This window comes from Coregonus clupeaformis, unplaced genomic scaffold (genome assembly GCF_020615455.1).
Source record: "Coregonus clupeaformis isolate EN_2021a unplaced genomic scaffold, ASM2061545v1 scaf0027, whole genome shotgun sequence".
NCBI classification, from domain to species: domain Eukaryota; kingdom Metazoa; phylum Chordata; class Actinopteri; order Salmoniformes; family Salmonidae; genus Coregonus; species Coregonus clupeaformis.
In genome coordinates this window covers 1,185,290-1,257,378 of record NW_025533482.1, presented here as the reverse complement: position 1 = coordinate 1,257,378, position 72,089 = coordinate 1,185,290, and the positions used below count along the sequence as shown (strand labels likewise).

Here is a 72,089-nt window from a genome sequence, read left to right as displayed (position 1 = left end):
TAAATACAGTATGCAATGGCCTTTATAAATACAAAAATAAATGCACTAAAACATTGTTAGGTTGTGTATAGCCTAAATCAGTCACATAATTATTCAGTATAAAAAATGTTTTCTCCACAGAGTTGTGAATACATTACTACACAATAAATTAATACGTTCAAAAACAAATAAATAAACATGTAAATAAATAGTTGAATAAATAGATATATAAATAAATAATCTCTACAACACACACATACATAACGCTCATTGGCTACTTAATGTTGTGTCTAGTCTTCGTAGGTGTGCCAGCACAACTGTCCTTATGTCTTCCCAGCCGCTTGCGCTGTGTTTCTGCATACATTAAATACAATTGTTAAGCTTTTAGAATAGACACACGTTGTATCATCACAGAAATACATCCAGATTTGGTGAATGTACTCTCTTTGTAAAACAAATGGATCAACCTACCTCGCGTTTCAAGTAATTGTTAAGGAACTTGAAGTGAAGGCTCATCTTTTTGTTCACTCTTTTGACAGATTTTGATAGTCTAGTTTTCATAGCCTTTAGCTGTTGGAAGAAAATACAAATAATTAATTTAATATTGTGATTTGTTTAACATGTAACCACCTCATATTATAATCGAATAGGATAGGATAATGTTTTCTTTTTGCATTAATGTTAAGAGGCGAAAATCACAAATTACATACGCATTGGTCCAGCTCCGACGTCTGGCGATGCAGGTCATTCATAAACCTGTCAACTCCTTTCTGGTCCCAGGCGGTGGACTCATATTTACCACTGCTGTACAATTTCTTTATAGCGTTCAGAGTTTGCGAAATGAAGACAAGCTGTTCGTCAGCCTAGAAGAAGAGTGATTTGTATTAGTACATGCCTTATGAATTGAGGGCAAATCTAAGAAAATTCTAGCAAATTGCATATTCATTATAACCTAATTATATACACTGCATTCGGAAAGTATTCAGACCCCTTCACTATTTCCACATTTTGTTACGTTACAGCCTTATTCTAAAATGGATTAAATATTTATTTGTTTCATTAATCTACACACAATACCCCATAATATCAAAGCCAAAACATGTTTTTAGACATTTTTGCAAATGTATTAAAAATAATAAACAGTTTTTTGCTTTATCGTTATGGGGTATTGTGTGTAGATTGATGTGGCCAAAAAACACTATAATATATTTTAGAATAAGGCTGTAAAGTAACAAAATGTGGAAAAAGTGAAGGGGTCTGAAGACTTTCCGAATTCACTGTAACCTCTTAGAAAAAAAGGCTATGGACAGAACAAAACCTTTTTTTAAGAGTGTAGGCTATGCATATTTCTTACCTTAAAATTATCGACTTGTCTGTATTGCTTGTCAGGGAAAGTGATCTGAGTTTCTCGAGAGACTTCATGACCCTGAGATGCCAAAAAATAAAAACAAAATATTGTATTATTATTACTGTACATAAAGGAGTCAGGGAAATAAATGAAACATAGCAGCACATGAAATGTTGAAAAGAAGACAACAGCCCAATGACCATGAACAAGTGAATAAACATTACCGTATAGCATACCATTTTCTGAAGCATCGTTATGGTGTTGTTGCTGAACACTTGGAACATGCTCGGAGACCGAGGCAGTGTCCTCATCCAAGTGCATCCGATGGTTTTATGCCAGGTGCAAATCGTCAGGACCAAGCACATCCAAAGGCTGATTGAACCCATTTTAGCGTAGGTCTACTGTAGTTCTCCGTCTGTCCGCAATCAACGGTGGTGCAATCAACGGTGGTGCACTTCCGAAAGATAGCCTACTTTGTATTTAAAAAAAATAATGTTTTCCCCAAAGGATAAAGAGATAAAGTGTTCTTCCTGATCGATCAATTTCTCGAATTCCCGAGTTCTGCCATGCTACAACCTGTGTCGATCATTTATACAAAGATTCTGCACGGTGTTCCGAAAGTGAAAGGTGGAAGTCCCCGTAGACTTTCATACCTGAGAGTATTGTTTTCCGTCTGGAGAAAACGCACCGAAAGGACAGGTGTATCTCTCGAAGAATTGTTATGTTCTTGATTTATTTGCTATTTTATCATGAAATATTGGCCTATCAACCAGGGGAAGAAAAAAAAGAGAGATAAATTGACATGTGAATTCATTTTACTCAGACTGTGGCCTAAATAAATATCACCATATAGAACAAAACTGAGTTTGGCCTTTGACTTCGAAAACAATAGCATTTTATATTGTCTTTGCAAACGCAACACCTTTTCATTTTCACACAGAAACTATTGTCTCCAACTACGTTGTAACCAATTGCTTAAAGGGAAATGGTGGTTTGTGGACCACAACTGCCTATTTAAAGATAGAGATCAATCTTGGATGGGTTCTATCAATTACACACTCAACATGACTTTATTTCGTTTTAGAATAAGATTACATTTAGTATAACATTTCATGGAGAAATTCGTCTTCATTCAACGGTTGCATCGCACCACACAATTGTACAAATTTGCTAGCACAATTCCAACAAATATAAGCTGTGTGCGTGTCTGTTTATTCAAATATTAGACACACTCATAGAAAATGGTTCTATATAGAACATTTAGGGGTGCCATATATAAAACAAGCAATATAACCCTTTTTGGTTCCATCTAGAACCTTTTTTTCAAAGAGTGCATGGCAATTATACACATAAGTGCCATAATTAATATATTTCACGAAATTACTTATAAAACATGTTTTGATAAACTTTTATGTAAAATTGTACTACAATATGCTACCCTGACACGTGTTTTCTTGGCATTTTTTATTTCTGAAAATGTCTCAGGATGCTGCCTATTTAGGATGCTGCCCTCGCATGCACACGAACTGAAATTCTGAAAGAAAAAACGATAAATGAATATATATATTTTTATCTTAAAAGAAAACATAGCATACATAGGCCTACATCACAGGTATAGGCACCCCTCTCAATAGTTTACATTTAAAACCCCAAAAAGTAAACCTAGGAGATGTTTTACCTCGCGTGAAAGAAAGTCGTCCAGCTGTTTGAAGCAGTTCTTAACCTTGTCTCCAATTCGAGGGTTAAGATGCAGACTCATGTTTTTGACTTGAATTTGTTTTGTAAACATAGCAAAAAACTTCAGTATGAATGTCCTTGTGAATAATATTAATAACATGAATTACACGGATACTATGATTAATAAAGTAATAACCTACTGTGTAATGCAATGAACATATACAACAACATCACCAAGAACGTACACATTCCGAATAAGTCATATTTTGTCGAGCAAGAAGGATTTGCAGCTCCCCTAGTGTGATGGTATTCCATTTCACAAGTGTCAGGTTTTGCTGGAAGAGCTCACCACCTGTAATAAAAATCACACCCCGTGTAACTATTTAAATCGAAGACTAACACTGAAGTTATCATAGCCACGCATGATGGCTATATTGGCTATTAAGCATCACCTATAATGAAAGCGTTGGACATTAGACCATTATCCATGCTGCCTTTTCGATAGCGCTGGGTCTCCTCCCCGACCACACACAAAACACCACAAAGCCATAACCCATTACTAAATTTTATCTTCTTAAAATGTGATTTAAAACCTAACCCTAACCTTTAACTCACTGCTTACATTGTGCCTAACCCTATCCTTAAATTAAGACCAAAAATCGCATTTTTGTTGTCATGATTTTTTATGATATAGCCAATTTTGACTCTGTGGCTGTGGTAACTAGTGGAAATCCCATTAACGCTTCCACTTTCGAAAACGAAAGTTTTTACATGCCACTGCATTTCGTCATCTATCCCAGCAGGTAGAAAGTTACACTTCACCTTTTTACATGCTGTCCAAACAGGCTCTGCGCAGGCGTCGGCGTGCGCATGTTGAATTTGTCTATCCCCACCAGATGGGTTCATGACATGCAGGTTAAAATACCAAAACCAACTGTGAACCATCAGTACTGAACAAAAAAATTATCGCAACATGCAACAATTTCAAAGATTTTACTAAGGTACAGTTCATAGAAGGAAATCAGTTAATTTAAATAAATGATTTAGGCCCTAATCTATGGATTTCACATGACTGGGCAGGGGCACAGCCATGGGTGGGCCTGGGAGGGCAGAGGCCCACCCACTGGGGAGCCAGGTTCAGCCAATTATAACTAGTTTTTCCCCCCAAAAGGGCTTTATTACAGACAGAAATACTCCTAAGCACCCCACTCCACCTCCTCAGATGATCCCGCAGGTGAAGAAGCGGGATGTGGAGGTCCTGGGCTGGCGTGGTTACACGTGGGTTGCGGTTGTGAGGCCGGTTGGACAGAGAAATAGGCTTATGGTAGAGAAATAAATATTAAATTATCTGGCAACAGCTCTGGTGGACATTCCTGCAGTCAGCATGCCAATTGCACACTCCCACAAAACTTGAGACATCTGTGGCCTTTTATTGTACCCCCGCACAAGTTGCACCTGTGTAATGATCATGCTGTTTAATCAGCTTCTTGATATTCCACACCTGTCAGGTGGATGGATTATCTTGGCAAAGGAGAAATGCTCACCAACAGGTATGTAAACAAATTTGTGCAGAACATTTGAGAAAAATATGCTTTTTGATGCATATGGAACATTTCTGGGACCAACACTTTACATGGTGAGTTTATATTTTAGTTCAGTATATATTAATTTTGGGACAGGTGGAAACACACATGAAACATTCATGGACATTGAGCTAGCTTGCTGTTGCTAGCTAATTTTTTCTGGGAGATAGAGCCCCACAGTGGAGGTGTCATAATACCTATGAACCCTAGCGGCCAAACAGTGAAATGGTTCCAATCGTTTTTCCACCATTCATTTTTCCCATAGGGGATTTTAGAAACACTTAAAATAAGGTCTGTGTTTTGTTTAGGCTTACCCTGGCATGACGTTTTGATAACCATGTAAATCTTTCTCGGACAAGGTGACTTTTACAGTGTTTTGGGCCTACACAGAGCATGTGTTTGGTGGTTGCAGCCCTGTTCCACATCTTTATATTAATTTATTAATGTATGCAAATACACCTTCTGTATAGCACAAACAATTTTCTTTATTTTATCATAAAGCGTTTAAAAAATACCTGATATACTAAGAAAATGTATATATGATTGCAAGAACCAAGTACAAGATAAACATTTTAAATTATTTGTCTGTGTGCTATAATTCACTCAATATCTGATGGATAAAAAACTTTAAAAAAGTTTGGAGGATCTTCATCCGTTGTACAGCTGTTACATTTATTATAATAGGTTTTTCAACCTTTTAACAATTTGGATGACCAACCTGAGACGGCACACACCTTTTAAAAACAGCACCGCCAGGGGATGAGCCCATGGAGTGGCACCATCAATTCCCACATGACACGCTGAAATAGCTGCCATATACACGTTCAGGATGCTCGAAAATGTAAATGTCCACCAATGATCTCAGCCAACCAAGGTAGTTTGGGCCAATGGGGAGCCACAAGGATCTACGATCAGTACTCCGGACACACCCTCTCCAGTGTGGGCTGAATCTCGTCCACAGGGGGAAATGCGTAAAGGAGGGTCCGAGTCAAATGGTGCACTTACGGTGCCTAGTGAAAGTCTACACACCTATGCAAAGTTTTCATATTTTGCTGCCTTAAATTTCTATCTAAAAAGGGATTTATATTGGGATTTTTACCCACTGATCTACACAACCTACTCCACATTTTCAAAGTGAAATAAAAATTATGGAAGTTTTCTGAAATTAATTAAAATTAAGAAACAAAGACTTCTTGATAGCTTAGGTCTTCACACCCCTAGCTGTGGTACCTCCAAAGACATCCAGGAGCAAATATTCTCATAAATAATCACAAAATGTATTGAATCTGTTTGCAAAAGCAACTTCCCCTGTTTCTGTAATGTCAGAGGATAGTGGAGAGTGAATTTCAAACAATGATTAAACCTCAGAGCCACCAATGAACTTTAAAAGCATGTGTAGTGTATTAAAGATTATGACTTTCTTAATGGAACCAGAGGATGTTTATCTTAGTTCAAATGTAGCCGTTTGGAGGGTGACGCCCCAGGGGAGACCGGTGATTGGACGAAAGAGGGAGCAACCCATTTTTGCCATTGTTTATAAGTAGGAGCTAGACAAAGGGGGAGTCAGAAGCATTCAGATTAATTTGGGACGGTGCTTCTCCAGACATCGCGGGTCTGTAACTTATGCTGTAAACTTGTGATACGAATAAAAACTTCTAATCACGGTACAGTCTAAGCGGACTCTTTGTTTGACAAGCAATAACCACCAACAGCCGACGGGACACGATACATGTCTGCGATAATATTTTTGACAGGCAGAGATCAGGTGAGGTTAAGAAATAATCCCAAACCCCTAAATATTTTGAGTATGGTCAAGTATGTTAATTCATCTCTGGATAGTGTATAATAGCAACCAGATACTGCAAAGATCTGGCCATCCTTCCTAAATGAGCTGTGTGAGAGAATAGAAACTCAGGAATATCACTATGATGCTGAAGATTATGTAAAAATAACTACAGTGTTTATTGGCTGAGCTGAGAGAAAACTGTGCATGGATCAACAACATCACATTCACTCCACATTACAGGCCTGAATGACAAAGTGAAAAGAAGGAAACCTATGCAAAAATATTTCATTCTAAATCATCCATTCAGTTTGCAACAAGGCAGATAAGTAATATTGCAAGACAACATCGCAAATGACAACATCGCAAAATAATTTTTTGGGGGGGCAAATCCAACACAACACATCACAGAGTGAAACTCTCTGTATTTTCAAGTTTTGGGGTGGCAGCATCATGTTATGGGTAGACTTGTCACCAGCAGGGACTAGGGAGGATCAAAATAAATCAGGATCAAAATAAATATGGAGCAAAACCAAGGTAAAAAAATAGAGGAAAACATGCCTTAGTCCTTTGAAGACCTGACACTGCGATATTGTTTCATTTTTCAATGGGACAATTACACACATTTTAAGGCAAAAGACATCAGAATGGTTTTCCAAGAGGTGTTTAGTGTTCCTGAGCGGTCAAGTCTCAGTCATGATTGAAATCTATTTGTAAATCAGAGACAAGGTTTGAATATTGCTATCTATCAATAATTCCCAACCAAATTGACTGAGCTTGAACAATTTTGGTAAAAACATTGAGCTCCAAAAGTATTGGGACTGTGACACGCTTTGTTGCTTTGGCTCTGTACTCCAGCACTTGGGATTTTAAATGATACATGATCATGAGGTTGAAGTGCAGACTGTCAGCTTTAATTTGAGGGTATTTTCATCCATATCGGTTTAACTGTTTAGAAATTACAGCACTTTTTGTACATAGCCACACCCCCCCAAAGTATTGGGAGAAATTCACTTATGTGTATTAAAGTAGTAAAAAGTTAAGTGGCTTGCGAAAGTATTCACCCCCTTGGCATTTTTCCTATTTTGTTGCCTTACAACCTCGAATTAAAATTGATTTTTTGAAGATGCAAAATATTTTTTATTGTGAAACAATCAAGAAACAAGACAAAAAAAACGAAAACTTGAGCTCGCATAACTATTAGCGCCATCCATCATTCCTTGAATTCTGACCAGTTTCCCAGTCCCTGCCGATGAAAAACATCCCCACAGCATGATGCTGACACCACCATGCTTCACCGTGGGGATGTTGTTCTCGGGGTGATGAGAGGTGTTGGGTTTGCGCCAGACATAGAGTTTTCCTTGATGGCCAAAAAGCTCAATTTTAGTCTCATCTGACCAGAGTACCTTCTTCCATATGTTTGGGGAGTCTTCCACATGCCTTTTGGCGAACACCAAACGTGTTTGCTTATTTTCTTCTTTAAGCAAATGGCTTTTTTTCTGGCCACTCTTGCGTAAAGCCCAGCTCTGTGGAGTGTACGGCTTAAAGTGGTCCTGTGGACAGATACTCCAATCTCCGCTGTGGAGCTTTGCAGCTCCTTCAGGGTTATCTTTGGTCTCTTTGTTGCCTCTCTGATTAATGCCCTCCTTGCCTGGTCTGTGAGTTTTGGTGAGCGGCCCTCTCTTGGCAGGTTTGTTGTGGTGCCATATTCTTTCAATTTTTTTATAATGGATTTAATGGTGCTCCGTGGGATGTTCAAAGTTTCAAATATATATTTTATAACCAACCCTGATCTGTACTTCTCCATAACTTTGTCCCTTACCTGTTTGGAGAGCTCCTTGGTCTTCATGGTGCCGCTTGCTTGGTGGTGGCCCTTGCTTAGTGTTTTGGGACACTGTAAATCCATGGAGAATAAGAGCACCTCCTCCCAGCTTCCCACTGCTCTGAGGCTAGGAAACACTATCACCACCGATAAATCTACAATAATCGAGAATTTCAACAAGCATTTTGATACGGCTGGCCATGCTTTCCACCTGGCTACCATTACCCCGGCCACCAGCTCTGCACCCTCCGCTGCAACTTGCCCATGCCCCCCCCGCTTCTCCTTCACACAAATTCACACAGCTGATGTTCTGAAAGAGCTGCAAAATCTGGACCCCTACAAATCATCTGGCCTAGACAATCTGGACCCTTTAGCCACAACCCCTATTACTAGCCTGTTCAACCTCTCTTTCGTAACATCTGAGATCCCCAGAGATTGGAAAGCTGCCGCGGTCATACCCCTCTTCAACGGGGGTGACACTCTAGATCCAAACTGTTACAGACCTATATCCATCCTGCCCTGCCTTTCGAAAGTTTTTGAAAGCCAAGTTAACAAACAGATCACTGACCATTTCGAATCCCACCGTACCTTCTCTGCTATGCAATCCGGTTTCCGAGCTGGTCATGGGTGCACCACAGCCACGCTCAAGGTCCTAAACGATATTATAACCGCGATCGATAATAGACAGTACTGTGCAGCCGTCTTCATCGACCTGGCCAAGGCTTTCGACTCTGTCAACCACCGCATTCTTATTGGCAGACTAAATAGCCTTGGTTTCTCAAATGACTGCCTCGCCTGGTTCACCAACTACTTCTCAGATAGAGTTCAATGTGTCAAATTGGAGGGCCTGTTGTCTGGACCTCTGGCAGTCTCTATGGGGGTGCCACAGGGTTAAAACTCAGTCGTAAAACTGACTATCCTACCGATCCTTGACTTCGGCGATGTCATTTACAAAATAGCCTCCAACACTCTACTCAGCAAATTGGATGTAGTCTATCACAGTGCCATCCGTTTTGTCTCCAAAGCCCCATATAATACCCACCACTGTGACCTGTACGCTCTTGTTGGCTGGTCCTCACTACATATTCGTCGCCAAACCCACTGGCTCCAGGCCATCTATAAATCACTGCTAGGCAAATCCCCGCCTTATCTTAGCTCATTGGTCACCATAGCAACACCCACCCGTAGTCTGCGCTCCAGCGGGTATATCTCACTGGTCATCCCCAAAGCCAACACCTCCTTTGGCCGCCATTCCTTCCAGTTCTCTGCTGCCAATGACTGGAACAAACTGCAAAAATCTCTGAAGCTGGAGACTCTTATCTCCCTCACTAACTTTAAGCATCAGTTGTCAGAGCACCTTACGGATCACTGCACCTGTACACAGCCCTTCTGAAATTAGCCCACTCAACTACCTCATCCCCATATTTTTATTTATTTTGCTCATTTGTACCCCAGTATCTCTATTTGCATATCATCTCTTTCATATCTATCATTCCAGTGTTAATACTAATCGTAATTATTTTGCACTATGGCCTATTTATTTCCTTACCTCCATAACTTACTACATTTGCACACACTGTATATATATTTTCTGTGGTATTTTTGACTTTATGTTTTGTTTTACCCCATATGTAACTCTGTGTTGTTGTTTTTATCGCACTGCTATGCTTTATCTTGGCCAGGTCGCAGTTGTAAATGAGAACTTGTTCTCAACTGGCTTACCTGGTTAAATAAAGGTGAAATAAAAATCAAATAAATAATAGTGGTGTTGCGTACTCTGGGGTCTTTCAGAACAGGTGTGTATATATACTGAGATCATGTGACTGATCATGTGACACTTAAATTGCACACAGGTGGACTTTATTTAACTAATTATGTGATTTCTGAAGGTAATTGGTTGCACCAGATCTTATTTAGTGGCTTCATAGCAAAGGTGAATACATATGCACGCACCACTTGTCCGTTATATATTTTTAAAAATTTTTTAACTAGTTATTTTTTTCATTACACTTCACCAATTCTGACTATTTTGTGTATGTCCATTACATGAAATCCAAATAAAATCCATTTAAATTACAGGTTGTAATGCAAGAAAATAGAAAAAACGCCAAGGGGGATGAATACTTTTGCAAGGCACTGTAAGTATTTGGTCCCATATTATTTTTTATTTTTTTTACATTTGTTAGTCATTTAGCAGACACTCTTATCCAGAGCGACTAACAGTTAGTGAGTGCATACATTTTTCAAGATAGCACGCAATGACTACAAACTTGTTAGATGCATTTGCTGTGTGTTTTGGTTGTGTTTCAGATACTTTTTTGCCCAACAGAAATTAATGGTAAATAATGTATTGTGTCGTTTTGGAGTAACTGTTATTGTAAATAAGACTGGAACATGTTTCTAAACACTTTTACATTCATGTGGATTCTACCTTACAAGGGGGGACTTTGTAAGTAGTCCGAGTGGCCATTTGATTAATTGTTCAGTCTTATGGCTTGGGGGTAGATGCTGTTAAGGAGCCTTTTGGACCTAGACATGGCGCTCTGGTTTGCGGTAGAAGAGAGAACAGTCTATGACTTGGGTGACTGGAGTCTTTCACCATTTTTTGGGCCTTCCTCTGACACCGCCTAGTATATAGGTTCTGGATGGCAGGAAGCTTGGCCCCAGTGATGTACTGGGCCGTACGCACTACGCTCTGTAGCGCCTTATGGTCTGATGCCGAGCAGTTGCCATATCAGGCGGTGATGCAACCAGTCAGGATTCTCTCGATGGAGCAGCTCTAGAAATTTTTGCGGATCTGGGGACCCATGCTAACTCTTTTCAGTCTCCGGAGGGGGAAAAGGTGTAGTCGTGCCCTCTTCTCGACTGTCTTGGTGTGTTTGGACCATGATAGTTTGTTGGTGATGTGGACACCAAGGAACTTGAAACTCTCGACCCGCTCCACTAAAGCCCCGTCGATGTTAATGGGGGCCTGTTCGGCTCTCCTTTTCCTGTAGTCTACGATCAGCTCCTTTGTCTTGCTCACATTGAGGGAGAGGTTGTTGTCCTGGCACCGCACTGTCTGGTCTCTGACATCATCCCTATAGGCTGTCTCATCGTTGTCTGTGATCAGGCCTACAACTGTTGTGTCAGCAAACGTAATGATGATGTTTGAGTCGTGCTTGGCCACGCAGTCGTGGGTGAACAGGGAGTACAGGAGGGGTCTAAACACGAACCCCTGAGGGGCCCCCATGTTGAGGATCAGCGTGGCTGATCTTGTTGCCTATCCTTACCACCTGGGGGCGACCCGTCAGGAAGTCCAGGATCCAGTTGCAGAGGGAGGTGTTTAGTTCCAGGGTCCTTAGCTTAGTGATGAGCTTTGTGGGCACTATGGTTTTGAACGCTGAGCTGTAATCAGTGAACAGCATTCTCACATATGTGTTCCTTTTGTCCAGGTGGGAAAGGGCAGTGTTGGAGTGAGCCTTGACCAGCCTTTCAAAGCACTTCATGGCTACCGACGTGAGTAATACAGGGCAGTAGTCATTTAGGTTACCCTTCACTTTCTTGGGCACTGGGACTATGGTGGTCTGCTTGAAACAGCTAGGTGTTACAGACTCGGTCAGGGAGAGGTTGAAAATGTCATTGAAGACACTTGCCAGTTGGTCCGCGCATGCTCTGAGTACACATCCTGGTAATCCGTTTGGCCCCGCGGCCTTGTGAATGTTGACCTGTTTTAAGGTCTTGCTCACATCGGCTACGAAGAGCGTGATCACACAGTCGTCTGGTACAGCTGGTGCTCTCATGCATGTTTCAGTGTTGCTTGCTTCGAAGCGAGCATAAAAGGCACTGGTAGGCTCGCGTCACTGGGCAGCTCGCCTGCTGGGTTTCTCTTTGTAGTCCGTAATAGTTTGCAAGCCCTTCCACATCCGACTAGCGTCAGAGCCGGTGTAGTAGGAATCAATGTTAGTCCTGTATTGACGCTTTGCCTGTTTGATGGTTCGTCTGAGGGCATTTCGAGATTTCTTATAAGAGTCCAGATTAGCATCCCGCTCCTTGAAAGTGGCAGCTTTAGCCTTTAGCTCGGTGTGGATTTTGCCTGTAATCCATGGCTTCTGGTTGGGATATTTACGTACGGTCACTGTGGGGACGACGTCATCGATGCAATTATTGATGAAGCTGAGGTGATATACTCCTCAATGCCGTTGGATGAATCCCAGAACATATTCCCGTCTGTGCTAGCAAAACAGTACTGTAGCGTAGCATCCATATCATCTGACCACTTCCTTATTGAGTGAGTCACTGGTACTTCCTGCTTTAGTTTTTGCTTGTAAGCAGGAATCAGGAGGATATAATTATGGTCAGATTTGCCAAATGAAGGGCGAGGGAGAGCTTTGTATGCATCTCTGTGTGTGGAGTAAAGATGGTCTAGAGGTTTTTTTCCTCTGGTTGCGCATGTGACATGAGGTAAAACATGAGGTAAAACGGATTTAAGTTTGCTTGCATTAAAGTCCCCGGCCACTAAGAGTGCTGCTTCTGAATGAGCATTTTCATGTTTGCTTATAGCCTTATTCAGCTTGTTGAGTGCGGTCTTAGTGGCAGCATCGGTTTGTGGTGGTAAATAGACGGCTAATAATAATATAGATGAGAACTCTCTTGGTAGATAGTGTGGTCTACAGCTTATCATGAGGTACTCTACCTCAGGCGAGCAATACCTTGAGACTTCTTTAATATTAGACATCATTTACCAGCTGTTATTGACAAATAGACACACACCCCTGCCCCTCATCTTACCAGACATAGCTGCTCTGTCCTGCTGATGCACGTAAAACCCAGCCAGCTCTATATTATCCATGTGGTCGTTCAGCCACCACTTGGTGAAACACAATCGTTTTTAATGTCCCCTTGGTAGGATAGTCTTGATCATAGATCATCCAGTTTATTTTCCAATGATTGCACGTTGGCCAATAGGATGGATGGTAGTGGCGGTTTACCCACTCGCTGACTAATTCTCACAAGGCCCCCCAAAATCCGCCCCTTGTATCTCCAGTCTTTTCTTCACCTCCATATTTTCTTCATGCTAATGACAGAGATTTGGGGGAAAGCAGTATATCCTTCATGCCGGACTCATTATAGAAAAAATCTTTGTCCAGTTCGAGGTGAGTAATCGCTGTCCAGAAGTTATTTTCAGTCATAAGAGATGGTAGCTGCAACATTATGTACAAAATAAGTTACAAACAATGTGAAAAAAAAAAAAAAATAGCACAGTTGGTTAGGAGCCAGAAAAATGGCAGCCATCCCCTCCAGCGCCATTATTATAAACTATTTGTGGGTCTTTAACTTTGTCATTATTCATCATTCATTCAGGATTATCCTTAAACATGTCAGATCCTGTCTGTGTGTTTGCCATGGTATTGAAAGGTCTTCTTATCTCGCTCCGCTGTGGACGAATTTTAGGGTTTTCGCAGCCATTTTACACAGTTTGTGTGATATCATCAGTGAGTCTTCAAGTTATGTCCCAACAACACTGTGTGACATTATCAGGACTTTCTAAGGACATTTTTATGAGGCCTATGTTTAAATATGTTAGATTAAAAGAGATTTCAGGTGTAGAGGTCACATTTATTTAATGAAAATGTATTTAATCGTTACAATAACAAACATTTCGTATCAGGTTGCAATAATAAATACAGTATGCAATGGCCTTCATAAATACAAAAATAAATACATGAAAGCATTGTTACATTGTCCATAACCTAAAATAATCAATCACATAATTAATTATTCTGTATAAAATGTGTTTTACTTCGCAGAGTTGTGAATACATTAGCCTACTACACAATAAATAAATAAATAAATAAGTTTAAAAAACTAATAAATAACCGTGTAAATAAATAGTTGAATAAATAGATTTATAAATAAATAATCTCTACACACACACACACACACACACACACACACACACACACACACACACACACACACACACACACACACACATAACGCTCATTGGCTAGTACTTCTTGTTGTGGCAAGTCTTCGCATGTGTGCCAGCACCACTTTCCTTATTACTTCCCAGCCGCTTGCACTGTATTCCTGCATGAATGAAACGCACACGTTCATATTTTAGAATAGACACATGTTGTTTCATCACATATGAATGTATCCCGAATTGGTTAATGTACTTTCTAGGTAAGACAAATTGACCAACCTACCTCGCGTTTCAAGTAATTATTCAGGAATTTGAAGTGAAGTCTCATCTTTTTGTTCACTCCTTTGACAGACTTTGATAGTCTAGGTTTTATAGCCTTTACCTATTGGAACAAAATATAAGTCATGAATTTTATATTATGATTCGTTTGAATGACATTATATGACAATCTAAAATGATAGGATAATGTTAGCCTTTTTGCATCAATGTTAAGGGGCGAAATTCATAAATCACATAGACTAACGCATTGGTCCAGCTCCGACGTCTGGCGATGCAGGTCATTCATAAACTTGTCAACTCCTTTCTGGTCCCAGGCGGTGAACTCATATTTACCACTGCTGTACAATTTCTCTATAGCGTTCAGAGTTTGCGAAATGAAGGCAATCTGGTCGTCAGCCTAGAAGAAGAGTGATTTGTATTAGTACATGCCTTATGAATTGAGGACAAATATCAGAAAATTATAGCGAATTGTATATTCGTTATAACCTAATTATATAGCCTACACTATTAGAAAAAAAGGTTCTGGATTGAACAAAACCTTTTTTTAAAGAGTGTAGGCTGTGCATATTTCTTACCTTGAAATTATCGACCCGTCTGTATTGCTTGTCAGGGAAAGGGATCTGAGGTTCCCGAGAGACCACATGACCCTGAGATGCCAAAAAATACATACAAACGATTGCAATATCATTACCGTATACACAAAGGTGTACCGGATATAAATGAAACATAGCTTCAGATGAAATGTTGAAAGATGACAACTGCTCAATGACCAGGAACAAGTAAACAAACATGACCGTATCCTACCATTTTCTGAAGCATTGTTATGGTGTTGTAGCTTGGAACATGCTCGGAGACCGAGGCAGTGTCCTCATCCAAGTGCATCCGATGGTTTTATGCCAGGTGCAAATCGTCAGGACCAAGCACATCCAAAGGCTGATTGAACCCATATTAGGGTAGGTCTACTGTAGTTCTGTCTGTTCGAAATCAACCGGGGTGCAAAATTAGGTACAATAGCGAAAGATAGCCTACTCCATCATTTATACTAAGACTCTGCACGGTGTTCCAAAAGTGAAAGGTGGAAGTCCCCGCAGACAGGCACTTTCATACCTGAGAGTATTGTTTTCGGACTGGAGACAATGCACGGAAAGGACAGGTGCATCTCTCGAAGAATTGTTAAATTCTTGACTTATTCGTTATTTTATTATGAAATACTAGCTTATCAACCAGGAACATGTTTTAGATTAAAAACATGTACATGTAAAACCATTTTAGTCAGACGATAGCCTAAATAAATATACATTTATATGCTACCATTTTGTTGTCCTATATCACTATATAGAACAAAACTGTTTGAGTTTGGCTTTTCACTTCGAAAACAATAGCGTTTTATCATGTCTTTGTAAACGCAACACCTTTCCCTTTACACACACAAACTATGGTATTCAACTACGTTGGAACCACTTCCTTAAAGGGTCATTGTGGTTTGTGGACCTCAACTTCCATTGAAAGATACATATCAACCGTGTATGGATACTATCATTTACACACTCAAAATTGCTTTATTTCCTTTTAGAAACGGGTTTGGGTGGTCTGAAATATTTTGGTAGACCCCCTCCTATATGCTCCCAGTATTCAGAATAAGACACTGGTAGCCTATGCAGTGCACAGGCAGAATAGACCTTGGCAATACTGATTAAATTGGTGACTATATTGCGTGTGATTTTGAATCTGGGCCTGTAGGCATGTGTGCGTAAAATATATGTGTATCACGTAAATCATCTGTCAAAGTATTCAATATTCGTGTGTGTTTTTATTGGAATTTATTTATTCATTCAGATATGTGAGTTGATGGGACCTCTGCATCTACTATCTTTCCACTATAGAGACTGAAGAATAAGAGCATGGTTAGCGATTACTACGCTCCATTGGACTAACATTCAGAATTTGGTGTTATATTTACGTTGCAAAATATCCAGTATATGTGTACTTGATATAATTAATAACTATACGAATCAACAATGTTTACAGTGAAATGATGATGGCTGGAATTCAGGAATTCGGGGTATTTTAAAGGAGTTTATTCTTTTTCATTGAAGATGATGTTGATATGCAATTGTCAGGAGGAATAACATCACATTTAGGATAACGTTTCAAGGAAAAAGTCGTTTCATTTACATTTACGTCATTTGGCAGACGCTCTTTTCCAGAGCGACTTACAGTTAGTGAGTACATTCATTTTTTCATACTGGCCCCCCGTGGGAAACGAACCCACAACCCTGGCGTTGCAAGCGCCATGCTCTACCAACTGAGCTACACGGGGCCACTACAGTGAATATTTACAAGGCAGAGAATAAGGAGGAATGCATGTTACAAATGTTCAAACGTTATGATCTCCCTTGTTGTTTGAAGTGAAGGCAGGACAGGGCAGTCCAAACACTGCTCCCCTCCTGTGGCTTTAGTAGGCACTGCAACTCACACAGATGGTCACAATGAGAATGCGAGTCTGCTAGCTTTTATTATATTACCAGATACCATCAGTTTAAAGCAGATAATATTAAGAAGTTCTAAGGCAGAAAGGAGTATATATATATATCTCCATGTTGATATCAACAGTTACAAATGGATTCAAACCAGAAACAGTCTTGGATTGTTTTGTAATCGTTACAAAGTTGAAGTAATACAGGATTCAATGGAGGTGGGATGCATGTTGCAGTGTTTCACAACATTGCTGAACACTGTAGTCCTGAACGCAGGCCTGGTCGTGTCCCTTTGGAGTGGTAGGTACAAGGTGCCTCTATCCACTGGTCCAGGGACAAATATTCTCTCCATAACAATTGAGGTTAGGATTTGGGCATTAGTTTGGCAATCTGATCCCAGATATGTGGTTAAGGGTAACTTCTACCCAGAGCTGTGCGAGTCTGTCTCCATGTTTGACATTCCTTCAGTTCAGTAGCTGACTGGCGCTGATGACACTGTTCAACACTGCAGTCCTGAACGCAGTCCTGGGTGTAGAGGCTGTTATGGGCCAATCTGAAATTGCACCCTATTCCCTATATAGTGCACCACTTTTGGCCATTGGGGTCCAGAAATAGTGCACTATGTAGGGAATAGACTGCCATTTGGGGAGCAGTCCGCAAGTCTCTATGACACATACTCCTTCAGCAGCTGGCCGGCTATCACCAGTCTCTGGATCTCACTGGTGCCCTCGTAGATCTCAGTGATTCGCGCGTCGCGGTAGTGCCTCTCCGCTGGCATGTCTGTCACGTAACCCATTCCCACAAGAACCTGGATCGACTGGTGGCCGCAGAAGGTAGCCGCCTCAGACGCTGATAGTTTGGCCATCGCTGCTTCCTTGGAGAAGGGTTTCTTTTATTTTTTCATTTCAAGGTTGCATCACACCACAGAATTTTACAAAATTGCTAGCACAATTTCAACCAACATAAGGCGTGTTTGTCTCTTTATTTAAATATTATAGCCTACATGGTAATTATTTGCAACACGTAGAAATAACATAAAAATATAAAGCTTACAGTGGCATAATTCATATATTCAACAAAATTACATTTTCATGCAGAAATGAACTAAAAGTAATGCTACTCTCACACGTGTTTTCTTGGCATTTTTTATTTATTGTGAAATACCCCCAGGATGCTCCCAATTTCAACTCTCATGACCTCCAATGAGCACGAGCTGAAACGCTGAAAGAAAAAACGTGAAACAAATATGTTTTATGTGAAAATAATATATAATACACCACTCCCGAGTGGCGCAGTGGTCTAAGGCACTGCATTGCAGTGCTAGCTGTGCCACTAGAGATCCTGGTTCAAATCCAGGCTCTGTCATAGCCGGCAGCGACCGTGAGACCCATGGTGCGGCTCACAATTGGTCCAGGGTAGGGGAGGGAATAGCCGGCAGGGATGTAGCTCAGTAGGTAGAGCATGGCGTTTGCAATGCCAGGGTTGTGGGTTGGATTCCCATGGGGGGCCAGTATTAAATAATAGTAATGTATGCATTCACTAACTGTAAGTCGCTCTGGATAAGAGCGTCTGCTAAATGACTAAAATATATTAGGCTTACTCCAACAGTTTAGATTTGAAACACAGTTGACAAAAATTACCAATCTGTGAGATGTTTTACCTCACGTGAAAGAAAGTCGTCCAGCTGTTTGAAGTAGTTCTTAAGCATATCTCCAATTGGAAGGTTTAGACGCAGACGCATGTCTCTGACCTGAAATAATAAACAACAAACAACATTAATATAAATGTCCATGTGATTACATGAATAATAATAATAATTGCGTAACAAGCTACAGTTAACAAATTAAACATAACCAAGAACTTACACAATTCCGAATAGGTCATATTTTGTCGAGCAAGAAGGTGTTGGAGCTCCCTGAGTTTGATGATATTCCATTTCACAAGTGTTAGGTTTTGTTGGAAGAGCTTGCTGGCTAGTTGAAACGCAAGTCTCAGTGTCCAAAGCTTTCCCCCCTCCTGTAATCAGAATAACACCCAGTGTAACCATGCAATTGAACTAGACTAACACTAAAATTGTAGCCACTCATGATCTCTTGATCACCTCTATTGAAAGCGTTGGACGTTGGACAATTATCATTTCCGCCTCTTGGATAAAGCCTCTTGGTATCCTCTCCTATAAAACACAGAAAAGACACCATATATCAATAAAACAACTGAATATATTAATGAATCAAGCTCCAATAATCTCTTTTGGAACTAGAATACATAACGTATGATCTCACAGTATATATGCTACAGCCTATATTCAGGGCCATATTTCTAAATATGTCTCTGCCTATATGGTGAATGGGTAACAGGTTAAAGAAATTGACCTACCATGGCAAAATCATTGAGGGTCTGGCGAGTTTGAGAAAGATAATACATTTGCTATTTTCGGTCACTGCATTTAGCATACACAACCGGGTAAAGAACAATTACACACAGAAGATGCACCACATAGGACACGTTAAGAGTTGCCATGTGTCCAGTCAATTGATAAATCCCTGAACACTACTTCTAAACGGTGGGCTACCTGCCCTACCTTTATAGCCTCCCTCATTGAAATGCCATGGATGGGGTAATATGTAAAGGAAAGTTCAAGTAGGGAAAGTGAAAGAGCACTGAAAATTCCATTCCTTCACCTTGCATAGCTGTTGACATTTTGCGTTCCTGTCTTTTGTCTGCAGGTGTGCGCAAGAATTTTGATCAAAGGATATTTCAATACTTATTTGAACTAATACATCAAAACAGAGAGTAATATAATGGCAGGTACACAGTGCTTTTCACGCAATGTATTTTTAATACAGTAGCCTTATCTATTTTTGCAGTTCAATTTTACATTTATTGAGTAGGCATGATAGCCTACAGTATAAGCGTTTAATGGCATACTTTTTATATCCCCTCTCCCAATGGATGGAAAATGTAACACATTGTATGGCTAATCTGTATCAGAAACAAAAACATGATGAAAACATTTGGACTCGACACAGCTGCTCCACTGCAGTTATCGACATTTACTACATGTAGCATCCATGGCATTTCATTATTTCGTTGTAAAACAAATTGGCATTGAAATATAAAACAATTTCTCGTGGATCCGATTTCTTATTAAGAGCTAAATATAATGTCATACGTTTGTTGTCCTTACAGTTTCTATAGGCAAAATAAAATAACATGAACAATGACTGCTCAGTGCTCACTGTCAGCGAGCTACTATACGGAATTAAGTCTTTGTTATTTTGTATGACTGCAACTGGGACAGGGTCATGGCTAGAAGGGATCCAGCTTTTGCCAAATTAACGCCAGATTTGACTTTTCCTAGCAGGTTAAGAGAAATTACGGAGCAGGTTAGGAGGATTAACGTAACAGGTAAGGATAATTAGGTTACGTTTAGGAAAATAGTAAAGGTTAGGTAAAATTCCCCCCCAAAACTTTTGACGTTTATTTGACAATTAGGAACCCTTCTAGCCATGACAATTGGTCAGCCTCTGTCTCGGAGGCTGATGACATCGATGAATACAAACCATACATCGCTTTCACTTCCGAAAACGACAGTTTTGACATACTACTGCATTTCGTCATTTATCCCATCTATCCCAGTAGGTAGAACATTGCTTGCGTACTAGGCTAGCTCACTCAGCATTATTATTACATGCTTATTGCATGTATAAGCAATATGTAATGATAAACTCTTCTGTTGCCTACGTCATCTCTCCTCATTCACCTGGTTAAAAGTACAATACTGTCTGCTTTTGGTCAAATATGGCAGATACACACCTGGTTTCAGTTCTGTTTGCTTTCAGGGCAGTACATGTAACCTAATACAATTTGAATGTGCAGGCTATTCTGAAACCCCTTCCCCCATCCACTGTTCTATGGGCTCATTATAATGAAGGATTTACCCTTTTACCCTGACATTGGCAGGATGTTTTAAACAATGAAGTGCATCATCCATATTGCCATTTAAAAATGATTTGTCTTGTTTCTTTGTTTCCATTCGAAGACCTTGTGAGTGAAGTAAAAAAAAGAAAGAATCGATACCTGCATTGGTGCCATTCTGAAAACTTGAGCCCTTCCTTCACCTGCTCTTGAGGACTCCCTGTTGTGGATAATACTGTATATGAAGGCAATGGTCCAGTCCAGACAAAACCCTATTTTACTTCCAAGGCACTTCATATACAGTTGAAGTCGGAAGTTTACATACACCTTAGCCAATTACATTTAAACTCAGTTTTCCACAATTCCTGACATTTAATCCTAGTAAAAATTCCCTGTCTTAGGTCAGTTAGGATCACCACTTTATTTTAAGAATGTGAAATGTCAGAATAATAGTAGAGAGAATGATTTATTTCAGCTTTTAGTTATTTCATCACATTCCCAGTGGGTCAGATGTTTACATACACTCAATTAGTATTTGGTAGCATTGCCTTTAAATTGTTTAACTTGGGTCAAACGTTTTGGGTAGCCTTCCACAAGCTTTCCACAATAAGTTGGGTGAATTTTGGCCCATTCCTCCTGACAGAGCTGGTGTAACTGAGTCAGGATTGTAGGCCTCCTTGCTCGCACACGGTTTTTCAGTTCTGCCCATACATTTTCTAGGATTTAGGTCAGGGCTTTGTGATGGCCACTCCAATACCTTGACTTTGTTGTCCTTAAGACATTTTGCCACAACTTTGGAAGTATGCTTGGGGTCATTGTCCATTTGGAAGAACCATTTGCGACCAAGCCTTAACTTCCTGACTGATGTCTTGAGATGTTGCTTCAATATATCCACATCATTTTCCTTCCTCATGATGCCATCTATTTTGTGAAGTGCACCAGTCCCTCCTGCAGCAAAGCACCTCCACAGCATGATGCTGCCACCCCCGTGCTTCACGGTTGGGATGTTGTTTTTCGGCTTGCAAGCCTTCCCCTTTTTCCTCCAAACATAACGATGGTCATTATGGGCAAACAGTTCTATTTTATTTCATCAGACCAGAGGACATTTCTCCAAAAAGTACAATCTTTGTCACCATGTGCAGTTGCAAACAGTTGTCTGGCTTTTTTATGGCGGTTTTGGAGCCGTTGCTTCTTGCTTGCTGAGCGGTCTTTCAGGTTATGCCGATATAGGACTCGTTTTACTGTGGATATAGATACTTTTGTACCTGTTTCCTCCAGCATCTTCACAAGGTCCTTTGCTGTTGTTCTGGGATTGATTTGCATTTTTCACACCAAAGTACGTACAGTGGGGAGAACAAGTATTTGATACACTGCCGATTTTGCAGGTTTTCCTACTTACAAAGCATGTAGAGGTCTGTAATTTTTATCATAGGTACACTTCAACTGTGAGAGACGGAATCTAAAACAAAAATCCAGAAAATCACATTGTATGATTTTTAAGTAATTAATTTGCATTTTATTGCATGACATAAGTATTTGATCACCTACCAACCAGTAAGAATTCTGGCTCTCACAGACCTGTTAGGTTTTCTTTAAGAAGCCCTCCTGTTCTCCACTCATTACCTGTATTAACTGCACCTGTTTGAACTCGTTACGTGTATAAAAGACACCTGTCCACACACTCAATCAAACAGACTCCAACCTCTCCACAATGGCCAAGACCAGAGAGCTGTGTAAGGACATCAGGGAAAAATTGTAGACTGGGCTGGGATGGGCTACAGGACAATAGGCAAGCAGCTTGGTGAGAAGGCAACAACTGTTGGTGCAATTATTAGAACATGGAAGAAGTTTAAGATGACAGTCAATCACCCTCGGTCTGGGGCTCCATGCAAGATCTCACCTCGTGGGGCATCAATGATCATGAGGCAGGTGAGGGATCAGCCCAGAACTACACGGCAGGACCTGGTCAATGACCTGAAGAGAACTGGGACCACAGTCTCAAAGAAAACCATTAGTAACACACTACGCCGTCATGCATTAAAATCCTGCAGCGCACGCAAGGTCCCCCTGCTCAAGCCAGCGCATGTCCTGGCATGTCTGAAGTTTGCCAATGACCATCTGGATGATCCAGAGGAGGAATGGGAGAAGGTCATGTGGTCTGATGAGACAAAAATAGAGCTTTTTGGTCTAAACTCCACTCGCCGTGTTTGGAGGAAGAAGAAGGATGAATACAACCCCAAGAACACCATCCCAACCGTGAAGCATGGAGGTTGAAACATCATTCTTTGGGGATGCTTTTCTGCAAAGGGGACAGGACGACTGCACCGTATTGAGGGGAGGATGGATGGGGCCATGTATCGCGAGATCTTGGCCAACAACCTCCTTCCCTCAGTAAGAGCATTGAAGATGGGTCGTGGCTGGGTCTTCCAGCATGACAATGACCCGAAACACACAGCCAGGGCAACTAAGGAGTGGCTCCGTAAGAAGCATCTCAAGGTCCTGGAGTGGCCTAGCCAGTCTCCAGACCTGAACCCAATAGAAAATCTTTGGAGGGAGCTGAAAGTCCGTATTGCCCAGCGAAAGCCACGAAACCTGAAGGATATGGAGAAGGTCTGTATGGAGGAGTGGGCCAAAATCCCTGCTGCAGTGTTTGCAAACCTGGTCATGACCTACAGGAAACATATGATCTCTGTAATTGCAAACAAAGGTTTCTGTACCAAATATTAAGTTCTGCTTTTCTGATGTATCAAATACTTATGTCATGCAATAAAATGCAAATGAATTACTTAAAAGTCAACTTAGTGTATGTAAACTTCTTACCCACTGGAATTGTGATACAGTGAATTATAAGTGAAATAATCCGTCTGTAAACAATTGTTGGAAAAATTATTTGTGTCATGCACAAAGTAGATGTCCTAATCGACTTGCCAAAACTATAGTTTGTTAACAAGAAATTTGTGGAGTGGTTGAAAAAACTGGTTTTAATGACTCCAACCTAAGTGTATGTAAACTTCCGACTTCAACTGTATATGCTTCGTTTAATACACTGAAAACAAACTTAAAGATACCAAAAACAATTTAGTATAATCAATTATGTTAAATATCATGTGGTTGTCCATGGTAGGTATGTGTGTGTGTACTTAAGACAATTATGGTAGGGGTGGTAGGGTTAGTGAAAAATAATAAAGGAAAATATATTTAAAAATGATGAGTGTGTATATACAGTATATCAAAGAAAATACATTAAAAAAATAAGAACACAGAAGGAGACTGAGATACAACCGACTCCATATCGCCTTGCTTGGAGGATAGCTCCATACGAGCCGACCACGAGCCCAGATCCACCCCCGCATCCTGCAGCCAAGGTACAGGCAACCAGGGGAGGAAAGTCAACTTCAGTCCCACCAAGCCTTCTAAAGAAGGCTACACTCCTCCCTCGACAGCGGCCGCATGAGTTGGTTCGATCCAGGGCAGCCTCAGCATGCACCCAGCCGAGACATACAAGACAACACTCGTATCATTCAAAGACATGGTGAAACCGCAAGACTGTGTGCAAGGTCATGAACTCGAACCCGGCTTAACAGCCTTCGTCGATTCGTTTGTGCTAGTCATCTTCCTTACAACCAGTTAGCGAGGCTAAACAGGCAGCAGAATAACTAACAAATTGGTAGGGAACTTCACGAAACTAGTTACCAAACTTTAACACACAACCTCCAGAAGGATGAGCACGTCTTCCTTAAGTGGGACAGTTAAGTTGAACGCAAAATGTATCAGGTTTTACTCCAAATGTTAATTTTTTAAAGAAATGCAAGAAATGCATGAATTGTTCTTCTCAGCTCACCAACCAAGAATTCACAAAATGGGACAAACACCAAATTGAGACTCTGCATGCAGAATTCTGCAAAAATATTCCCTGTGTACAACGTAAAACAAAACACTAAATAATGCATGCAGAGCAAAATTAGGCCGATACCCGCTAATTATCAAAATCCAGAAAAGAGCCGTTAAATTCTACAACCACCTAAATGGAAGTGATTCCCAAGCCATCTATAACAAACCCATCACCTACAGAGAGATGAGCCTGGAAAAGAGTCCCCTAAGCATGCTGGTCCTCGGGCTCTGTTCACAAACACAAACAGACCCCACAGAGCCCCAGGACAGCAACACAATTAGACCCAACCAAATCATGAAAAAGCAAAAACCGAGAATGTACACTGTGACTGACCCAAACGTAAGGACAGCTTTGACTATGTACAGACTCAGTGAGCATAGCCTTGCTATTGAGAAAGGCCGCCGTAGGCAAACCTTGCTCTCAAGAGAAGACAGGCTATGTGCACACTGTCCACAAAATGAGGTGGAAACTGAGCTGCACTTCCTAACCTCCTGCCAAATTTATGACCATATTAGAGACACATATTTCCCTCAGATTACACAGGCCCACAAAGACTTTGAAAACACACCCAATTTTGATAAACCCATATCTATTGGGTGAAATACCACAGTGTGCCATCACATCAGCAAGATGTGTGACCTGTTGCCACAAGAAAAGGGCAACCAGTGAAGAACAAACACCATTGAAAATACAACCCTTATTTATGTTTATTTATTTTTTCCTTTTGTACTTTAACTATTTGCATATGACATATGAATTAATATGACATTTGAAATGTATTTTCTTTTGTAACTTTTTTGAGTGTAATGTTTACTGTAATTTTTAGTTGTTGTTGTTTATTTCAGTTTTGTTTATTATCTATTTCACTTGCTTTGGCAATGTAAACATATGTTTCCCATGCCAATAAAGCCCCTTAAATTGAAATTGTTTATCACCTGTGGAAGGCAGGGCTTCCAGTGAGGCATGGTGTTCATTGGCCTTGTCAGGCGTGATTCTAATGCTCTTCTGTAGAGGGCGCTAGCACACGAATTCACAATATCTGTGTTGTATCGAGCTGACCGACTGACTAAGACTTTTAAGCATGTCAACATTCACAAGGCTGTAGGGCCAGACGGATTACCAGGACGTGTTCTCCGAGCATGCGCTGACCAACTGGCAAGTGTCTTCACTGACATTTTCAACATGTCCCTAACTGAGACTGTAATACCAACATGTTTCAAGCAGACCACCATAGTCCTTGTGCCCAAGGACACTAAGATAACCTGCCTAAATGACTACCGACCCGTAGCACTCCCGTCTGTAGCCATAAAGTGCTTTGAAAGGCTGGTCATGGCTCACATCAACACCATTGTCCCAGAAAAACCTAGACCCACTCAAACAAAAAAGAGGACTGAGCATGCCCCCATTCTCATCGACGGGGCTGTAGTGGAACAGGTTGAGAGCTTCAAGTTCCTTGGTGTCCACATCACCAACAATCTATCATGGTCCAAACACACCAAGACAGTCGTGAAGAGGGCACGACAAAGCCTATTCCCCCTCAGGAGACTGAAAAGATTTGGCATGGGTCCTCAGATCCTCAAAAAGTTCTACAGCTGCACCATCGAGAGCATCCTGACTGGTTGCATCACCGCCTGGTATGGCAACTGCTCGACCTCCGACCGCAAGGCACTACAGAGGGTAATGCGTACAGCCCAGTACATCACTGGGGCCAAGCTTCCTGCCATCCAGGACCTCTATACCAGGCGGTGTCAGAGGAAGGCCCTAAAAATTGTCAAAGACTCCAGCCACCCTAGTCATAGACTGTTCTCTCTGCTACCGCACGGCAAGCGGTACCGGAACGCCAAGTTTAGGTCCAAAAGGCTTCTCAACAGCTTCTACCCCCAAGCCATAAGACTCCTGAACAGCTAATCATGGCTACCCGGACTATTTGCACTGCCACCCCCCCCACCCCACCCCACCCCGTCCCCCTCTTTTACGCTGCTGCTACTCTGTTTATTATTTATGCATAGTCACTTTAACTCTACCCACATGTACATATTACCTCAATTACCTCGACTAACCGGTGCCCCCACACATTGACTCTGTACCGGTACCCCCCTGCATATAGCCTCCTTACTGTTATTTTATTTTACTGCTGCTGTTTAGTTATTCGCTTTTATTTTTTTACTCAACACTTTACTTTTTCTTTTAAAAACTGCATTGTTGGTTAAGGGCTTGTAAGTAAGCATTTCACTGTAATGTCTACACCTGTTGTATTTGGCGCATGTGGCAAATACAATTTGATTTGATTTGCATTATTATAATATAATTCCTATTTTTTTTTGTATACAATATATATAATGTATTTTATACAGTCTTTTTTGCTAATCTTTATCAAGGGTGCCAGTTATTTGGAAGCTGAATGCATGTACTGTAATTTAATCTATGCAATCGCTGTACATTATCTCATGGTAATATTGAGGAAATAGGAAACAGTGTTTAAAAGTACCAAGTACCTTGACGGTCGTTCCACGAAAATATTGCCTTTTGCGTCCCTTTGACATTTAAAGTAGAAATGTTGCACCAACATTGCATTTTAAAAGCCTCTTCATTTAAATGAAGTTCCCTTTAAAGTTGCAATCAGCAGTCGCTTCATACATTTTTGCACTTATAAATTAATGATATGTACCCATTATTCTTGACGAAAATAACTTATAAATGCTTCATGAGCTTAGTTCAACTGTCATACCCCATCATAACCCAAAATTCTTATTGTTTCTACTGCTGATTGCCGCTTTAATATAGACCTCATGGAAAATTCAATAAATCAGATTTTTAATATAAATAAAGACTTGCTAAAGTGCCAGAAAATCCTTATTTTGACATGTCCCTCTTGACATGTCCTCCCTCTTGACAGGACACAATGTTTAAAACTTTAAAAGTGCCAAGTACAATGACTTGTTGGGGGAATTTCTACGTTTATCTCAACTAACCTGGTGCACTTCTGGTCCTCATCAACTGGGATATCTCTGTTGGAAACAATGAAACCATAAAATAACTTTCCCCTTAAATTCAATCAAGCATCAAACCAAACCATGTAAATATGAATCAGAAAATACTGTGAATTCCATATCATACTATATTATCATTAAGCTGTAAGGATTAACATAACTTGATCTTACTTGTTGAGCCTTTCAAATAAGAAGCTGAAGTAAACATACCTTTGTGGAGGCAGAAGAGAATCATTTCAAGTCTGTCATGAAAACATTAAGGGCTTTTTTACACTAACAAAACGTGTTGCCGGCGCTGCCTTACTTCGACTTACTTATTTTAAGCCTAATTCATGCCCTTATTTAACTAGGCAAGTCAGTTAAGAACAAATTCTTATTTACAATGACGGCCTACCCCGGTCAAACCCTCCCCTAACCTGGACGACGCTGTGCCAATTGTGCATCGCCCTATGGGACTCCCGATCACGGCAGGTTGTGATACAACCCGGCATCAAACTCGGGTCTGTAATGACGTCTCTAGCACTGCGATTCAGTGCCTTAGACCGCTGCGTCACTCGGTCCCTTTACGCAAGTACACAATGCAAGGGCACACTTATCTTCGCAAAATGGAAATCCTGCATAGTTGCGTCAGGTAAAAAAATGATGGGCTATATATGTTTGCTTGTCTTATTGTATTGCGTAGGCAGTAAATTAGGCTTTACACTATCCTTACATTACCTTGGATGTGGTGCGGCCAAAGCCACATTCATGCTACATGTGTATGTGCAGCTATTAACATACTGTGAATACCATAGTATGCAGTAGTAAATAAAAGTAAGCAAGATACTCAAAGTATTCAGGAGCTTTTCAACCAAACCAAATTGCAGGTAATGTTGCACACTTGAATAATGCAAGATAGTCTGTAGAGCATATACAGAATGGGCTATCCAAATAAAGTGTTATCCAATGCAATGATTCACAGATGTGCATACATTTTTACATTGTGTGCAGTAAACATGTTTTTGCTAATACAACAAAAATGCGGTGTACTGGTATAAATAATGGCATGGTCATGTGGCTTCGGAGAACCACTGTCTTTATTTAATACCACTCAGAGAGAGGGGTATGTGGTGTAGAAGTGTCCCAAACTAGTTGATCTATTTAATCTCCCTGCAGGCCGGCAAGGCCTGTTTGCAATAAGATGGTTTGTAACTCAGCAATAGAGACCACAGGGTGAATACAAAACCCTCATGAAAAATTGTCATTTTCTCATCAGTGCAAAAATCTACTGAGAGTAATGATTATATGTTGGTGTCTTTGGGAATTATTTCAGTAAGCACCACTTTCTGTGCCTTTTGTTACCAAATAGTCGGCAACACCCTTGCAAAGTTTTCACATTTTCCTGCCTTAAATTTCTATCTAAAAAGGGATTAATATTGGGATTTTTACCCAATGATCTAAACAACCTACTCCACATTTTCAAAGTGAAAGAACAATTATAGACGTTTTCTGAAACTAATAAAAAATAAGAAACAAAAAACATATTGGTCGCATAGGTCTTCACACCCCTAGCTGTGGTACAAGTAAATACGTCCAGGAGCTACAGTGGGGGAAAAAAGTATTTAGTCAGCCACCAATTGTGCAAGTTCTCCCACTTAAAAAGATGAGAGAGGCCTGTAATTTTCATCATAGGTACACGTCAACTATGACAGACAAATTGAGATTTTTTTTTCCAGAAAATCACATTGTAGGATTTTTAATGAATTTATTTGCAAATTATGGTGGAAAATAAGTATTTGGTCACCTACAAACAAGCAAGATGTCTGGCTCTCACAGACCTGTAACTTCTTCTTTAAGAGGCTCCTCTGTCCTCCACTCATTACCTGTATTAATGGCACCTGTTTGAACTTGTTATCAGTATAAAAGACACCTGTCCACAACCTCAAACAGTCACACTCCAAACTCCACTATGGCCAAGACCAAAGAGCTGTCAAAGGACACCAGAAACAAAATTGTAGACCTGCACCAGGCTGGGAAGACTGAATCTGCAATAGGTAAGCAGCTTGGTTTGAAGAAATCAACTGTGGGAGCAATTATTAGGAAGTGGAAGACATACAAGACCACTGATAATCTCCATCGATCTGGGGCTCCACGCAAGATCTCACCCCGTGGGGTCAAAATGATCACAAGAACGGTGAGCAAAAATCCCAGAACCACACAGGGGGACCTAGTGAATGACCTGCAGAGAGCTGGGACCAAAGTAACAAAGCCTACCATCAGTAACACACTATGCCGCCAGGGACTCAAATCCTGCAGTGCCAGACGTATCCCCCTGCTTAAGCCAGTACATGTCCAGGCCTGTCTGAACTTTGCTAGAGTGCATTTGGATGATCCAGAAGAGGATTGGGAGAATGTCATATGGTCAGATGAAACCAAAATATAACTTTTTGGTAAAAACTAAACTCGTCGTGTTTGGAGGACAAAGAATGCTGAGTTGCTTCCAAAGAACACCATACCTACTGTGAAGCATGGGGGTGGAAACATCATGCTTTGGGGCTGTTTTCTGCAAAGGGACCAGGGCGACTGATCCGTGTAAAGGAAAGAATGAATGGGGCCATGTATCGTGAGATTTTGAGTGAAAACCTCCTTCCATCAGCAAGGGCATTGAAGATGAAACGTGGCTGGGGCTTTCAGCATGACAATGATCCCAAAAACACCGCCCGGGAAACGAAGGAGTGGCTTCGTAAGAAGCATTTCAAGGTCCTGGAGTGGCCTAGCCAGTCTCCAGATCTCAACCCCATAGAACATCTTTGGAGGGAGTTGAAAGTCTGTGTTGCCCAGCGACAGCCCCAAAACATCACTGCTCTAGAGGAGATCTGCATGGAGGAATTGGCCAAAATACCAGCAACAGTGTGTGAAAACCTTGTGAAGACTTACAGAAAACGTTTGACCTGTGTCATTGCCAACAAAGGGTATATAACAAAGTATTGAGAAACTTTTGTTATTGACCAAATACTTATTTTCTGGATATTTTTTTCTCATTTTGTCTGTCATAGTTGACGTGTACCTATGATGAAAATTACAGGCCTCTCTCATCTTTTTAAGTGGGAGAACTTGCACAATTGGTGGCTGACTAAATACTTTTTTCCCCCACTGTATTTCTTTAATGAGGTCCATCTGTTTGCAAAAGTAGTGGTTCTCATGATTTGAGAGCAACTTCCCCTATCTCTGTAATGTCAGAGGATAGTGGAGAGTGAATTTCAAACAATAATTCAACCTCAGAGCCAACAATGCACTGTAAAACTTTTACCTGTAAATGTACAGCATTATACTGGCACCACAGTGGCCAGCTTAATAATATAATGTTGCTTTGCTATGTTTTACAGTACTATTTTCCTTACCGTAAAGACCTATTACAGCATCCTTGCTGTAAATGTACAGGGATGCTGTAATGTTTTACTGTAAGGAAAATAGTACTGTAAAACATAGCAAAGCAAAATTATATTATTAAGCTGGCCACTGTGGTGCCAGTATAATGCTGTACATTTACAGGTAAAAGTTTTACAGCTTAATAATATAATTTTGCTTTGCTATGTTTTACAGTACTATTTTCCTTACCGTAAAGACCTATTACAGCATCCTTGCTGTAAATGTACAGGGATGCTGTAATGTTTTACGGTAAGGTAAATAGTACTGTAAAACATAGCAAAGCAAAATTATATTATTAAGCTAGCCACTGTGGTGCCAGGATAATACTGTACATTTACAGAGAAATTCTACCTGAAATCTAAATGTAAGAAAAACTTTTGTACATAAAATACATTTATTCAAATTGGTAACAATATTAAAAACAAATTAACAACAGTATTGACAAAAGAAGTTTAAAAAAAGTTTACACATACAGTACCAGTTCAAAGGTTTGGACACACCTACTCATTCCCGGGTTTTTCTTTTTTGAAACTATTTTCTACATTGTAGCATAATAGTGAAGACATCAAAACACATCATGTAGTAACCACAAAAGTGTTAAACAAATCAAAATATATTTTAGATTTTAGATTCTTCAAAGTAGCCACCCTTTTCCTTGATGACAGCTTTGCACACTCTTGGCATTCTCTCAACCAGCTTCACCTGGAATGCTTTCCCAACAGTCTTGAAGGAGTTCCCACATATGCTGAGCACTTGTATGCTGCTTTTCCTTCACTATTCGGTCCAACTCATCCCAAACCATCTCAATTGGGTAGAGGTCAGGTGATTGTGAAGGTCATCTGATGCAGCACTCCATCACTCTCCTTCTTGGTCAAATATCCCTTACACAGCCTGGAGGTGTGTTGGGTCATTGTCCTGTTGAAAAACAAATGATAGTCCCACAAAGCGCAAACCAGATGGGATGGCATATCGCGGCAGAATGCTGTGGTAGCCATGCTGGTTAAGTGTGCCTTGAATTTTAAATTAATCACTGACAGTGTCACCAGCAAAGCACCCCCACACCATCACACCTCCTCCTCTATGCTTCACGGTGGGAACCACACATGAGAACATCATCCGTTCAACTACTCTGCGTCTCACAAAGACACGGCGGTTGTAACCAAAAATCGCAAATTTGGACTCATCAGACCAAAGGACAGATTTCCACGGTCTAAAGTCCATTGCCCGTGTTTCTTGGCCCAAGCAAGTCTCTTGTTCTTATTGGTGTCATGTAGTAGTGGTTTCTTTGCAGCAATTCGACCATGAAGGCCTGATTCATGCAGTCTCCTCTGAACAGCTGATGTTGAGATGTGTCTGTTCCTTGAACTCTGTGAAACATTTATTTGGGCTGCAATTTCTGAGGCTGGTAACTCTAATGAATGTATCCTCTACAGCAGAGGTAACTCTGGGTCTTCCTTTCCTGTGGCGGTCTTCATGAGAGCCAGTTACATCAGTGTTCAACACTTGATGTTTTTTGCGACTGCACTTGAAGAAACGTTTTAATATAATTGGTTCAGAGTTTATTTCGATATTTCAACCTGCGTTTCCTGATCGCGTCTGGTGTGGGGGGACAAAATCAACTAGAGCTCGATGGCGAACGTGGACGCACGCGTGCATGCGGTCTGGGTAGCATGTAATGAACTTATCCTCTGCAGCGGAGGTAACTCTGGGTCTTCCTTTCCTGTGGCGGTCCTCATGAGAGCTAGTTTCATCATAGCGATTGATGGTTTTTGCAACTGCACTTGATTAAACTTTCAAAGTTCTTGAAATGTTCCCTTTTGACTGACCTCCATGTCTTAAAGTAATGATGGACTGTAATTTCTCTTTGCTTATTTGAGCTGTTCTTGCCATAATATGGACTTGATCTTTTACCAAATAGGGCTATCTTCTGTATACCACCCCTACCTTGTCACAACACAACTGATTGGCTCAAACGCATTAAGAAGGAAAGAAATTCCACAATTGAACTTTTAACAAGGCACACCTGTTAATTGAAATGCATTCCAGGTGACTACCTCATGAAGCTGGTTGAGAGAATGCCAAGAGTGTGCAAAGCTGTCATCAAGGCAAAGGGTGGCTACTTCTTGGCCTTCCTGCGACACCTGGTGTTGTAGGTGTCCTGGAGGGCAGGCAGTGTGCACCCAATGGTGCGTGTATCACTCTCTGAAGCGCCTTGCGGTCCGCGGCGGTGGAGTTGCCATACCAGTCTGTGATGCAGCCCGATCTATGATCAGGGGCAACTCTGTTTGGGGTAAGGGGGTCCAGAGGAGGTGAAACACACAACAGGACAGTTTGGGCCGGAGAGCATCCAGGAGAGAGAAGTCAGCACAGCATCAGGTGTTCCTCATGGGGCTCTGTAACAAACCTCCTCAATTCTGATTTGTCAGCTCTTCTCACCCCTAGGACAAGCATAGAAAAAGAAAGAATATAATGAGACAGAGAGCACCAGGGATGTTACTCTGTGGGTAAAAAGACAGGGGACAAGGGGCATATCAAGCTGGTGTCGTGTGTATGTGTACTTACCTCACTAGAGGTCTTCATTCAAACTGTGAGCTCTTGGAAGAATGGGCAAGGTAGGGATTGAGAACAAACAGCTGGCTTCCTCTGGGCCACCTTGTCATGCACTTTGTTCCATCTTCAGGATTCATCATCTTGGGTTAATTCGAACCTACAGCATATATCCAATATAGTATATGAAATCAATTGAGGCATTGAACAAATACAAATAAGACAGCTAGATACACCTACTTCAAACCCTAGCATACTAATACAACATTGCTATAGCCTACACCAGATCACAGATTATTTCTAGCTGTGCCACCAAATTTTTGCGAACTACTGGTAAAGTGAACAGGTTTAGCTAATACTGTAACATTATGGAACAATGTTTTTAAAATTAAACAAATGGTTAGCGGGAGAGGCAATATGGACAATCATGGCCTACAAAAGGATGATTTATGTCACGCAGAAGAGAGCCAAGTGAACCGAATCACACAGGGTTGTAATAGCTAAGGAGGACAGTCTGTCCCTGTGTTTTTGACATTTATGCTCTCCCCATTGAGTAGAATATATCACGGTGACATCTAGATGGCTACCAATATAAGTTATGTATTGTGTAGGCTGCAATCCTACTTGAAATACTGTATATTCCTGGGAGGGGGAAATTCACCACGTTACTAGTTTCCACCGCCGACACTGTGTTAGGCTACAGCAGACCAGTGGCACGGCACGTTAGCAACTTTAGCGGCTCGCGAGTACGGCCACAGCACAGCCACTTGAAGAAGATATGGACTAAACTAGTCGGAGCTTCATGTGTCTCACCCGACAGCATGACGATGGCGCCTGAAACTGATAATTTGAATCTACAGTAGGCATAAGATATTACTGTAAAGAAATACAGTATGTTAGAGTACTTTTTACAGGAGGCTTCCAGTTGATAACAGTATTTTTCAGCATTTTACCCATGATGCAGTGCAATCTACAGCATGAATGCTGTAAAACACATGTATGGTATTATACTGTGCATCCTACAATGTTTTACTGTAAAAATTACAGAAAAGTCTTACAGTGTAGTGTTCTTCCTGAAAGATCCCCTTCTCGAATTCCCGACTTCTGCCATGCTCCAATTCTGTATCGATCATTTATATTAAGATTCTACACGCTGTTCCAAAAGTGAAAGGTGGAAGTCCCCGTAGACGGGCACTTTCATATCTGAGAGTATTGTTTTCCGTCTGGAGAAAATGTACGGAAAGGACAGGTGCATCTCTCGAAAAATGGTAAAATTCTTGATTAATTTTTTATTTTATCATGAAATATTGGTTTTTATCAACTAGGTTGTATGTTTTATATGAAAGGAAAATAGACATGTGAACCCATTTTAGTCAGACGAATAAATATGAATTTATTTGCAAACATTTCACTGTCCTATATCACTCAGCAAAAAAAGAAAGATAATTCGTAAAAATCCAAATAATTTCACAGATCTTCATTGGAAAGGGTTTAAACACTGTTTCCCATGCTTGTTCAATGAACCATAAACAATTAATGAACATGCATCTGTGGAACGGTCGTTAAGACACTAACAGCTTACAGACGGTAGGCAATTAAGGTCACAGTAATGAAAACTTAGGACACTAAAGAGGCCTTTCTACTGAACACCAAAAGAAAGATGCCCAGGGTCCCTGCTCATCTGCATGAACATGCCTTAGGCATGCTGCAAGGAGGCATGAGGACTGCAGATGTGGCCAGGGCAATAAATTGCAATGTCTGTACTGTGAGACGCCTAAGAAAGTGCTACAGGGAGACAGGACGGACAGCTGATTGTCCTCGCAGTGGCAGACCACATGTAACAACACCTGCACAGGATCGGTACATCCGAACATCACACCTGCGGGACAGGTACAGGATGGCAACAACAACTGCCCAAGTTACACCAGGAACGCACAATCCCTCCATCAGTGCTCAGACTGTCCGCAATAGGCTGAGAGAGGTTGGACTGAGGGCTTGTAAGCCTGTTGTAAGGCAGGTCCTCACCAGCCATCACCGGCAACTACGTCGCCTATGGGCACAAACCCTCCGTCGCTGGACCAGACAGGACTGGCAAAAAGTGCTCTTCACTGACGAGTCGCGGTTTTGTCTTACCAGGGGTGATGGTCGGATCCACGTTTATTGTCGAAGGAATGAGCGTTACACAGAGGCCTGTACTCTGGAGCGGGATCGATTTGGAGGTGGAGGGTCCGTCATGGTCTGGGGCAGTGTGTCACAGCATCATCGGACTGAGCTTGTTGTCATTGCAGGCAATCTCAACACTGTGCGTTACAGGGAAGACATCCTCCTCCCTCATGTGGTACCCTTCCTGCAGGCTCATCCTGACATGACCCTCCAGCATGACAATGCCACCAGCCATTCTGCTCGTTCTGTGCGTGATTTCCTGCAAGACAGGAATGTCAGTGTTCTACCATGGCCAGCGAAGAGCCCGGATCTCAATCCCATTGACCACGTCTGGGACCTGTTGGATCGGAGTGTGAGGGCTGGGGCCATTCCTCCCAGAAATGTCAGGGAACTTGCAGGTGCCTTGGTGGAAAGAGGAAAAGCGCAGCTACCTGCTCCTCTGGATCGGTGAAAACGGGAGAGACATTTACAACACATGGACACTTACCGAGGCTGAATCAAAGGTACTGAAAACATACTACGATCGTTTTGAAGTAATACCAATGCAATTTTCGCTATGTACAAATTCCATGAGAAAGTACAAGGCACTAGCGAATCGTTTGAACAGTTTGTCACTGAGCTGCGTCTGCTTGTGAAAGACTGTGATTATGCAAACAAGGATGAGATGGTCAGGGACCGTATTGTATTTGGAATATACTCACCGCGAGTGAGAGAGAAACTTTTGAATGTTGGATCAGAGCTAACGCTGGACAAAGCTATCGACATAGCCAGATCTCACGAGCTAGCACAGGTTCAGATGAAAACCATTTCGGGCGGCAGCACGAGCGCATCACGTGAACAAGCAGTGCACGCAGTCAGGCAGACATCAAAGCACACCTCCTGTGCCCAGAGAGCATGTTTCAGAACGTAGATAGACAGAACTCCAAAACAGAGCGACACAGACTCCAAACGCCCCAAAACATGTGGATATTGTGGATACAACGTGCATGGCGAACAGGGGAATTGCCCAGCTAAAGGCAAACAGTGTACTAAATGTGGAAAATGGAATCACTTTGCAAAAGTGTGCAGAGTTTACCGTGGAAAAACAGTACATACTGTGAGTGAAGATGAAATGTCAATCAAAGAGTTAAATGCTGATGAACTGTTTATTGATTCAGTGACACAGAAAAGTCAGATATCAGAGACAGAGCAAGCCTTTACTGACATTGAGATAGGAAGACAAGGCACAGAGCTAAAATTCAAACTAGACACTGGTGCACAAGTAAACATTATTCCTCTGAATAAGTACAGAAGATTGACATCTGAGTGCGAGCTACAGCCCACCACGCGCAGACTGACTGGTTATGGTGGTGAACAGCTCCCAGTAAAAGGCACATGCACTTTCAAATGCAAATACAAGGGAAGGGACATGATGTTGGACTTTTACGTTGTTGACACTCGAGCACCTGCAGTGCTAGGTCTTAAAGCATGTTTAGACATGGACCTTATCAAGCTAGTTTTATCAGTGACAGCACCAGTAGAGATAGAGAATATCATGGAGGAGTTTGCTGATGTTTTTACAGGAATAGGACTATTCCCAGGAGAATGTACCATTCACCTTGACCCAAACGCAACCCCTGTGGTCTACCCACGAGAAAGATTCCACTTGCTCTCCGCGCCCGTCTGAAGAAAGAGTTGGAGAGCATGGAGCAATCTGACATCGTCACCAAGGTTACAGAACCGACGGATTGGATCAACGCGTTAGTGGTGGTGGAGAAACCACCCACAGGCAAGCTCAGAGTATGTCTCGACCCAAGAGACTTGAACAAGGCTATGAAACGCCCCCATTATCCCTTAGCGACGCTAAATGGCATCACACACAAGCTAGCGTGCGCACGCTACTTCAGTGTCATGGACGCCCGTTCAGGCTACTGGGCTATCAAGCTCACAAAAGAGTAATCTAAGCTCACAACGTTCAACACACCGTTTGGACGCTACAGGTTCCATCGTCTGGCTTTTGGGATTATCTCAGCCCAAGACGAGTTTCAGCGAAAGATCGACGAGGTGTACGAAGGCCTCGACGGAGTCGTGGCATTTGTGGACGACATCCTTGTCTATGGTCGAACCAAAGAGGAACACGACAGAAACCTCAGCGCAATGCTGCAAAGGTCCCGCGAGAGAGGAGTCCGGCTCAACCCCGAGAAGAGCACAGTCGGCGCTACAGAGGTCAGCTACTTTGGACATCTTCTCACAGCGAATGGAATCAAGCCAGATCCGCAGAAGATCTCAGCCATAAAGGAAATGGAGCCACCAAAGAACCGTGCAGAGCTGGAAACAGTGCTTGGCATGGTCAACTACTTAGCCAAGTTCGCACCCAGCCTCTCCAATGCTAATGCACCCCTGCGTCAGCTGCTAAAGCAGTCCAGTGAGTTCCTCTGGGACAAGCAACACGACATCGCTTTCCAGAAAGTGAAAGACTTGATCACGAGAGAACCAGGACCAATCCTTGCCTACTACGACCCCAACAAAGAGCTCAGACTCCAGGTGAACACGTCGAAGTATGGACTAGGGGCAGTGCTACTGCAAGAAGGAAAACCCATCGGCTACGCTTCCAAATCTCTCACAGACTGTGAAATCAACTACGCTCAAATTGAAAAGGAGCTGTACGCCATTCTGTTCGGATGTAAGCGTTTCCATCAGTATGTCTATGGACGACAAGTCATTGTGGAATCAGACCACAAGCCCCTCGAGTCAATCATGAGGAAACCGTTAGCCGCAGCCCCGCCAAGGCTACAGAGAATGATCCTTCAACTAGAAAAATACGACTTCACAATCACTCACCGTCCAGGCAAAGACATCCCTGTCGCAGACACACTCTCCGGGAAGTTTCTTACCTACAAGGACAGCAGCCTCAGTGAAGGCATGGACATGCAGGTGCACACTGTGTACAGCAACTTACCAGTTAGTGACACAAAACTGAAGGAGATCCGAGCAGAAACAGAAAAAGACACAACTCACACAGCTGAGGAAAGTCATACAGTCAGGATGGCCTGAGCGCGTCTCAGAGTTCTGGAACCATCGTGACGAACTATCACAGATCAACAGAGTAATTTTCAAAGGAGAGAAAATCATCATTCCTACCAGTCTCAGAGAAGAGATTTTGACAAAGATCCATGCTGGACATGGGCATGGAAAAGTGCAAACAGAGAGCACGGGACATTTTGTTTTGGCCCAGAATGTGCAAACAAATAGAGGACATGGTTGGTAAATGCCCCACCTGTCTTGAACAACGCCCCTCAAACACCAAAGAGCCAATGTTACCTCACCGTATCCCAGACCGACCCTGGCAGGTCGTGGCAACCGATCTGTTCACCTGGAACAACGAGGACTACATTATAACAGTGGACTACTACAGCAGATACTTCGAACTCGACAAGCTTCACAGCACCACATCTGCAGCTGTGATATACAAGCTGAAAGCAGCCTTTGCCAGGCATGGCATTCTAGAGTTTTTAATATCTGACAATGGGCCCTGTTACAAATCAAATGAGTTTGAATCCCTTCACAAAAGCATGGGAGTTAACACACGTCACCACAAGCCCACATTACCCTCAAAGTAATGGCCTTGCTGAAAAATCTGTGCAGATTGCTAAATCACTCATGGACAAAGCAAAAGCAGACAAGAGAGACCCCTACCTCAGTCTCCTTGAATACTGCAACACTCCAGTTGACAACTTCAAATCACCAGCCCAGCTGTTGATGAGCCGCAGACTTCGCTCAATCCTTCCCAGCACCAACCAGCAGCTGCAACCTGAGGTCGTCAGCTACAAGGAAATGCATGCAAAACGTGCACAGAGACAACAACAGCAAAAGCGATACTACGACAGGTCAGCCAGAACACTGCCACCACTGAACGACGGAGAGTCAGTTAGAATCCAGGAGCATGGCTACTGGAAGCCAGCAGTCGTCATCCAACCAGCTGACACTGAACGTTCATATCACGTTTGCACCGCAGAAGGAGCGGTGTACCGCCGCAATCGTCGTCACCTACTGAACACAAAAGAACAACACACTGACGAGATGAACTGTTCCCCTGAAAGAGAACGGGGTGGACTAAACACAGACACAACACAACATACACCATACTTACCTGCAACACCACAAGAACTGTTGACTGACACAGAAGCATGCTCAGCTTCATATCACACAAGGTCAGGAAGAGAGGTCAAGCCTAGACCTGTCCTAGACCTGTGAAATGTCAAAGGGTGTAGGCGGATCGCTGCCCTAAATGAGTTCCGGACTGTAAACTTGTTATTGAAAGTTAACTTGAAATGCTTTGGTATTGTATTTCTTTGAAATGTTGAGATGTCATTGCTACAGTGAAAAGCTGAGTTGCTGAGAAATATTTGTTCTAAAAGTAACAATATGCTGAATCATTGTTTCAGTCTGTTATGTTGATGCAGTTGGTGCAGTTTAAATGGTTACTTACCTCGAGTTCAAACTACAGAGCATGTATTCAAAAGAAACGCTTTATTGTTCTACATATTTTTTATTTTTTTTTAAAGAAGGGGGATGTAATATTCATATGTGTCAGTATACTGAATTGTAATTGGATGCATTCTACTGTCATATCATACTGTGCTATGATTGGTTAAGACCACCCAGGTGATAAGGTCATTCTAAAGAGGATCATGGCCGGAGACACATAAACATGCCAGTTATAGCTAGTTAATAAAGAGCTACGTTTATAAAGATCCTGTCGTCCTGCATTTTATTATTTTGTACAAAGCATACAAAAGACACCTACCATGGCAAGATCATTGAGGGTCTGGCGAGTTTGAGAAAGATAATGCATTTGCTCTTTTCGGTCACTGCATTTAGCATACACAACTGGGTAAAGAACAATTCTACAAAGAAGATGTACCACAAAGTACACGTTAAGAGTTGCCAACCGTTTTTACTTTAGCATTGCATTTCACCATCTATTCCAGCAGGTAAAACGTAACACGTCACCTTTTTAGATGGTTAGCCCAATTGTCGTGAATTCTATTTTGTAGCCATGTTCTCATATGGTTTTGAACATAACTGTTATATATTTTTATGAATATATCACATGATTTCATATTATTGTTTTGTTTATGTAATTTTTGTTTATTTATTTAAATGAACTGTACAATGCAATTCAGAGCTTACCTGCCAATGTTGTACACCATGACAATAAACCAAACCTTACTATAAATACAATTCATACCAACTGGATATTCTATTGGCTATAGGCCCAAAAAATAAAAATTGTCTAACGCTGCATTATAATCTACAATACTCCCTATCCACAAAGAATTTAGGCTGTCATATTTCAGTGAGTGTGATGTGATTCAGATAACCACATGAACAAAGAAATGTTCTGATCTGCTTGAAGTGATGTCAACAGGCCAGCAGGGGGCATTCTTCCACCTTAGGTGCTGTTGTGAGGATAACAGTTTTAGAGAGGATGGATGCTCAAAATTCATATATGGGTATGGATGCTTAGAATTCCTAAATTGCTGTATTAATCGCTTGAATGCCATTCTCAACTATGTGCTTTAAAATATAAGTTGAATACATTTGGAGACTAAATAAAATAAAATAATATTTGTCACACAGTTTACAGCACATATAGAAGGTGCAGTAAAATGCTTGCGTGCTAGGCTAGCACCCTCAATATTATTATAATTACATGCTTATTGCCTGTATAAGCAATATGTAATGATGAACTCGTCTGTTGGCTACATCATCTCTCCTAAGTCTCCTGGTTAAAAGTACAATACTGTCTGCTTTTGGTCAAATATGGCAGATACACACCTGGTTTCAGTTCTGTTTGCTTTCAGGGCAGTACACATAACCCAATACAATGTGATTGGGCAGGATTTTCTGAAACCTCTTCCCCCATCCACTTTTCTGTGGACTCATTGTAATTAAGGATTTACACTTTTGCTCTGACATTGGCAGGATGTTTTTGCACAATTAAGTGCATCCTCCATATTGCCTTCTAAAAAGGAAACTGTTCTGATAAGTGTGACTCATGTTGCAATGTCCTACATCTGTCTAATATGCATTATTCAAACAACTTATTATTCATACGTGTGATTAATAAAGCTCATCCTTCGTTCTTTAATTTTTCACCATATGGATTTGGATTTGGACGTCTTGGGTCGATGGGATTATAAATGGGTCCTCCAGAGCTGCCTGTCCTCCATTGCAGACGCAATCTCCACCTCCTCCAGTTCGGTGTTACTCCTTAGCTGTTCCACATATGTGTTCTCTGGCCTTCCCCTTCTGCTGGTACCGTGCTGTGGTTGCCAGATGATTAGTTCACCAAAGTTGTTGTTTTTAGTTTGGCTATGGAATACATTTCATTTCGCAGTATTTCATGCACCATAACTGTCCACCAGAGTGTAGTGTAGCACTCCTTCACATTTTAGTGTGAATCCCACTAAAGTGTAAAGCTCTAAATCAAAACTCCACCTTGGACCTTGGTTAAATAAAAAGTAGTGACACAACACAAACATTATGGAAAGTGGTAAAATATTTATTTCAAGAAAAGTACATATAATAATAATAATAATAATAATAATAATAATAATAATAATAATAATAATAATAATAATAATAAATAATACTATTAATAATAATAATACTATTGTGTTATATTTTTGGATATATTTATTTATTATTTCCCCCCTCACAGTAATCAACAAGCAAAATAGATAGGCTACAGGATACAGAATGAAATATAAGATAGAAAATGAAAAAACATGTTCTTATTAGTTAAAAATTAACAATGGTGACGCTGGCCGTGACCCCAGTCCCTGCGGGTGTCTCAGGAGTTGGGATATGCAAGAAACACATTTCCATTACTCATTTCCATTACACCCACATGTGTGTAACAGGACAAATATAAGTATCCCCCAAATTATTATTATTATGCCTTTCCTTAACCTTAACCCAAACATAAACCTCAGTCAAACTATACCTAAACTTAACCTTAACCTAACCCTCATTCCTAAACCTAACCTGAATCATCACCTCAATTAATTTTTACAACTACGACTGAATTAAGTTTTTCTTCTGCCGGTCGAATATCCACTTCCTAGTTTTATACATTGGGACGAACTTCAGCATAGTTTTTAATGACCCCTGAGAAGCGAATGACTTTGACCTCTTTGGTTTTGGCCTTGAAGTCCTGCCACAGGTACTCTGGAGACAACACCTTGCTGGGCTTGTTGTAGAGCAGGTACCTGTTGAGGTGGCTCTCCTCCTGCCAGGCAGCCTCGATGGAATTCTCCGCATCCATCTCAAACCGCTTTCGACATACCTTTGTGAGTGTGTAAACATCCTCCACGAACCCTCCGATCATAGCCCCACCATAGTAGTAGTCTCCCTCATCCATGGGGATGAAGGCCATCGAGGCTGGACGCCGTTCGTATGGGAAGTGGTCACGGGTCTGCTCGTAGTAGCCTGGGTGTAACACAGCAACCAGCCTTCCAAGAGACTCGGCCCCCCAGCGAGCGTGGAACTTGCTGTCCACGTCCAGACAGAAGATGTAGTCGGCCTCCCTGCTGATCTGACGTTCGATGGTGGTCTGGATGATTTCCATCCTCCGAGCTGATATCTCCTGCCAGCGGTTTGAACCCGGGACCTGGATCACACTCAAATGTCTCCCCTGAGTCAGGTTCACTGAAGGAACATCGTGTGGACGATCAGTGAAAACATAGTAGCGCACGTTGAAGTCGACCATGAAGTGCTTCTCTGCTGTCTCCAGAAAATCTTGGAGAAAGCTGACGTATCTGTCAGTATATAAAGACATACATATCATAAGGATTAGTGCCTGGCTCAAGGACACAACGGCAGTAGGTCGCACCTGAGAATTTGATGTCAGCAATCCTCTGTAACTGATGGGGTGGCAGGTAGCCTAGCGGTTTAGATTGTTGGGGCAGTAACCAAAAGGTCACTGGTTCGAATCCCTGAGCCAAGCTAAGTTGGAAACATCTGCTGTTCTGCCCTTGAGCAAGGCAGTTAACCCCCAACAACAACTGCTCCCCGTGCGCCAATTATCTCGATTAAGCCAGCCCCCCCCAAACCTCTCTGATTCAGAGGGGTTGGGTTAAATGCGGAAGACACATTTTAGTTGAATGCTTTCAGTTGTGCAACTGACTAGGTATCCCCTTAACTGCATTATCATTCTCATATGACATTATACCACTTTCTGACCAATATACAATCAAGCAGATAATACATGAAGTAGTACAATTCTTCACGTGTTACAAGGCATGAATCATGACAACGTCATCATATTGTATTACCTGCCATGTTACATCAGGTTCTTATGTCCTTGAAATTGTATTGATTGTTCAACTTCCCTTTTGAATATTTGGCAAAAGTTGTACTCACTTTCCAACGGCAAACACTGTGGTTGCTATGGTGAGGTTCATGGGCTTGTAGATGTTGTCGACGATCACAGGGTCAAAGGTGCCTTCCCAGACGATGGGTGCCAACCATGGGGTCACTGCCACCACATCAGTACGTCTAGAGAAACAGAACAGGGTCCTGCCTGACAGTGTTGTACTGACCAGAGCCATGATATGATCTCAATATTTCACTATGGTCCTTGAAACAAGGTGTGGTATTTAGGCTACACCTCCTCACACTGATGTGTCAGACACTAATGTCAGGTGTGACCTCGTAATATATCAAATCTCCCCACGCTGATGTGTCAGAAACCTACAGTACGTCAGCTAATATTACTTTAACATGAGGTAAAAATGCTACTTACCCCACCAAGACACTGGGCTGCTTGTACAATAGCCTGGGAGAACAAAATGTAGTTAATTACTTAATTATAATGAAGAGCTGGGCTGATGTTGGTAGTATTAAATAGACTGACCTGTAATAGTTGTACTACTACAGAAAATATATACTGAACAAAAATATAAGCACAACATGAAACAATTTCAATGATTTTACTGAGTTACAGTTCATACAAGGAAATCAGTCAATTGAAATAAATTCCTTAGGCCCTAATCTATGGATTTCACATGACTGGGCAGTGGCACAGCTATGGGTGGGCCTGGGAGGGCATAGGCCCACCCACTAGGGAGCCAGGAACAGCCAATCAGAATTAGTTTTTCCCCACAAAAGGTATTTATTACAGACAGAAATATTCCTCAGTTTCATCAATTGTCCGGGTAGCTGGTCTCAGACGATCCCGCAGGTGAAGAAGCCGGATGTGGACGTCCTGGGCTGGTATGGTTACACGTGGTCTTTGGTTTTGAGGCCGGTTGGACATACTGCCAAATTCTCTAAAACGATGTGGGAGGCGGCTTATGGTACAGAAATGAACATTCAATTCTCTGGCAACAGCTCTGGTGGATATTTGAGCAGTCAGCATGCTAATTGCACACTCCCTCAAATCTTGAGACACCTGTGGCATTGAGTTGTGTGACAAAACTGCACATTTTAGAGTGGCCTTTTATTGTCCCCAGCACAAGGTGCACCTGTGTAATGATCATGCTGTTTAATCAGCTTCTTGATATGCGACACCTGTCAGGTGGATGGATTATCTTGGCAAAGGAGAAATGCTCACTAAAAGGGATGTAAACCAATTTGTGCACAACATTTGAGAGAAATAAGCTTTTTGTGTGTATGAAAAATGTGGGACCAACGCTTTACATGTTGATTTATATTTTTGTTCAGTATACATTAACAGAACTACTACCCCAACAACCATGCTATAAACTCAACACATAAAGTATCCCATCACCAATTCAAGCAGTAAATCAAACATGACATTTATGTAATAGAAATGTACATCAAAGGACCACTAATCTGATTGATTGCCAGTCCTTTATGGATTTTTTTTTGGTAGGATTGATTTGATTGATTTCATCAGTACAGCATGACACCATACTTCTATGGTTAATTATGGTAGAGTAAAATAAAGATACACACTTTTCAAGAGAGATCATGTTCCGTTCTCTGCTCCTGAACATGGGCTTACTCAGGCTGTATGAATAGAAAATCATAGTAAGAAGAAAACAAACACAATTAAGATCATAGAAAACTAGAAAGGGTACTTTTTAAGTAAGAAAAATTGTGTGACTTGCTTCAAAGTATTGTTATGTTAGTGGAAGGAGTTTAGAAGTTTAAATTTTTAGAGGCTAGTGTTGACAATTTGAGGCTAATGTAGTAGTGACTGTATTATAAATAGTAGTGGGATAGTAGCTATTAGTGCAGGGGTTCCCAAACCTTTTTGGCCCACGACCCCATTTTGATATCTGAAAATTCTCTCGACCCCAACCATATGAAAATAATTATGAAATTATCAGCCTATTTTTATTTATTTATTTGGGGCTATTGAAAAACAATCTAACATTATTTCTGATTGTCTTCTCAACTCAAAATCACATACTTTGAATGTGGGGCTATTACACTCAATCGCAAATTAGTCTGACATAAAGAAGACAGCAGGGTATTCCCTTTGAGTCAGGAACCAAAACTCCCCCATAGTGACCCGTGAATGCGTTGTCTGCAGCATTCGGTCACATGACAGCTCGACCAGCTGTTTGATTTCACTTACCACCATGTCAACTGAGCCAGGATCACTGTCAAACAGATTGGGAAGTAGGTCCCAAAGTGATTTTCCAAGAGTTGTCATCACTCATGTGGGACACTTACTGATTCTGTTTTCTGTTAGAAACATGCACAGCCGATGGGAAGGGGGCATAGTTTGCTTTTGAAGGACTCTCTCTCCAATAAGAATTATTTCCTCTGAATCCACTGATTCGGTCACTCATCTGTAGAATGTTTATCCGACATGATAAAAAATAAATAATAATAATATTATTATTATGTCCCCCACACTTATAAAACCAAAGTTGCGCCCTTGAGTTTCCCAAATATATCTGTCACATAGGCAAGGAGAGACATTTTCTTTTTATTACACAGAAAGTCAACCAAGTCTGTTTATTTTTCATCCACTGTGAATGACAACAGTTCCTTTCTCAATGCAGAAAATATTTCTAACAATCCCCCTCGATAACCACCAAGCCTCGGTGTGAAATAGAACATTGTCATGCTCTGATCCCATATCTCCACATAGTTTTGCGAACAGGCTTGCGCGCAGTGGATGTGGTTTGATGTAGTTTACATTCGAAGTTACCTTGTGGACACCCCTTCAAATTAGTGGATTTGGCTATTTCAGCCACACCTGTTGCTGACTTTTCCCTGCTAGAGCTGCCCTGGTCAACTGTAAGTGCTGTTATTGTGAAGTGGAAAAGTCCAGGAGCAACGACGGCACAGCTACGACGTGTTAGGCCACACAAGCTCACAGAACGGGACCGCCGAGTGCTGAAGAGCGTAAAAATCGTCTGTCCTCAGTTGCAACACTCACTCTTCGGTTCCAAACTGCCTCTGGAAGCAACGTCAGCACAAGACCTGTTCCTCGGGAGCTTCATGAAATGGGTTTCCATGACCGAGCAGCCACACACAAGCCTAAGATCACCATGCGCAATGCCAAGCGACGGCTGGAGTGGTGTAAAGCTCAGCACCATTGGAAAACGCATTCTCTGGAGTGATGAATCACGCTTAACCATCTCGCAGTCCGACGGACAAATCTGGGTTTGGTGGTTGCCAGGAAAACGCTACCTGCCCAAATGCATAGTGCCAACTGTAATGTTTGGTGGAGGAGGAATAATGGTCTAGGGCGGATTTTCATGATTTGGGCTAGTTCCTTTAAATCCAGAGAAGGGAAATCTTAACGCTAGAGCATACAATGACATTCTAGACGATTCTGTGCTTCCAACTTTGTGGCAACAATTTCGGGAAGGCCTTGTATTGTTTCAGCATGACAATGCCACTGTGCACAAAGCGAGGTCCTTACAGACATGGTATGTCGAGATCGTTGAGTTAGAACTTGACTGGCCTGCACAGAGTCCTAACCTCAACCCCATCGAACACCATTGGGATGAATTGGAACGCCGACTGCGAGCCAGGCCTAACCGCCCAATATCAGTGCCGACCTCAGTAATGCTCTTGTGGCTGAACGGACGCAATGTTCCAACATCTAGTGGAAAGCCTTCCCAGAAGAGTGGAGTCTGTTATAGCAGCAAAGGGGGGACCAACTCCATATTAATGCCCGTGATTTTGAAATGAGATGTTCGACGAGCAGGTGTTTAGTGAGTCTTCCAGATCAGAGGCAGTAGGGATGACCACGGATGTTCTCTTGATAAGTGCATGAATTGGACCATTTTCCTGTCCTGTTAAGCATAAAAAATTGAACTAATACTTTTGGGTGTCAGGGAAAATGTTTGGAGTAAAAAGTACATTATTTTCTTTAGGAATGTAGTGAAGTTAAAGTAAAAGTTGTCAAAAATATAAATAGTAAAGTACAGATACCCCAAAAAACTAGTTAAGTAGTACTTTAAAGTAATTTTACTTAAGTATTTTACACCACTGGATTTAATACGAGAAAAAGCCTATAATTTTACAATGGTTCTGTGTAGCCTAGTTATGCTAATATATTTGAGACCAGTGTATTGCAGTTATTTTCATCTTTGACTTCTTTGAATTTTGTCTTTGAGTTCGTTGACAAAACAGACCATGGAACGCTGTCACGCCCTGGCTCTGGGGACTCTAGTATGTTGAGCCAGGGTGTGAGTTTTCATTTGTTTATGTTCTAGTTGTTGTATATCTATGTTGGCCAGGGTGGCTCCCAATCAGAGACGGCTGTAGCTCGTTGTCTCTGATTGGGAGTCATACTTAGGTAGCCGTTAGGCATTCATTATTTGTGGTTTCTTGTTCCGTGTTGGTTCGTGTATGTAACCAGGGACGTCACGTTTTCGTTTTGTTGTTTTGTTCGTGTGTTCATTCAAATTAAATAAAATGTTCGCATTCAACGCTGCGCCTTGGTCCTCCTCTGTTCCCGACGAGCGTGACAAACGCCTTTTCACACAGAGATTTATTTGATCTGTGGTGGGTCTGTTAAAACTGTGCGATTATTTTGGAGGTTTATAGAAGTGAATGTTATCTATAAATGTACTGTTATAGTATTTCTAAGTAGCAGCCAATGCAGCCTGCGCCTCAAATATAAAACAGCTGATTGTTGAGTTGTGGCTGTCAATGAACAGTAGGCAGCAGCTAGAAGGTATTTGGGCAATATTTCAAAATACAATTGCAGGAAAAATCTTTTTGAATAGGTGAGTGCCACTGGAAAGTTGGTGGACTATAATTTCCTCCTCATATTGTAGGCCTAAAATCGGTGTATCCTCTCTTTTCATTGGCCTATGCTATTGGTTGCATTTAAGACATGGGTCGTTCTTTCTATTGATCACAGCATGTAAATGTCAGAGTAGCTTGTCATTTTGATAATTTGTGTGATATAAATAAATATTATTTTAATGTCTCCAGTCATGTAACATTATGTAAAATTGCAAGAAATGATTTTATAAAAGGCCCTTTTTTCTTGGACCAACACACCCCTCAGCCCTTGGTCTTCAGGAATGAGCCCTGAATGTTATGAAACTCTGTGAACTCCCTGGCAGCCATATCAGCCATGGAAACTAATTGTTATCACTTTATGATAGAACATTCAGATTTTTCTGCCTGACTGTGGCGCTCTTTACCTGATTGTTAGGATTTTCTTGTGATCACTTATTTTGCTCAAAAAGATGGGCCTAGCTGAGAATAGAACATTCCGTTTTCTGCCTGAATGTGGCGCTGTTTACCACAATTCTATGGACTATCTTGTGACAGAACAAAACTACAAAAATCCTAACATCCTAACTTTAAAAGTACCATCCTACCTTTAAAAGTACCAAGTACCATGACTTGTTGGGGGAATTTCTCAGTTTATCTCAACTAACCTGGTGCACTTCTGGTCCTCATCAATTGGGATATCTCTGTTGGAAACAATGAAACCATAAAATAACGTTCCCCTGAAATTCAAGCCTCAAACCAAACCCTGTTAATAAGAATCAGACAATATTGTGACTTGCATCTCACATTAGAGCATCATTAGGCTGTAATAGATTAACAGAACTTGATCTTACCTGTTGAGCCTTTCAGAGAAGAAGTTGAAATAGACATAGCTTTGGGGAGGCAGGAGAGAATCAGTTAAAGTCTGTCATGAAAACATTTAGGGTACTTTTACACTAACAAAATGTGTTGCCGGCGCTGCCTTTCTTTGACATCAGATTTTCGACATTTATTTGAAACATAATTTATACCTTACGCAAGTACACTACGCAAGGACGCATTTAGCTTTTCAAAATGGCAATCCTGCGTAGTTGCGTGGAGTTACAAATTACGGGGCAGCACACATTTGCGTACCTTATTGTATTGTGTAGGTTGTAAATTAGGCTTTACACAATCCTTACATTACCTTGGATGCGGTGTTGCCAAAGCCATATACATGCTGCATGTGTATGGCAGCTATTAACATGCCGTGAATACCATATTATGTAGTAGTATATAAAAGTAGGCAAGATGTTGAAAGTATACAGGAGCTTTTCAACTAAACCATGTTGCACATAATGTTGCACACTTGAATAATGCAACGATTCACACGTGTGCAGACATTTTTAAAGTGTTACATTTCTTTGCTAATACAACAAAAATGTAGTACTGATATTAATTGCATGTGGCTTTAGAGAGCCATTGTCTTTATCCAATACCACTCAGAGAGGGGTATGTGGTGTAGAAGTGTCCCAAGATACCTAGTTAATGTATTGAATAGTTTGATTAAATCTTGAGAAGTTGAATGACTGTTTAGTTAGTGCTTCCCTCAACCCTGCAACAGAACCTATTTATAAGTTTGTTTGTTTGTTAAATCATTGTGTAACCTTTACTTTCCTTTATGACCAGGCTCAAAAGAAAGCCTCAGTAATTCAGTTTGCATTGACTATTGTGGAGGAGGAAATAAATGATACATCTTTTGGAATTCAATATTTTTCCACTTTACCCAGTCTGTTTTGGAATGGGTGGCCAGTAATAAACTGTTCCTGAACATCTCTAAAACTAAGAGAATTGTATTTACTACAAACCATTCCCTAAGTTCTAGACCTCAACTGAATCTGGCAATGAATGGTGTGTCTGTTGAAAAATAAAAAAATAAAAAAAAATGTAATGGTGTTGTGGGGGAGGAAACACGTTTGTGAAGTTCATACATATCTTGGAATTAAATATTTTTCCACTCAACCCAACCTAAGAACTTGTTTGTACCTGTTCTTGTTTAAACAATAACAGGTGGAGTAGTATGGCAATTTGACATTTGGCAGTAGTCTGCAGGGTTTGGGACTCACTGAGTGGCAAAATATTGAACTGTGACAATGGCATTTAACTGTGTGTTGGCCATGTATAACCCCTGGGTAAGAGGGAAGTTTGCCATGTGGCTATGGTTTAAGTTTGTAAATTGCTAAGTTTGATATATATATATATATATTTAATGGTATCTTGAGAAGTTAAATGACTTTTTAGCGCTTCCCTCGAAATAGGCCATATTTAGACACCTTTATTAATTATTTCATGTATTACTAAGACGGGGTCCGAGGGGATTCCATAGCGACAGTGTGCGAGATAAGTCATGGCCCATTGACTGTACCTGTTAGTAGCATGTGTCCCCCGTCTGAAGCAATATCCATAAATCGGTAGACGGCTCCAATTGGAGAATCGCTGTTTGCCTCGTCGAGCAGTGAAAAATAAACAATTGAATCCAGTTTTTATATTCTACATCCCCTCCGCAGATCAAAATGTAATCTGGTTTGCAATGCTTTGTTCTGACTTTTTGCGCACACATTTCCTCTACTTAACGTCTGGGGCACCATGGTGCCCATATTGCGAGGCTGATTAGCTAGACAAATAGGTGTGTGAAACAAAGGCAGGGGTGTGCGCAAAGTGAGAACACCAACTGGAATTGATTTGGGTAGGGGGGTAGCATCTAAAACTGGATTTAACAGTTCTTGTTTGTTGCTCAGCGATGCAAATGACGATTCTCACCTTACAAAAAACCACATGATTTCACATGTGGAAAATTACATGATTTCACATGTGAAATGTCCACATGTTATACACATGTGAAATTGTATTTCACTTGTGAAATTTCACGTGATATCATGTTAAACTATGTGGCTTTGGTACACCACATATGATGATATTTCATATGTGATCACATAAACTTTCACATGTGGATTCACATTTTCACATGATGCCCTGCAAACAAAAAGTCATTAAGATGTCCCCTGAACGTCACGAAATAGCTACAATGTTTTCCACGTACATATTTGACACACTTTGACATACATGATTACATTGTGTATGTTTATTTATACATTAATTATTATTCAACATGTCCTCATCTGGAATTTGAACTCACAACCTCTTGGTTCACAGCATTCATTCTATGCCACCGTGTCTGTGTCAATGACTGATTTAATCTAACTCTCACATGTGGAATTGCATTTTCACATGTGAAAAACTTTCAAATGTTGTCACATTTAGTTTCATGGTATCACATGTTGAAATGTTGCATCCCCCTGTTTCACATTTATGTGTCGTTTCATGTTATAACATGTTGCTTTTACATGTTGTCACATGTTTTCACATTAACTTGATCACGTGAAATTCATGTGGTTTTTCCCATATGGATCCAATCGGAACCGTCTACCGATTATGGATGTAGCTTCGGATGTGGGACACATGCTGCTAGCAGGTACAGTCATTGGACCATGACTTACAGTGCATTCGGAAAGTATTCAGACCTGGACTTTTTCCACATTTTGTTACATTACAGCCTTATTCTAAAATTTATTAAATCATTTTTTCCCCCTCATCAATCTACACAAAATAACACATAACGACAAAACAAAAACAGGTTAAAAAAATTATATTACATTTACATACATATTCAGACCCTGTACTCAGTACTTTGTTGAAGCAGCTTTGGCAGCGATTACAGCCTCGACTCTTCTTGGGTGTGATGCTACAAGCTTGGCACACCTGTATTTGGGGAGTTTCTCCCATTCTTCTCTGCAGATCCTCTCAAGCTCTGTCAGGTTGGACGGGGAGCATTGCTGCACAGCTATTTTCAGGTCTCTCCAGAGATGTTCGATCGGGTTCAAGCCCGGGCTCTGGCTGGTCCACTCAAGGACATTTAGAGACTTGTCCGAAGCCACTCCTGCGTTGTCTTGGTGAACCTTCGCCCCCAGACTGAGGTCCTGAGCACTCTGGAGCAGGTTTTCATCAAGGATCTCTCTGTGCTTTGCTCTGTTCATCTTTCCCTCGATCCTGACTAGTCTCCTAGTCCCTGCCTCTGAAATACATCCCCACAGCATGAGGCTGCAACCACCATGCTTCACCGTAGGGATGGTGCCAGGTTTCCTCTAGACGTGACACTTGGCATTCAGGCCAAAGAGTTCAATCTTGGTTTCATCAGACCAGAGAACTTGTTTCTCATGGCCTGAGTTTCTTTAGGTGCCTGTTGGCAAACTCCAAGCGGGCTGTCGTGGCTTATACTGAGGAGTGGCTTCCATCCTTCTGGAAGGTTCTCCTATCTCCACAGAGGAACTCTAGAGCTCTGTCAGCGTGACCATCAGGTTCTTGGTCACCTTCCTAACCAGAGCCCTTCTCCCCTGATTGCTCAGTTTGGCCGGGCGGCCAACTCTAGGAAGAGTCTTGGTGGTTCCAAACTTCTTCCATTTAAGAATGATGGAGGCCACTGTGTTCTTGGGGACCGTCAATGCTGCAGAAATGTTTTGGTACCCTTCCCCAGGTCTGTGCCTCGACACAATCCTGTCTCTGAGCTCTTCGGACAATTCCTTCGACCTCATGGCTTGGTTTATGCTCTGACATGCACTGTCAACTGTGGGACCTTATATAGACAGGTGTGTGCCTTTCCAAATCATGTCCAATCAATTGTATTTACCACAAGTGGACTCTAATCAAGTTGTAGAAACATGCCAGGGATGATCAATGGAAACAAGATGCAGCTGAGCTCAATTTCGAGTCTCATAGCAAAGGGTCTGAATACTTATGTAAATAAGGTTTTCTATTTTTTATAAATTTGCAAAAAATGTTAAACCTGTTTTCGCTTTGTCATTTTGGGATATTGTGTGTAGATTGCTGAGGCTGTAACATAACAAAATGTGGAGAAAGTCAAGGGGTCTGAATACTTTCGGAAGACTGTATCTTGGTATTAAAGTTTACAAAGATCAGAAAGAAAGGGCCAACTTAAATGTATCTCCTATTTTAGAGAAAATTGGAAAGAGATTTAACTCCTGGTTATTAAGAGATCTTTCTTCATCTGGACATGTACTTTTGTCAAAATCTGAAGGTCTGTCCAGATTAGTTTATACCTCCCTTGCCTTGGATGTTCTCTGTCAGTAACTAAATTGTTGATACTAAATTATTTAACTTCATATGGAGGAATAAACCTCATTATTTAATAATAACGGTAATATTTAGCACCCAATATGAGGGAGGGTAGAATGCTCTGGATTTTAAAACCTCTAATATAATCTTTAAAATGGATACAAAACTATTTAAGAAATAAGGATTGCATTTGGAATATAAACCCTAATTTAATATTCCAACAGATTGGTGGTCTAGAGTTATTACTCAAATGCAACTTTGATGTGGGTAAAATTCCTATTAAGCTTGCTATAATAAGTACTTATAACTTGGAACCTCATGTAGAAATATAACTTTTCCCAACAAAGATATACAATCTGGAATGATAAAGACATAAAATACAAAAACAATTCTTTGTTTTTCCAGAGCTGGTTTGACAACAGCTCTTATCCAGAGCGACTTACAATATATTTTTTGTTTGTTTGTTTATACTGGCCCCCCGTGGGAATCAAACCCACAACCCTGGCGTTGCAAACGCCATGCTCTACCAACTGAGCTACATCCCTGCCGGCCATTCCCTCCCCTACCCTGGACAACGCTGGGCCAATTGTGCGCCGCCCCATGGGTCTCCCGGTCGCGGCCGGCTACGACAGAGCCTGGATTTGAACCAGGATCTCTAGTGGCACAGCTAGCACTGAGATGCAGTGCCTTAGACCACTGCGCCACTCGGGAGACTATATCTAATAAGATTAAACTCATTCATAGAATCTACCCTGTAAAGACCTTTATTGGACACAGATTCAAAATTGCTATTGATAACAAATGTGTATTTTGTGGTTGTGACCTAGAGACACATTGATTTTGGGACTGTTCTTATGTCAGAAGATTTTGGAGTGAGTTAGAAGATTTTATTTTAAAATAAACTACTATTAATGTTAATTTGAAAGACTGATATTATGTTTTATTTTGATCCAAATGATATGGACCCCGATTTAACTTTCATTGTTCATTTGTTTATTTTTCATGGAATATTCTTTATCCATAAAATGAAGTGGGCGGAGAACAAACCCCTCTTCACATTGTTTAAGATAGAATTGAAACATTATTTAGAAATTATCAGTAAGTGTAAAAACAAAAAAGCAATACGCACCATAAAACGTATTGACAAATTGAAAATGTATCTCGACATGTAATACCCCTGTCTGTTAGGTTTATGTACTCTTGTTCGTTTATTTCTGTTTTTGTATAAAAAAATATATATAAAAAAAAGAAATCACAGGACGCTATTTGAACTTCTCGAGAACAAAAATTGCTGCCATTGCAAAACTCGATTAGTCCCAGTAAGCAGCCTGACAGGATGCTCTCAATGGTGCGTCTGTAAAAGTTTGTGAGGGTCTTAGGGGCCAAGCCACATTTTTTCAGCCTCCTGAGGTTGTCTGTGTGGGTGGACCATTTCAGATTGTCTGTGATGTGTACACCGAGGAACTGGAAGCTTTTCACTTTCTCCACTGCGGCCCTGTCGATGTGGATGGGAGCGTGCACCCTCTGCTGTCTCTTGAAGTCCACGATCAGCTCCTTCGTTTTGTTGACGTTGAGGGAGAGGTTATTTTCCTGGAACCATTCCTTCAGGGCCCTCATCTCCTCCCTGTAGGCTGTCTCTTCATTGTTGGTAATCAGGCATACTACTGTTGTGTCATCTGCAAACTTGATGATTGAGTTGGAGGCATACGTGGCCACGCAGTCATGGGTGAACAGGGAGTACAGGAGGGGGCTGAGCACGCACCGTTGTGGGGCCCATGTGTTGAGGAGCAGCCTAGTGGAGGTGTTGTTTCCTACCTTCACCACCTGGGGGCGGCCCATCAGGAAGTCCAGGGCCCAGTTGCACAGGGTGGGTGCTTTGGGGGTACTATGGTGTTGAAGGCCGAGAGGGATACATAGGTATCCCTCTTGTCCAGATGGGATAGGGCAGTGTGCAGTGCGATGGCGATTGCATCATCTGTGGATCTTTTGGGGCGGTATGCAAATTGAAGTGACCCTAGGGTGTCAGGTAAGGTGGAGGTGATATGATCCTTAACTAGCCTCTCAAAGCACTTCATGATGACAGAAGTGAGTGCTACGGGGCGATAGTCATTTAGTTTAGTTACCTTTGCTTACTTGGGTACAGGAACAATGTTGGACATCTTGAAGTGGGGACAGCAGACTGGGATAGGGAGATATTGAATATGTCCGTAAACACTCCAGCCAGCTGGTCTGCGCATGCTCTGAGGACGAGGCTAGAGATGCCATCTGGACCGGCAGCCTTGCGAGGGTAAACACGCTTAAATGTTTTACTCACGTTGGCCACGGAGAATGAGAGCCCACAGTCCTCGGGAGCGGCCCGCGTCGGTTGCACTGTGCTATCCTCAAAGCGGGCAAAGGTGTTTAGCTTGTCCAGGAGGCGTCCGCGACGTGGCTGGTTTTCCCTTTGTAATCCGCGATTGTCTGGAGTCCCTGCCGTCTCGTGTCTGAGCCGTTGAATTGCATTTCTCTGTACTGACGTTTTGCCTGTTTGATTGCCTTACGGAGGGCATAACTGCACTGTTTTGTATTCAACCATATTCCCAGTCACCTTGCCATGGTTAAATACATTTACATTTACATTTTAGTCATTTAGCAGACGCTTTTATCCAGAGCGACTTACAGGAGCAATTAGGGTTAAGTGCCTTGCTCAAGGGCACATTAACGTCATTTAGCAGACGCTCTTAGCCAGAGCGACTCACAAATTGGTGCGTTCACCCTATAGCCAGTGGGATAACCACTTTACAATTTGGGGGGGGTTAGAAGGAATACTTTATCCTATCCCAGGTATTCCTTAAAGAGGTGGGGTTTCAAATGTCTCCGGAAGGTGGTGAGTGACTCCGCTGTCCTGGCGTCGTGAGGGAGCTTGTTCCACCATTGGGGTGCCAGAGCAGCGAACAGTTTTGACTGGGCTGAGCGGGAGCTATGCTTCCGCAGAGGAAGGGAGCCAGCAGGCCAGAGGTGGATGAACGCAATGCCCTCGTTTGGGTGTAGGGACTGATCAGAGCCTGAAGGTACAGAGGTGCCGTTCCCCTCACTGCTCCATAGGCAAGCACCATGGTCTTGTAGCGGATGCGAGCTTCAACTGGAAGCCAGTGGAGTGTGCGGAGGAGGGGGGTGACGTGAGAGAACTTGGGAAGGTTGAACACCAGACGGGCTGCGGCATTCTGGATGAGTTGTAGGGGTTTAATGGCACAGGCAGGGAGGCCAGCCAACAGCGAGTTGCAGTAGTCCAGACGGGAGATGACAAGTGCCTGGACCAGGACCTGCGCCGCTTCCTGTGTAAGGCAGGGTCGCACTCTCCGAATGTTGTAGAGCATGAACCTGCAGGAGCGGGTCACCGCCTTGATGTTGGCGGAGAACGACAGGGTGTTGTCCAGGGTCACGCCTAGGCTCTTCGCACTCTGGGAGGAGGACACAGCGGAGTTGTCAACCGTGATGGCGAGATCATGGAACGGGCAGTCCTTCCCCGGGAGGAAGAGCAGCTCCGTCTTGCCAGGGTTCAGCTTGAGGTGGTGATCCGTCATCCATACTGATATGTCTGCCAGACATGCAGAGATGCGATTCGCCACCTGGTTATCAGAGGGGGGAAAGGAGAAGATTAGTTGTGTATCGTCAGCGTAGCAATGATAGGAAAGGCCATGTGAGGATATGACAGAGCCAAGTGACTTGGTGTATAGGGAGAAAAGGAGAGGGCCTAGAACCGAGCCCTGGGGGACACCAGTGGTGAGAGCACGTGGTGCGGAGACAGCTTCCCGCCACGCCACTTTGTAGGAGCGACCGGTCAGGTAGGACGCAATCCAGGAGTGAGCCGCGCCGGAGATGCCCAGCTCGGAGAGGGTGGAGAGGAGGATCTGATGGTTCACAGTATCAAAGGCAGCAGACAGGTCTAGAAGGACAACCACAAAATGCGGTGGTTCGCGCTTTCAGTTGCTGCCATCTATGCACGTTTTTTTGTTTGGGTAGGTTTTAATAGTCACAGTGGGAACAACATCCCCTATATACACGGCAGTGACCATAACCAAAGATAATTCTCTTGGGGTGTAATACAGTAGGCATTTGATTGTGAGGTATTCTAGGTTAGGTGAACAAAAGTATGGAAGGGAACAATAACTAAAATAAAATACTGCAAAGTTGCTTAGGAGCTAGAAGCAGAGCTGCCATGTCTATCGGTGCCATCTTAACACGAATGAGCGCCATCTTAACATTAATAAAAGTTGAAAATATGTAATTTATAGACGTCTATGTTTGGGCCAAATCAAGGCCGGTCTGGACCTCACCAAATCTGAAATAAACATAGACCTCTGTGATTGGTTCAGATTTGGTCCACACCGGACCAAAAACCAATATCCTTGGATGTGGAAATCAAGGCCGGTCCGGATGGCACCAAAAAAAGACATCCAAAGGCTTTTGCGTCGGTCCGTGCTAACTGAGGTGTAGCATACATTGTTGCCTTAAATTGAATTTTATGAATGGCCTTTATGTGGTAAGCTCACCGTTTGTAAAAAAAACAAAACAACAACAACAATATGTCTGGACAGGACCAAAAAAATACGTATAAATAAAGTGGGCTCGTGCTTACTGGGTTGTAGCATACCATGTCAATTTTATGAATGGCCATCCATGTGGGAGGCCCACCATTTGTAAAACAGGCAGTTGCTGGATACAAACTTAAAACCACTGATCATGACAATGGGGTGAAACTCCTGGACAACAGTTGTGACTGTCCATTCCATATTGTCCATTTTACTTTGACCTGTCCTGTTTTTAGGATATGTAGTTTGTTAACATAACAGCACATTTTTTATTTCATTGGGAGCCATTTAGGTTAGGCTATTTGATTGGAGAAACCTGCATGATGTAAAAAGTGTCTTTGATTAGGCTATTTGATTGGAGAAACCTGCATGATGTAAAAAGTGTCTTTGATTAGGCTATTTGATCGGAGAAACCTGCATGATGTAAAAAGTGTCTTAGGTTAGGCTATTTGATTGGAGAAACCTGCATGATGTAAAAAGTGTCTTTGATTAGGCTATTTGATCGGAGAAACCTGCATAATGTAAAAAGTGTCTGTCTCATTACATTGTCATACATTTTATCTCCAGCCTGTAGCCTACAGAAAAGTCCACATACTCTTTCTACCATATCCTACATGTATGTGGACACTCCTTCAAATTAGTGGAATCTGCAATTTCAGCCACACCCGAGCACACAGCCATGCAATCTCCATAGACAAACATTGGTAGTAGAATGGCCTTACTGAAGAGATCAGTGACTTTCAACGTGGCACCGTCATAGGATTCCACCTTTCCAACAAGCCAGTTCGTCAAATTTCTGCCCTGCTAGAGCTGCCACTGTCAACTCTAAGTGCTGTTATTGTGAAGTGGATACATCTAGGAGCAACAACGGCTCAGCCGCGAAGTGGTAGGCCACACAAGCTCACAGAACAGGACCGTAGAGTGCTGAAGCGCGTAAAAATCGGCTGTCCTCGGTTGCAACACTCACTACCTAGTTCCAAACTTCCTCTGGAAGCAACGTCAGCACAAGAACTGTTAGTCGGTGCGCAATGCCATGCGTCGGATGGAGGGGCGTAAAGCTCGACGCCATTGGACTCTGAAGCAGTGGAAACGCGTTCTCTGGAGTGATGAATCATGCTTCACCATCTGGCAGTCCGACGGACGTATTTGTGTTTGGCGGATGCCAGGAGAATGCTACCTGCCCAACTGCATAGTGTCAACTGTAAAGTTTGGTGGAGGAGGAATAATGGTCTGGGCTGTTTTTCATGGTTCGGACTAGGCCCCTTAGTTCCAGTGAAGGGAAATCAATGCTACAGCATACATTGACGTTCTAGACGATTCTGTGCTTCCAACTTTGTGGCAACAGTTTGGGGAAGGCCCTTTCCTCTTTCGGCATGACAATGCCCCCATGCACTAAGCGAGGTCCATACAGAAATGGTTTGTTGAGATCCATTGAACACCTTTGGAATGAATAGGAACCCCGACTGCGAGCCAGGCCTAATCGCTCAACATCAGTGCCCGACCACACTAATGTTCGTAGCTGTGGAAAGTGAAAAACCATCCCAGAAGAGTGGAGGCTGTTATAGCAGCAAAGGGGGGACCGACTCCATATTAATGCCCATGATTTTGGAATGAGTTGTTCGACAAGCAGGTGTCCACATACTTTTGGCAATGTAGTGTACTTATCATCAGTAACAAGTCTCTCTCTTTTTCTCCCTCTCACAGATTGAGGAGGAGTTCCAAAGAATCACGACGGTCCGAATTCAGTCCACCTTCACGGGGAACCTGGACCAATACACCCCAAGGCTGTTGTCTTTGCTCAAGTCAAAAGGAGGTGATGAAAAGGAGAAGTTGCATGGCATCCTGGAAGCACAGTACAGGGTCTGCACTCGCCATTCACAGTACAGTCAATAATTACATTTGGTGACATTTATTTAGTTGCCTGTAGTAAATGCAACTATTTTTATTCCCGCATGACAGTGCAACACCATAGAGGAAAGAAGAGACTGGGTGATGCGTGGCCTGATCATATACCTTGGCGAAATGGTCGAGGACCTTATTAAGGAATACAAGGTAAAGTTGTTTTATTTCATAGCTTTATTTATTTAGGTATGTCCCTTTTTTATCTCATCTCTTTCTCCTGCCTCCCTCAAGTTGCACAGCTTGATTTTGTGGATGTAGTTGACCTTGTCTATGTCACGTCTCCTCCCGTTGCACATTGCATATTGTAAAGAGTCCATGTTACTGGGGAAAGCAGCTGTTCTTTCCACAACACAAACTAAGCAATCCCAAAGAACTGAAATATACTTTTGAGGTGGAGAGGATGTTTTTTTGGGGGAAACCCTGGCCTAAATGGCAAGTGTAAAATTGTGAAGGTGCTTTTGCCTAGGCAACCTAAGACTTTAATCAGATGTGATGTTCTGTGTTTACTGATATTTCTGTCAAGCCAGTGTGCATTGTTTTGAATCAGCACTACTTCAATCTTTCAAATGTTTTTGGCAGCAGAAAAGTGTTCAATACTTATTACAAAGTTTTATGTTTACTCAAACTAAAAGACTGGGCAGCCTTTTTGAGTTTGCTAAGAGGACTTTTCCTGCAGAAGGTTAATTGTGGTGCCTCATTTGTGTGCTTAACAAAACTGCTGTGTCTTTTTGAATCTTTTCAAATCTCACCGCTATTCAACCTCATGATTGATGTATAATTTGGGTCAATGATCAGAACCATCTGCTTTCAGTCCACCTTCATGGAGAAGCTGAACCAATACTGTTATACTTGAGGAGGTTCTTGAACCAAATGGGCAGGAAAGGTTACAAAGGGCCAATCCCAAATAGTCCCTGATGCACTTGTGAAGATTTGATTGGTATACACAATATGGTGTAACTACCACCTAGGGAGGTAAGGTGTAGTTATCAGATAGATAACAGCTGTCAAATCTTCTCAGTTCTCCACAAGTACAGAGTGTCTGGTTTGGGTGATGAGTTGCTATTGGGCCTAACTTTGCCCGCTCATATTTGTATAAAATTACATGAACATTATTGTAACATCAGATTCCAGTTTCATTAAAACTACGTATCTTTTTATAACACGACTGTTTCACATATGTTGATGTTGGGGAGCTGCTAGAGGACAAATGAGGTTGAAAAGTGATAATTTTCCTTTTGTTGACTTTGCCACTGAAACGTAATTATTTTGCCAGGTTTCTCTTGCAGAAACACATTGCACTTCAAAGAAAAGTAAGCAATAAAACGGAATTTTCAAAGTTCCTCTGTTTTACTTTTATGCATATTCCCATGTAGGTGTTGTGTCAAAAATAATTGAGTAAATTATCCAAAATAAATTGAGATCCAATTTACAAAAACAGTTCTGTAAATTATACAATTAAGTTAGATCTAACCAAGTTTTGAGATGCTGTAAGTAGTTTGCACATAATATTGTTTGTGAAACACTAAAAGCAAAGTATATTATACATAAAAATACCTAATGTTGGAAATACTCAAAAAGCTGACGCAAACAGTTGCTTCCATCGTTTTAAGTAGAACAAGCACATCTTTTTTACAGTTTGCTGTATTCAGTGCATATGACATATAAACATTGATTTGATGTGGCGTATAAGCCTAAGTGTCACAAGCGTCTTAGTTGATTTATTGAATCTCCCACCGCCCACTCCCTTACTGTGAGTGTGATATCAGATACGATCTGTATGGCTTGCATGGCCTGTTTCCAATGAGATAGTTGAGATGGTTTGAAACTTCAGAAGCCACAGTGAATTATACATTACCTAACTGACAACCATCTGTCAGTAAGTTATTATAAAATGCACAGTAACCTAATAGCCAGTACCTGCTAGTAACTTAAAACTAGCTGCCAGTGATTTACTGTACCTTTTCTGATTACAAGATAGCTTAACATTTGACAACTGCTAAGCATTCTTTGTGAACTTTCTGGTGGCCAACTGGTGCTCTACCTTGATCAACATAACTATAAAACCAGTTAAACTGGTACAACCACTAACAGTTAGCACAAATAGTCACCTGACCTCAACCTCTTGGTTGGCAGACAACTGACATTCCTGTGACAGAGATCAGCCACAGTAAGTTAATGCAGCAAGCTGACAGTAAATTATTGAAAATTAAACGAGCTGTGATTGAATACTGGCACTAACCGTACTATGTGTGATGTAAATGGAGTATGTAGTATGCTTATAGGTCATAGTATGGATATAGTTAGTATGCCAAAAGTTCCCGGATGTCGTACTCTAAAAGACTTACCTAAGGAGACTCACAGATGTAATCACAGCCAAAGGTGTTTGTAACATGTATTGACTCAGTGAGTTGAATACCTATGCAATAACTATATTTTAGCTATTTAATTTCTATTAATCTTTAACATTACAGAGTATTTTGTGTAGATGGTTGACAAAACATTTTAGACCAGGGCTCTCCAACCCTGTTCCTGGAGAGCTACCCTAGTTGTAACTTGATTCATTTTATCAACCTGCTAATTATTATAATCTGGTGTGCTTCATTATATTAGAGTTGGAGTGAAAACCTACACAACATTAGCTCTCCAGGAACAGGGTTGAAAAGTCCTGTTTTAGAACCATGCCCCCAAATATGCTATTGAGTCCCCACCAGCACATTGCTCCACCTACATTGAAAATATTCACTATATTGGCAAGAAAAACTTTGCGCATATGTACCCTTAAAGGTACCGACCAGTACCATGTGAGTGCCTAACAGTGTGTGCCACAAGCGCATCTGAAGTATCCTATAAGTATAACTGTAGAACCTGCCATTGGTTCTACCTGGAACCAGAGGGTTCTTCATGGGAGGTTTTAAATGGAACTCAAAAGAGTTTCCCTACAGGGACAAATCAAAGGGTTCTATGTGGCACCCAATGTCACGCTCTGGCTCCGGGACTTTGTATTTTGAGCCAGGGTGTGTTCGTTTTGGTTGTGTTTTGTTTGGTTGGGTTGTCATTGGTTGTGTTTTCCTTGTTTGGTCAAATGACTCCCAATCGGAGGTAACGAGTGTCAGCTGTCGGCTCGTTATCTCTGATTGGGAGCCATATTTAAACTGTCTGTGTTCACCTTGTGTTGGGGGGTTTTTGTTCCTTGTCAGTCATTGTCTGAGGACGTTACGTATCGTTTATTGTTTTGTATTCGTGTTTGCACTTTACTATTAAAGTATGTTCGCTCAACACGCTGCGCCTTGGTCCTCTCTAACCAACGATCGTGACAGAAAAACCCACCAAGACCAGACCAAGCAGCGTGTCCAGGAGCCATCGCTAATAGATCTCCGTGGCAGCTTCGACTGGGTCAAGCCCATTGAGGAGCTGAGTGAAGAGGGTTGGAGACAGAGGAGCGAGAGGTGGGCGAGAATGTTGGAGGCCTGGTCCACGGGGAGGAGAGACCCCCAGAACATTTTTAGGGGGGGGCTCACGACGTCGGGGCAGCAGGAGGCCGCTATGGAGCGGTCCAGCGGGGTTGCAGAGGAGGCCGCCAGGTTACGGGGGCCACTGGTAGAAGAGGGGATGGAAGGCGTAGAGGCACGGCGAGAGGTACTGGCGTGTGTTGCCAGTCCGGTCCGGCCCGTTCCAGATCCCGGTGTAGAGCCAGTGGTGTGTGTCCCCAGTACGGTCCGGTCTATTCCTGCTCCCCGCACCAAACCTACGGTGTGCGTCGACAGCCCAGCCCGGCCCGTTCCTGCGCTCCGCACCGAGTCTGTGGTGCGCGTCGCCAGCCCAGTTCGGCCCATCCAAGCTTCTCGCATTAAGTCTACGGTGTGCGTCGACAGCCCTGCCCGGCCGGTTCCTGCTCCACGCACCAAGTCTACGGTGTGCGTCGACAGCCCTGCCCGGCCTGTTCCTGCTCCTCGCACTAAGCCTGCGGTGTGCGTCGCCAGCCCAGCCCGGCCTGTTCCTGCTCCACGCACGAAGCCTACGGGGTGCGTCGTCGGCCTGGTCCAGCTCGTTCCTGCTACTCGCACCAAGCCAAGGGTGCGAGTCGTCAGCCTGATCCAGCCCATTCCTGCTACTCGCACCAAGCCAAGGATGCGAGTCGTCAGCCTGGTGAGGTCCGTTCCGGCTCCACGCACCAAGCCTAGGGTGCGTATCGTCAGCCAGGTCCGGTCCGTTCCTGCCTCACGCGCTAAGCCAGGGGTGCGCGTCGTCAGTCCTGATCCAGCCAGCCATTACGGGGGGATTGAAGTAGGGTGGTGGTCAAGCCCGGAGCCGGAGCCGCCTCCGAGGAGCAACACCCACCCAGCCCTCCCCTATTTGGGGTTTTGAGGCGCGGTCGCAGTCCGCGCCTTTAGGGGGGGGTACTGTCACGCTCTGGCTCCGGGACTTTGTATTTTGAGCCAGGGTGTGTTCGTTTTGGTTGTGTTTTGTTTGGTTGGGTTGTCATTGGTTGTGTTTTCCTTGTTTGGTCAAATGACTCCCAATCGGAGGTAACGAGTGTCAGCTGTCGGCTCGTTATCTCTGATTGGGAGCCATATTTAAACTGTCTGTGTTCACCTTGTGTTGGTGGGTTTTTGTTCCTTGTCAGTCATTGTCTGAGGACGTTACGTATCGTTTATTGTTTTGTATTCGTGTTTGCACTTTACTATTAAAGTATGTTCGCTCAACACGCTGCGCCTTGGTCCTCTCTAACCAACGATCGTGACACCCAAAAGGGTTCCCCCATATGTCTATTGGTTCTAATCTTTTAACAGTCCCTATCATACCCACAGACCCGGTGGCAGAGCAGGAAATACAGGTCGCTGGCAACTGAGAGATTGTGAGTAAAACACTGTAAAACCTTTCCTGGCTACTGGTTGCATTGAAAATGCTGTAAATATCCAAAAGGTTAGTGTATTACTTGGGAGTCAACCTCACTTTGGGTTTCAACTCATAACCTCTCGGTTGCCGGCACCATGAATTTCCTGCTACACCACCAGGTCTCTGGGTATAGTAGAGATTTTTAAAAGATTAGAACCAATAGACATTCTGTCATTTGTCCCTATGAGGGAACTCTTTTGGGTGCCACGTAGAACACTTTGATTTTTTAGAACCCTCTCACAAGGAACCCTGTTTTTTTGGTCCACGTAGAACACTTGGATTATTTTGAACCCTCTCACAAGGTTTTTTTGTTCCTTTAGGGGAACCCAATTGGGTAGAACCCTCTCATAAAGAACCCTCTGGTTGCAGGATCCTGTCTCTGTCCCTATGGGCAAACCCTTTTGGGTGCCACGTAGAACCCTTTGATTTGTCCCTGTAGGGGAACCCTTTTGAGTTCCATTTAGAACCCTCTCATATAGAACCCTCTGTTACAGGTAGAACCAATGACAGGTTTTACAGTTATACTCATAGGATACTTCAGATGTGTTTGTGGCACACACTGTTAGGCACTCACATGGTACTGGTCGGTACCTTTTAAGGGTACATTTGCACAAAATCTAGTATAATGGTACATTTTTCGACCAAATATATTCAATGTAAGGTACAATCATTACTGCAATTTGAAATGTAGGTGGGGTCAATGTGCTGGCGGGGACTCATTCGCATATTTGGGGGCATGGTCTAAAATATGTTATTTTTGTGCCAACAGTTCGTGTCTGTACCAGTTTAAGTGGTTTTATCATTATATTGTTGAAGGTTGAGCACCTGCAGCTCTTTGTCACATGCTCTTACGAAGATGGCAGAAATGACACTGTTAAACGATGTGCTCAACCTTTCACAACAAAACCATCAGCCACTTAAACTGGTACAACACTTCCACTGACTGTTGGCACAAATACACAAAATTCTGTAACTTTACTGTACTTTCACTGCAACCAGTAGTCTGTAGTTTACCTTAAAATTACAGGAACTTTTTAACAGTGTAGCATTTCATGGCATAAAGGAAAACATGGTGTAGAGGGAAAGAACAGGATGGTTCTTCACAACCATCACAGTAGTAAAGAACCCTTCCTGAGCAGTGAATAACCCTATCTGAAGAATGGCTACACCTATCACCCTCACACCCTTTTGGTTCCAGGTAAACTCTTTTGGTTTCTATGTAGAACCCTCTGTGGAAAAGGTTCTACATGGAACCTAAAAGGGTTCTACCTCGAACCAAAAAGGGTTCACCTATGTGGATAGCCAAAGAACCCTTTTAGGTTCTAGATATCACCTTTGTTTCTAAGAGTGTATTATTATTTTTTTGTATTGCGATCTTGTCTCATCGCTGCAACTCCCCAATAGGTTTAAGAGAGGTTAAGGTCAAGTCATGTGTCCTCTGAAACATGACTCGACAAAATCGCACTTCTGAAACACCTGCCCGCTTAACCCAGAAGCCAGCTGCAGGAGGTTTTTTATCTGAGCTGCAGGAAATTCAAATGAGCCTTGTAATTTACATACATTCAATGCAAATCCACAGTTCTCATTCTCTCCCACTCGCTCAAGCGCTAAAGCATCAGACATAATAAATGTCCTATTACTGCAGGTCCTACTACTGCGACAATCAAATATACAAAAATGTTTTTGAAATGCAGCCATACACATCAACAACCGTCGTTTTATATAGTTTATTAATAACAACAGATAAACTATAGCCTATCAAAAATGAATTTCCTGTTAGACAATATCACCTTTTGTTTTGATAATCAAATTCTCCTGCTGCTGGATTGTTTTTCAAATTAACATATCACATCTCTACCAAAATCACTGGGTTTTCTCGGGAGCACTATGGTGAATATGTCTTATGAATAAGTTACTCATCACAACAGACATAACATACTCTTCAAGCATTGTAGTTCTGTAATGATAATGGGCTTTTATTTTGAAAAATACTTATGAATGATAATGAAATAATGTGTTATGAAGGTTGTTGTGCATTATACTTCAGTCCTTATAAAGGTGTTATAACTGGTTTCATTAAGTTGGACTACGTTGTCTCGAGCGAGTGAGAGAGAATAAGAACTGCGTGTTTTCATTGAATTTATGTAAATGACAAGTCCATTTGAATTCCCTGCAACTCAGGAAAATTATCTGTGACTACAGAGTGATCAAATTAGGATATGACATTAAATGTCTTATGTAAACCCCCTTCAAGATTAGATAATATGTGAATACAACACAAAATCAATAAAATGATATTAAATTATTGTTGTATAAGGTGAAGAAATGGCCTAATACATTGGCTACAGTTAATGCTACTATTATAATACATTTACAAAGAAAAAATAAAGTAAAGAGAAGTACATTTTAGTCATTGCTGATATTATATTTCAACACCAGATATTGAAATATAATTTACATAATTTCAGTTTAAGAGGTATGTTATATCTTTAATCTTCATTAAATCTAATATATTAAATCCATCCAACCCTTAACAGATTAGAACATACTCACATTCAAGAAACATGTTTAAAAAATGACATCTCAGAGCTCTTAGAAGCTAATATGAACATCTTTCACAAAAGCCCCTCATTTAATCCCAGAAAAAGGAATAAACTGGAAGTAATGTCAAAATGGTTTACATACCCCAGAAGCAAGAAGATTCCAACAATGACAAGCAGAACATATGCCCTAACATTTGAACTAAAACGCATTGTTCCTCCAATAGTGTCACCAAAATATTTCGTTTATCCTATTAATACTGGTCACAAGTATGATAGTAGATACATCTATCACCAGTAAATCAACCCTTGTCTGGATTCAGGACCCATGAAAATATGTTTAAACTGGTGTGACAGGCAAAACGTATATGTACTGTGTAGCCTATCATGAGGGAGCAGTTGATGTTCTGTCTGTGTTTCCTCCTTTGGCTCGTTTCTATTTTTTTTCTCTTTGGCTGATTCCCAAATCACTCCCTTCCCCTCACCCCTCCATTTGCGTGTTCATGCACGTCTCTTTGTCATATGCACAAGCATATGGTTGGGTAAGCAGGAGGCTGGATTTAGGACCACACGGACAACAGAGCGTGTGCAGACAGGTTGGGTGAAGGCCAGCACGGGAGAGATGAACAGAGGCAGCTGCTGTCTGTGTTGCGTCTCTTCATATAATCTCAGACATAAATTACTGCAGTTTAAGACCATCCATAGAACGTACTATATGCCAGTTAAACTGAATATCACGAGCTCAGAAATGTAATTATCCTTCTGGAGGTGTAAAACACACAAAAGGGAACATAATTGTATATGCTATGGTCTTGTGAAGGCTGGCTGAATTCTGGCAAAGAGTATATTATTTTATCTCAGCATGTCTACATATTCTCCTTCTTTTTGTTTTCTTGGTAATGTTGATACTGGAGACTGTTATCAGAAGAAACTGTGTAACCTAGCATTTACAGCGGCTAAGAAATGCATTGCTATTAATTGGAAGGTTGGTTATCCTCCCACAATGTCACAATGGATGGCAGAAATGTCAAGTTATACATCACTAAATTTGGCACATCTAGCCACTGGGATTTTTGCCCATTCTTCAAGGCAAAACTGATCCAGCTCCTTAAAGTTGGATGGGTTCCGCTGGTGTACAGCAATCTTTAAGTCATACCACAGATTCTCAATTGGATTTAGGTCTGGGCTTTGACTAGGCCATTCCAAGACATTTAAATGTTTCCCCTTAAACCACTCGAGTGTTGCTTTAGCAGTATGCTTAGGGTCATTGTCCTGCTGGAATGTGAACCTCCGTCCCAGTCTCAAGTCTCTGGAAGACTGAAACAGGTTTCCCTCAAGAATTTCCCTGTATTTAGCGCCATCCATCATTCTTTCAATTCTGACCAGTTTCCCAGTCCTTGCCGATTAAAAACTTCCCCCACAGCATGATGCTGCCACCACCATGCTTCACTGTGGGGATGGTGTTCTTGGGGTGATGAGAGGTGTTGGGTTTGCGCCAGACATATATTTTTCCTTGATGGCGAAAAAGCTCAATTTTAGTCTCATCTGACCAGAGTTCCTCCTTCCATATGTTTGGGGAGTCTCCCACGTGCCTTTTGGGGAACACCAACAATAATTTTTTTCTTTAAGCATTGGCTATTTTCTGCCCACTCTTCCGTAAAGCCCAGCTCTGTGGAGTGTATGGCTTAAAGTGGTCCTATGGACAGATACTTCAATCTCTGCTGTGGAGCTTTGCAGCTCCTTCAGGGTTATCTTTGGTCTCTTTGTTGCCTCTCTGATTAATGCCCTCCTTGCCTGGTCCGTGAGTTTTGGTGGGCGGCCCTCTCTTGGCTTGTTTGTTGTAGTGCCATATTCTTTCAATTTTTTAATAATGGATTTAAAATGGTGCTCTGTGGGATGTTCAAAGTTTCTGATATTTTTTTATAACCCAACCCTGATCTGTTCTTCTCCACATCTTTGTCCCTGACCTGTTTGGAGAGCTCCTTGGTCTTCATGGTGCTTGCTTGGTGGTGCCCCTTCCTTAGTGGTGTTGCAGACTCTGGGGCCTTTCAGAACAGGTGTATATATACTGAGATCATGTGACACCTAGACTGCACACTGGTGGAATTTATTTAACTAATTATGTGACTTCTGAATGTAATTGGTTGCACCAGATCTTTTTTAGGGGCTTCATGGCAAAGGGGGTGAATACATATGCATGCACCACTTTTCTGTTATTTCTTTTTTACAATTATTTGAAACAAGTTATTGTTTTTCATTTCACTTCACCAATTTGGACTATTTTGTGTATGTCCATTACATGAAATCCAAATAAAAATCAATTTAAAGTACAGGTTGTATTGCAACAAAATAGGAAAAACGCCAAGGGGGATGAATACTTTTGCAAGGCACTGTATCACAATATCCAGCTACTATGACAATGGTGAGATGATCTACAAAGATGATATCCTTACATAATGAACACAACAGAACAACAACAACTTATTTTCGTGGCCGTCCTCCACTCCCCCATGTCTGTCTGGTGCATACTTTAGCACCAGTCCGAGGTCGCTTTACAACTGCACCTCCAGAGGGTTATGGTCCGACCTGTCTATTAGAGAATATGCTTATAAAATGTTGAACCAATAACCATAAGACACATGGCAAGCTCACCCATGTGCAGACATGCACACACACAAAATGTGACCATTTCTATTGCTCAGAACATGCTCATATAAATCTATCGCTCTATGCAGGATGTTAATCTGCATGGTGTTGACTCTGCCACTCTGTCCGTGGTTTACATTTTAAGACATACTTACTATTTCACACCTATACTTACAGGCTGCAAGACAATTAATGACTTTCTGGCCTCAAGAACAGTTGAGCGGACATTCTTCCTCCCAACTCTGTCATGGGCCTCTCACTCCACCGGGTTACCACCTTAATTTTCTTCCACTCTGCTCACCACTCTCTCTACTCAGCCTAACTAGCTCCACCTGTCCCTGCTCTGCTCTGCTCTAATTACTCTGCCAGCTGCGCTGCATTACCCACTACCTCTCCCAGTATTTAAGGCCCTGTCTTTCAGCTCTCCGGTGTCAGATCGTCTGCAAAGCTCTCACCCGGAACCTGTTTGCTCGCGCTTCTGGCTCACCCTGGTTTTGTGACCCCGGACCTGCCTGTTTCTTGGATACTCTTCTGCCTCAGGAGATCCAGACCTGCTTCTGCCATTACGACTCCTGACTACTCTTCAATCCCGGTAACTCTGACCAGCCTTCTGCCTTGCTACTACGTATTTTGGATTTCCCTTGAACTGTACTGCTGCCTGGTTTCATTCCGCCCTGTTGTGTCTGTGTCTCCCCCCAGGACTTCTGGACCACCCACCACCGGCTTCATAGGACGCATCGCTGCCACTGGGGGGCACAGACCCAGCGCATTGGACGGGATCCCTGTTACCCCTGGAGCCTTCATTCACTCCCCTACTTCCCTTTTCCCTTAAGTTTAATAAACTTTCTGGTGTGACGCAATTGTGGTCCTCTGGTCGTCTGTCTGAACCGTGACAGTACGATCTGACCATTATGGACTCAGCGCACACTTTCCCCGACATGGAAACCGATGAGCATGAGCAGCAGTTCCAGCAGCAGCAACAACAACTCGCCATGATCATTCAACTCCTCACCAACCTTACCCCAGCCAGTCTGCCCACCAGCCCAGCCCCCGAGTTACCTGCCCCGGTCATTGCAGCCGCTGCTCCGGAACCCAAGATTGGAAACCCCGAGCGGTTCAACGGCGATTCAACCCAGGGCCGGCCATTCCTGACTAGCTGCCGACTTCAGTTCTCCTTGCAGCCAAGGACCTTCGCCACGGAGGGGGCTAAAGTTGGGTATGCCATCACTCACCTGACGGGCCGAGCTCGACTCTGGGGAACAGCAGAGTTCGAACGTCAAACCCCCGCATGTGCAACCTTCGACCTGTTTGCTGAGGAGATGCTGAAGGTGTTTGACCTGGATTCACCCACCGCAGAGGCGTCTCGTGAACTGTTCAGTATT

The 72,089-nt window shown here is 42.1% G+C and overlaps 2 protein-coding genes and 1 pseudogene across 2 annotated transcripts; all 3 read right to left on the bottom strand.

The window, feature by feature from the left end:
* Positions 1 to 246: 246 nt before the first annotated feature.
* Positions 247 to 1,713, bottom strand: LOC121570564 (interferon a3-like). Its single transcript, XM_041882038.1, has 5 exons — positions 1,564 to 1,713; positions 1,334 to 1,405; positions 690 to 842; positions 451 to 549; positions 247 to 333 (listed from the first exon to the last, which is right to left on the bottom strand). The coding sequence occupies exons 1-5, from the start codon at positions 1,711 to 1,713 to the stop codon at positions 247 to 249; spliced, it is 561 nt and encodes a 186-aa protein (XP_041737972.1).
* Positions 1,714 to 14,174: 12,461 nt separating this feature from the next.
* Positions 14,175 to 15,326, bottom strand: LOC121570563 (annotated as a pseudogene).
* A 27,112-nt stretch (positions 15,327 to 42,438) lies between these two features.
* Positions 42,439 to 68,417, bottom strand: LOC121569699 (globoside alpha-1,3-N-acetylgalactosaminyltransferase 1). Its single transcript, XM_041880843.1, has 7 exons — positions 68,207 to 68,417; positions 49,838 to 49,876; positions 49,652 to 49,687; positions 45,741 to 45,794; positions 44,566 to 44,598; positions 44,184 to 44,318; positions 42,439 to 43,579 (listed from the first exon to the last, which is right to left on the bottom strand). Exons 1-7 carry the CDS (start codon positions 68,272 to 68,274, stop codon positions 42,889 to 42,891), a joined length of 1,056 nt encoding a protein of 351 aa, XP_041736777.1. The 5' UTR covers positions 68,275 to 68,417; the 3' UTR covers positions 42,439 to 42,888.
* Between the last annotated feature and the right edge of the window lie 3,672 nt (positions 68,418 to 72,089).

Coding starts and splice junctions, on each gene's coding strand:
- LOC121569699 (XM_041880843.1), bottom strand. CDS start 68,274: ATGCGTTTTAGTTCAAATGTTAGGGCATATGTTCTGCTTGTCATTGTT. Junction 49,877..68,206: donor GGAATCTTCTTGCTTCTGGG/GTATGTAAACCA, acceptor GCCTCCCCAAAG/CTATGTCTATTTCAACTTCT. Junction 44,599..45,740: donor AACATGATCTCTCTTGAAAA/GTGTGTATCTTT, acceptor TTGTTCTCCCAG/GCTATTGTACAAGCAGCCCA.
- LOC121570564 (XM_041882038.1), bottom strand. CDS start 1,713: ATGGGTTCAATCAGCCTTTGGATGTGCTTGGTCCTGACGATTTGCACC. Junction 550..689: donor CGTCGGAGCTGGACCAATGC/GTATGTAATTTG, acceptor TTCTTCCAACAG/CTAAAGGCTATGAAAACTAG. Junction 334..450: donor ACAATTACTTGAAACGCGAG/GTAGGTTGATCC, acceptor TAATGTATGCAG/AAACACAGCGCAAGCGGCTG.